General features: G+C 51.3%; 1 protein-coding gene across 1 annotated transcript; it reads left to right on the top strand.

Moving 5' to 3' along the window:
* The first annotated feature begins 55186 nt into the window (after positions 1–55186).
* On the top strand, positions 55187–60395 carry LOC144095624 (uncharacterized). Its single transcript, XM_077629295.1, has 5 exons — positions 55187–55282; positions 56045–56138; positions 56672–56747; positions 58807–58918; positions 60355–60395. The coding sequence occupies exons 1-5, from the start codon at positions 55267–55269 to the stop codon at positions 60393–60395; spliced, it is 339 nt and encodes a 112-aa protein (XP_077485421.1). The 5' UTR covers positions 55187–55266.
* The last annotated feature ends 11537 nt before the right edge of the window (positions 60396–71932 follow it).

Raw genomic sequence — 71932 nt, 5'->3', positions numbered from 1 at the left:
TGCATTTGCCTCGCAGCAAGCATCAGCAGAGATTACTATTACGAGCAGAGAAGCGAGGCAGAAGCATTTCCGTCAAACGGCAGCCAGCCGGCACAGTACGCACGCGCACAAACGTTAATTGGGATAGCCAGCTGGCGTGCTGGGAAATCTCGAAGAAATGAAATGGTGGGCGCGCTCACCGGACGAAAGTTACCGAATTCCCGCAGCAGTCGCCGTCACAACTGCCTGCGTTTGCATGTGCCTCGCAGCAAGCAGCCAGCAGAGACTACTATTACGAGCAGAGAAGCGAGGCAGAAACTTTTTCATCAAACGGCAGCCAGCCGGCACAGCACGCACGCGCACCAACGTTAACTGGGGATAACCAGCCGCCGTGCTGGGAACTCTCGAAAAAAGAAATGGTGATCGCGCTCACCGGACGAAAGTTACCGAATTCCCGCCGCAGTCGCCGTCACAACTGACAGCGTGTGCATGTGCCTCGAAGCAAGGACGAGCAGAGACTACTTTTACGAAGAGAGAGGCGAGGCAGAAACTTTTCCGTCAATCGACAGCCAGCCGGCACAGCACGTACGCGCACCAACGTTAACTGGGATAGCCAGCTGGCGTGCTGGGACTCTCGAAGAAATGAAATGGTGGGCGCGCTCACTGGACGAAAGTTACCGAATTCCCGCAGAAGTCGCCGTCACAACTGACAGCGTGTGCATGTGCCTCTAAGCAAGCACCAGCAGAGACTACTACTACGAGAAGAGAAGCGAGGCAGAAACTTTTTCGTCAAACGGCAGCCAGACAGCACAGCACGCACGCACACCAACGTTTACTGTTGATAGCCAGCCGACCTGCTGGGAACTCTGGAAGAAATGAAAATGGAGGGCGCGCTCACCGGACGAAAGTTACCGAATTCCCGCAGAAGTCGCCGTCACAACTGACAGCGTGTGCATGTGCCTCGCAGCAAGCACAAGCAGAGACTACTATTGCGAGCAGAGAAGCGAGGCAGAAACTTTTTCGTCAAAGGGCAGCCAGCCGGCACAGCACCCACGCGCACCAACGTTAACTGGGGATAGCCAGCCGGCGGGCTGGGAACTCTAGAAGAAATGAAATGAAGGGCGCGCTCACCGGACTAAAGTTACCGAATTTCAGCAGCAGTCACCGTCACAACTGGCAGCGTGTGCATGTACCTCGCAGCAAGCAGCCAGCAGGTTAATATTACGAGCAGAGAAGCGAAGCAGAAACTTTTCCGTCAAACGGCAGCCAGCCAGCACAGCACGCACGCGCACCAACGTTTGGGATAGCCAGCCGGCGTGCTGGGAACTCTCGAAGAAATGAAATGATGGGCGCGCTCACCGGACGAAAGTTACCGAATTCCCGCAGCAATCGCCGTCACAACTGACAGCGTGTGCATGTGCCTCGCAGCAAGCGCCAGCAGAGACTACAACTACGAGCAGAGAAGCGAGGCAAAAACTTTTCCGTCAAACGACAGTCAGCCGGCACTGCACGTACGCGCACCAACTTTAACTGGGGATAGCCAGCCGGCGTAATGGGAACCCTCCAAGAAATGAAATGGAGGGCGCGCTCAGCGGACGAAAGTTACCGAATTCACGCAGCAGTCGTCGTCACAACTGACAGCGTGTGCATTTGCCTCGCAGCAAGCGAAAGCAAAGACTACTATTTCGACCAGAGAAGCGAGGCAGAAACTTTTCCGTCAAACGGCAGCCAGGCGGCACAACACGCACACGCACCAACGTTGACTGCGATAGCCAGCTGGCGTGCTGGGACTCTCGAAGAAATGAAATTGAGGGCGCGCTCACCGGACGAAAGTTACCGAATTCCCGCAGCAGTCGCCGTCACAACTGACAGCGTGTGCATTTGCCTCGCAGCAAGCACCAGCGGAGACTACTATTACGAGCAGTGAAGCGAGGCAGAAACTTTTCCGTCAAACGGCAGCCAGCCGGCACAGCACGCATGCGCACCAACGTTAATTGCGGATAGCCAGCCGGCGTGCTGGGAACTCTCGTAGAAATAAAATGGTGGGCGCGCTCACCGGACGAAAGTTACCGAATTCCCGCAGCAGTCGCCGTCACAACTGACAGCATGTGCATGTGCCTCGCAGCAAGCAGCAGCAGAGACTACAATTGCGAGCAGAGAAGCGAGGCAGAAGCATTTCCGTTAAACGGCAGCCAGCCGGCACAGTACGCACGCGCACAAACGTTAATTGGGATAGCCAGCTGGCGTGCTGGGAAATCTCGAAGAAATGAAATGTTGGGCGCGCTCACCGGACGAAAGTTACCGAATTCCCGCAGCAGTCGCCGTCACAACTGCCTGCGTGTGCATTTGCCTCGCAGCAAGCATCAGCAGAGATTACTATTACGAGCAGAGAAGCGAGGCAGAAACTTTTCCGTCAAATGGCAGCCAGCCGGCACAGCACGCTCACGAACCAACGTTTACTGGGGATAGTCAGCTGTCGGGCTGGGACTCTCGAAGAAATGAAATGGTGGGCGCGCTCGCCGGAAGAAAGTTACCGAATTCCCGCAGCAGTCGCCGTCACAACTGACAGCGTGTGCATTTGCCTCGCAGCAAGCATCAGCAGAGATTACTATTACGAGCAGAGAAGCGAGGCAGAAGCATTTCCGTCAAACGGCAGCCAGCCGGCACAGTACGCACGCGCACAAACGTTGACTGCGATAGCCAGCTGGCGTGCTGGGACTCTCGAAGAAATGAAATTGAGGGCGCGCTCACCGGACGAAAGTTACCGAATTCCCGCAGCAGTCGCCGTCACAACTGACAGCGTGTGCATTTGCCTCGCAGCAAGCACCAGCGGAGACTACTATTACGAGCAGTGAAGCGAGGCAGAAACTTTTCCGTCAAACGGCAGCCAGCCGGCACAGCACGCATGCGCACCAACGTTAATTGCGGATAGCCAGCCGGCGTGCTGGGAACTCTCGTAGAAATAAAATGGTGGGCGCGCTCACCGGACGAAAGTTACCGAATTCCCGCAGCAGTCGCCGTCACAACTGACAGCATGTGCATGTGCCTCGCAGCAAGCAGCAGCAGAGACTACAATTGCGAGCAGAGAAGCGAGGCAGAAGCATTTCCGTTAAACGGCAGCCAGCCGGCACAGTACGCACGCGCACAAACGTTAATTGGGATAGCCAGCTGGCGTGCTGGGAAATCTCGAAGAAATGAAATGTTGGGCGCGCTCACCGGACGAAAGTTACCGAATTCCCGCAGCAGTCGCCGTCACAACTGCCTGCGTGTGCATTTGCCTCGCAGCAAGCATCAGCAGAGATTACTATTACGAGCAGAGAAGCGAGGCAGAAACTTTTCCGTCAAATGGCAGCCAGCCGGCACAGCACGCTCACGAACCAACGTTTACTGGGGATAGTCAGCTGTCGGGCTGGGACTCTCGAAGAAATGAAATGGTGGGCGCGCTCGCCGGAAGAAAGTTACCGAATTCCCGCAGCAGTCGCCGTCACAACTGACAGCGTGTGCATTTGCCTCGCAGCAAGCATCAGCAGAGATTACTATTACGAGCAGAGAAGCGAGGCAGAAGCATTTCCGTCAAACGGCAGCCAGCCGGCACAGTACGCACGCGCACAAACGTTAATTGGGATAGCCAGCTGGCGTGCTGGGAAATCTCGAAGAAATGAAATGGTGGGCGCGCTCACCGGACGAAAGTTACCGAATTCCCGCAGCAGTCGCCGTCACAACTGCCTGCGTTTGCATGTGCCTCGCAGCAAGCAGCCAGCAGAGACTACTATTACGAGCAGAGAAGCGAGGCAGAAACTTTTTCATCAAACGGCAGCCAGCCGGCACAGCACGCACGCGCACCAACGTTAACTGGGGATAACCAGCCGCCGTGCTGGGAACTCTCGAAAAAAGAAATGGTGATCGCGCTCACCGGAGGAAAGTTACCGAATTCCCGCCGCAGTCGCCGTCACAACTGACAGCGTGTGCATGTGCCTCGAAGCAAGGACGAGCAGAGACTACTTTTACGAAGAGAGAGGCGAGACAGAAACTTTTCCGTCAATCGACAGCCAGCCGGCACAGCACGTACGCGCACCAACGTTAACTGGCGTTAGCCAGCCGGCGTAATGGGAACTCTAGAAGAAATGAAATGGAGGGCGCGCTCACCTGACGAAAGTTACCGAATTCCCGCAGCAGTCGCCGTCACAACTGACAGCGTGTGCATGTGCCTCGCAGCAAGCGAAAGCAAAGACTACTATTACGAGCAGAGAAGCGAGGCAGAAACTTTTCCGTCAAACGGCAGCCAGCCGGCACAGCACGCACGCGCACCAACGTTGACTGGGATAGCCAGCTGGCGTGCTGGGACTCTCGAAGAAATGAAATGGTGGGCGCGCTCACTGGACGAAAGTTACCGAATTCCCGCAGAAGTCGCCGTCACAACTGACAGCGTGTGCATGTGCCTCTAAGCAAGCACCAGCAGAGACTACTATTACGAGAAGAGAAGCGAGGCAGAAACTTTTTCGTCAAACGGCAGCCAGACAGCACAGCACGCACGCACACCAACGTTTACTGTTGATAGCCAGCCGACGTGCTGGGAACTCTGGAAGAAATGAAAATGGAGGGCGCGCTCACCGGACGAAAGTTACCGAATTCCCGCAGAAGTCGCCGTCACAACTGACAGCGTGTGCATGTGCCTCGCAGCAAGCACAAGCAGAGACTACTATTGCGAGCAGAGAAGCGAGGCAGAAACTTTTTCGTCAAAGGGCAGCCAGCCGGCACAGCACGCACGCGCACCAACGTTAACTGGGGATAGCCAGCCGGCGGGCTGGGAACTCTAGAAGAAATGAAATGAAGGGCGCGCTCACCGGACTAAAGTTACCGAATTTCAGCAGCAGTCACCGTCACAACTGGCAGCGTGTGCATGTACCTCGCAGCAAGCAGCCAGCAGGTTAATATTACGAGCAGAGAAGCGAAGCAGAAACTTTTCCGTCAAACGGCAGCCAGCCAGCACAGCACGCACGCGCACCAACGTTTGGGATAGCCAGCCGGCGTGCTGGGAACTCTCGAAGAAATGAAATGATGGGCGCGCTCACCGGACGAAAGTTACCGAATTCCCGCAGCAATCGCCGTCACAACTGACAGCGTGTGCATGTGCCTCGCAGCAAGCGCCAGCAGAGACTACAACTACGAGCAGAGAAGCGAGGCAAAAACTTTTCCGTCAAACGACAGTCAGCCGGCACTGCACGTACGCGCACCAACTTTAACTGGGGATAGCCAGCCGGCGTAATGGGAACCCTCCAAGAAATGAAATGGAGGGCGCGCTCAGCGGACGAAAGTTACCGAATTCACGCAGCAGTCGTCGTCACAACTGACAGCGTGTGCATTTGCCTCGCAGCAAGCGAAAGCAAAGACTACTATTTCGACCAGAGAAGCGAGGCAGAAACTTTTCCGTCAAACGGCAGCCAGGCGGCACAACACGCACACGCACCAACGTTGACTGGGATAGCCAGCTGGCGTGCTGGGACTCTCGAAGAAATGAAATTGAGGGCGCGCTCACCGGACGAAAGTTACCGAATTCCCGCAGCAGTCGCCGTCACAACTGACAGCGTGTGCATTTGCCTCGCAGCAAGCACCAGCGGAGACTACTATTACGAGCAGTGAAGCGAGGCAGAAACTTTTCCGTCAAACGGCAGCCAGCCGGCTCAGCATGCATGCGCACCAACGTTAATTGCGGATAGCCAGCCGGCGTGCTGGGAACTCTCGTAGAAATAAAATGGTGGGCGCGCTCACCGGACGAAAGTTACCGAATTCCCGCAGCAGTCGCCGTCACAACTGACAGCATGTGCATGTGCCTCGCAGCAAGCAGCAGCAGAGACTACAATTGCGAGCAGAGAAGCGAGGCAGAAGCATTTCCGTTAAACGGCAGCCAGCCGGCACAGTACGCACGCGCACAAACGTTAATTGGGATAGCCAGCTGGCGTGCTGGGAAATCTCGAAGAAATGAAATCGTGGGCGCGCTCACCGGACGAAAGTTACCGAATTCCCGCAGCAGTCGCCGTCACAACTGCCTGCGTGTGCATTTGCCTCGCAGCAAGCATCAGCAGAGATTACTATTACGAGCAGAGAAGCGAGGCAGAAACTTTTCCGTCAAATGGCAGCCAGCCGGCACAGCACGCTCACGAACCAACGTTTACTGGGGATAGTCAGCTGTCGGGCTGGGACTCTCGAAGAAATGAAATGGTGGGCGCGCTCGCCGGAAGAAAGTTACCGAATTCCCGCAGCAGTCGCCGTCACAACTGACAGCGTGTGCATTTGCCTCGCAGCAAGCATCAGCAGAGATTACTATTACGAGCAGAGAAGCGAGGCAGAAGCATTTCCGTCAAACGGCAGCCAGCCGGCACAGTACGCACGCGCACAAACGTTAATTGGGATAGCCAGCTGGCGTGCTGGGAAATCTCGAAGAAATGAAATGGTGGGCGCGCTCACCGGACGAAAGTTACCGAATTCCCGCAGCAGTCGCCGTCACAACTGCCTGCGTTTGCATGTGCCTCGCAGCAAGCAGCCAGCAGAGACTACTATTACGAGCAGAGAAGCGAGGCAGAAACTTTTTCATCAAACGGCAGCCAGCCGGCACAGCACGCACGCGCACCAACGTTAACTGGGGATAACCAGCCGCCGTGCTGGGAACTCTCGAAAAAAGAAATGGTGATCGCGCTCACCGGACGAAAGTTACCGAATTCCCGCCGCATCCGCCGTCACAACTGACAGCGTGTGCATGTGCCTCGAAGCAAGGACGAGCAGAGACTACTTTTACGAAGAGAGAGGCGAGACAGAAACTTTTCCGTCAATCGACAGCCAGCCGGCACAGCACGTACGCGCACCAACGTTAACTGGGGTTAGCCAGCCGGCGTAATGGGAACTCTAGAAGAAATGAAATGGAGGGCGCGCTCACCTGACGAAAGTTACCGAATTCCCGCAGCAGTCGCCGTCACAACTGACAGCGTGTGCATGTGCCTCGCAGCAAGCGAAAGCAAAGACTACTATTACGAGCAGAGAAGCGAGGCAGAAACTTTTCCGTCAAACGGCAGCCAGCCGGCACAGCACGCACGCGCACCAACGTTAACTGAGGATAGCCAGCCGGCGTGCTGGGAACTCTCGAAGAAATGAAATGGTGGGCGCGCTCACCTGACGAAAGTTACCGAATTCCCGCAGCAGTCGCCGTCACAAGTGACAGCGTGTGCAAGTGCCTAGCATCAAGTACCAGCAGAGACTATTATTTCGACCAGAGAAGCGAGGCAGAAACTTTTCCGTCAAACGGCAGCCAGGCGGCACAACACGCACACGCACCAACGTTGACTGGGATAGCCAGCTGGCGTGCTGGGACTCTCGAAGAAATGAAATGGTGGGCGCGCTCACTGGACGAAAGTTACCGAATTCCCGCAGAAGTCGCCGTCACAACCGACAGCGTGTGCATGTGCCTCTAAGCAAGCACCAGCAGAGACTACTATTACGAGAAGAGAAGCGAGGCAGAAACTTTTTCGTCAAACGGCAGCCAGACAGCACAGCACGCACGCACACCAACGTTTACTGTTGATAGCCAGCCGACGTGCTGGGAACTCTGGAAGAAATGAAAATGGAGGGCGCGCTCACAGGACGAAAGTTACCGAATTCCCGCAGCAGTCGCCGTCACAACTGACAGCGTGTGCATGTGCCTCGCAGCAAGCACAAGCAGAGACTACTATTGCGAGCAGAGAAGCGAGGCAGAAACTTTTTCGTCAAAGGGCAGCCAGCCGGCACAGCACGCACGCGCACCAACGTTAACTGGGGATAGCCAGCCGGCGGGCTGGGAACTCTAGAAGAAATGAAATGAAGGGCGCGCTCACCGGACTAAAGTTACCGAATTTCAGCAGCAGTAACCGTCACAACTGGCAGCGTGTGCATGTACCTCGCAGCAAGCAGCCAGCAGGTTAATATTACGAGCAGAGAAGCGAAGCAGAAACTTTTCCGTCAAACGGCAGCCAGCCAGCACAGCACGCACGCGCACCAACGTTTGGGATAGCCAGCCGGCGTGCTGGGAACTCTCGAAGAAATGAAATGATGGGCGCGCTCACCGGACGAATGTTACCGAATTCCCGCAGCAATCGCCGTCACAACTGACAGCGTGTGCATGTGCCTCGCAGCAAGCGCCAGCAGAGACTACAACTACGAGCAGAGAAGCGAGGCAAAAACTTTTCCGTCAAACGACAGTCAGCCGGCACTGCACGTACGCGCACCAACTTTAACTGGGGATAGCCAGCCGGCGTAATGGGAACCCTCCAAGAAATGAAATGGCGGGCGCGCTCAGCGGACGAAAGTTACCGAATTCACGCAGCAGTCGTCGTCACAACTGACAGCGTGTGCATTTGCCTCGCAGCAAGCGAAAGCAAAGACTACTATTACGAGCAGAGAAGAGAGGCAGAAACTTTTCCGTCAAACGGCAGCCAGCCGGCACAGCACGCACGCGCACAAACGTTAACTGAGGATAGCCAGCTGGCGTGCTGGGAAATCTCGAAGAAATGAAATGGTGGGCGCGCTCACCGGACGAAAGTTACCGAATTCCCGCAGCAGTCGCCGTCACAACTGCCTGCGTTTGCATGTGCCTCGCAGCAAGCAGCCAGCAGAGACTACTATTACGAGCAGAGAAGCGAGGCAGAAACTTTTCCGTCAAATGGCAGGCAGCCGGCACAGCACGCTCACGCACCAACGTTAACTGGGGATAGTTAGCTGTCGGGCTGGGACTCTCGAAGAAATGAAATGGTGGGCGCGCTCACCGGACGAAAGTTACCGAATTCCCGCAGCAGTCGCCGTCACAACTGACAGCGTGTGCATTTGCCTCGCAGCAAGCATCAGCAGAGACTACCATTACGAGCAAAGAAGCGAGGCAGAAACATTTCTGTCAAACGGAAGCCAGCCGGCACAGCACGCACGCGCACAAACGTTAACTGGGATAGCCAGCCGGCGTGCTGGGAACTCTCGAAGAAATGAAATGGTGGGCGCGCTCACCGGACGAAATTTACCGAATTCCCGCAGCAGTCGCCGTCACAACTGACAGCGTGTGCATGTGCCTCGCAGCAAGCACAAGCAGAGACTACTATTGCGAGCAGAGAAGCGAGGCAGAAACTTTTTCGTCAAAGGGCAGCCAGCCGGCACAGCACGCACGGGCACCAACGTTAACTGGGGATAGCCAGCCGGCGGGCTGGGAACTCTAGAAGAAATGAAATGAAGGGTGCGATCACCGGACGAAAGTTACCGAATTTCAGCAGCAGTCACCGTCACAACTGGCAGCGTGTGCATGTGCCTCGCAGCAAGCAGCCGGCAGGTTAATATTACGAGCAGAGAAGCGAGGCAGAAACTTTTCCGTCAAACGGCAGCCAGCCAGCACAGCACGCACGCGCACCAACGTTTGGGATAGCCAGCCGGCGTGCTGGGAACTCTCGAAGAAATGAAATGATGGGCGCGCTCACCGGACGAAAGTTACCGAATTCCCGCAGCAATCGCCGTCACAACTGACAGCGTGTGCATGTGCCTCGCAGCAAGCGCCAGCAGAGACTACAACTACGAGCAGAGAAGCGAGGCAAAAACTTTTCCGTCAAACGACAGCCAGCCGGCACTGCACGTACGCGCACCAACTTTAACTGGGGATAGCCAGCCGGCGTAATGGGAACCCCCGAAGAAATAAAATGGAGGGCGCGCTCAACGGACGAAAGTTACCGAATTCACGCAGCAGTCGTCGTCACAACTGACAGCGTGTGCATTTGCCTCGCAGCAAGCGAAAGCAAAGACTACTATTACGAGCAGAGAAGCGAGGCAGAAACTTTTCCGTCAAACGGCAGCCAGCCGGCACAGCACGCACGCGCACCAATGTTAACTGAGGATAGCCAGCCGGCGTGCTGGGAACTCTCGAAGAAATGAAATGGTGGGCGCGCTCACCGGACGAAAGTTACCGAATTCCCGCAGCAGTCGCCGTCACAACTGCCTGCGTGTGCATTTGCCTCGCAGCAAGCATCAGCAGAGATTACTATTACGAGCAGAGAAGCGAGGCAGAAACTTTTCCGTCAAATGGCAGCCAGCCGGCACAGTACGCTCACGAAACAACGTTTACTGGGGATAGTCAGCTGTCGGGCTGGGACTCTCGAAGAAATGAAATGGTGGGCGCGCTCGCCGGAAGAAAGTTACCGAATTCCCGCAGCAGTCGCCGTCACAACTGACAGCGTGTAAATTTGCCTCGCAGCAAGCATCAGCAGAGATTACTATTACGAGCAGAGAAGCGAGGCAGAAGCATTTCCGTCAAACGTCAGCCAGCCGGCACAGTACGCACGCACACAAACGGTAATTGGGAGAGCCAGCTGGCGTGCTGGGAAATCTCGAAGAAATGAAATGGTGGGCGCGCTCACCGGACGAAAGTTACCGAATTCCCGCAGCAGTCGCCGTCACAACTGCCTGCGTTTGCATGTGCCTCGCAGCAAGCAGCCAGCAGGGACTACTATTACGAGCAGAGAAGCGAGGCAGAAACTTTTCCGTCAAATGGCAGGCAGCCGGCACAGCACGCTCACGCACCAACGTTAACTGGGGATAGTTAGCTGTCGGGCTGGGACTCTCGAAGAAATGAAATGGTTGGCGCGCTCACCGGACGAAAGTTACCGAATTCCCGCAGCAGTCGCCGTCACAACTGACAGCGTGTGCATTTGCCTCGCAGCAAGCATCAGCAGAGACTACTATTACGAGCAAAGAAGCGAGGCAGAAACATTTCTGTCAAACGGAAGCCAGCCGGCACAGCACGCACGCGCACAAACGTTAACTGGGATAGCCAGCCGGCGTGCTGGGAACTCTCGAAGAAATGAAATGGTGGGCGCGCTCAGCGGACGAAAGGTACCGAATTCCCGCAGCAGTCGCCGTCACAACTACCTGCGTGTGCATGTGCCTGGTAGCAAGCAGCCAGCAGAGACTACTATTACGAGCAGAGAACCGAGGCAGAAACTTTTTCGCCAAACGGCAGCCAGCCAGCACAGCACGGACGCGCACCAACGTTTACTGGGGATAGCCAGCCGACGTGCTGGGAACTCTGGAAGAAATGAAATGGAGGGCACGCTCACCGGACGAAAGTTACCGAATTCCCTCAGCAGTCGCCGTCACAACTGACAGCGTGTGCATGTGCCTCGAAGCAAGGACCAGCAGAGACTACTATTACGAGCAGAGAAGCGAGGCAGAAACCTTTCCGTCAAACGGCAGCCAGCCGGCAAAGCACGCATGCGCACCAACTTTAACTGGGGATAGCCAGCTGGCGTGCTGGGAACTCTCTAAGAAATGAAAGGGTGGGCGCGGTCACCGGACGAAAGTTACCGTATTTTGGCAGCGGTCGCCGACACAACTGACAGCGTGTGCATGTGCCTCTAAGCAAGCGCCAGCCGAGACAACTATTACGAGCAGAGTAGCGAGGCAGAAACTTTTTGGTCAAACGGCAGCCAGCCGGCACAGCACGCACGCGCACCAACGTTAACTGGGGATAACCAGCCGCCATGCTGGGAACTCTCGAAGAAAATAAATGGTGAGCGCGCTCACCGGACGAAAGTTACCGAATTCCCGCCGCAGTCGCCGTCACAACTGACAGCGTGTGCATGTGCCTCGAAGCAAGGACCTGCAGAGACTACTTTTACGAGGAGAGAGGCGAGGCAGAAACTTTTCCGTCAATCGACAGCCAGCCGGCACAGCACGTACGCGCACCAACGTTAACTGGGGTTAGCCAGCCGGCGTAATGGCAACTCTCGAAGAAATGAAATGGAGGGCGCGCTCACCTGACGAAAGTTACCGAATTTTTATTATCAATACCTCAAATACCCCAGGAATGGGGTATTACATGAGGGATGGGCTGAGTGAGTCACTAATGGGAGATTGGATGGCAGCCTTGAAGTGCAGTGGATCGGAGTGGTGCACGGAGTCGAATGGCAGGCCGTTCCTGTCTCGAGCAGTTTGCGCGAAGAATGAGCGAAGATGAGCTGTAGTCTGTGCTGGGGGAGGGTAGACTGTTTTGGGATGGTTGGTGCGGCTTGATAAGCGATGAGCTGGCAGGATAGCTGAAACATCAAGTTGGCTGTGATAAAATTTATGAAAGAGGCAGAACCGAAAGATGCAACGTCTGGACTCGAGATTAGTAAGATTAGCCTCAGATTTAAGTGCAGTGACGCTGGTGTGATACGAGTAGTCCGAAAAAATAAATCTAGCTGCGCGATTCTGAACGGATTCGAGGGTGTTTGAAAGGTTAGATTGATGAGGGTCCCAGACTGAGCATGCGTACTCCAACTTCGTCCGGACAAATGTGAGGTATGTTAACGTTTTAATAGAAGCAGAAGCGAGTCGCAAGTTCCTACGGAGGAAGCCAAGAGTGCGATTGGCTTCGTTTGTTATGTTTGTTATGTGCGCTGACCAATTAAGTGTGTTAGAAAATGTGATGCCGAGATATTTATACGATTGAACAGATGCTATTTCAGATGCACTAATTTCGTACTTGAAGGGTTGATAGTTTTGACGCCGATGGAAAGAAAGCAATGACGTTTTGTTAGTGTTTAAGGACATTAACCAAGTGTTGCACTAGGCTTCAACACGTTTAAGGTCGTTTTGTAGTAAGCGAGAGTCCGAGGTGTTATGGATGGGGCGGTAGATTACACAGTCGTCTGCAAATAGGCGGATATGAGAAGTGATATTATTAGGCAGGTCGTTAATATAGATTAGAAAAAGCAAAGGCCCAAGCACAGTGCCTTGGGGGACACCGGAAAGGACCGGGGAGCAAGATGACGAAAGTTTATCAGCATACACAAATTGTTTCCGGTTAGTGAGAAAATTGCGTATCCAATCTAATACAAGGGGGTTAATGTGTAAGCTTGAAAGTTGAAGTAGAAGTCTTTGATGGGGAACCTTGTCGAATGCCTTTTCAAAAACCAAAAAGAGAGCGTCCACCGGAATGTTTAAATCGAGATTAGAGCTTATGTCGTTAATGAATAAAGCGAGTTGAGTATCACATGATAGCCCTTTGCGAAACCCATGCTGATTAGGATGAAAAAAAGTGACAGATATCAGGAATTTTACTATGTGAGAGTAAAGCACATGCTCCATTAGTTTTGAACAAACGCTAGTTAGTGAAATGGGACGATAACTAGAACATAAAAATGGAGGACCTTTTTTCGGGACTGGAACAACCTTGCCTACTCTCCAATCTTCCGGCACCACTCCTGATGACAATGATTGCTGGAAAATATGGCATAAAATCACACTGACAGTGTTTTTCGTATGTTTTAGTACCTTGGTGTTAATGCCATCGACATCTGCAGAAGATGAAAGCCTTAATGAGTCAATGATTTTCACAATACCGGGAGGATTAAAAGTGATCTCAGGCATAACAGTGTGATCGTAATGGGGAAAATCTGGTAAATTGTTAGCAGGTTCTTGAATGAAAACAGAAGTGAATGCACGGTTTAGTTCTTCGGCTGTTTGACTTGCAGGAATCGGCCGATTGCAGTGATCGTGTAATTGTAATGGTTGCGAGCGTTTAGGGTTTATAGTGCTCCAAAATTTTTAGGGTCATTTTTTAACATGGTTGGCAAAACTGATGAATAGAAAATACGCTTTGTTTTGTTAGCAAGTGACTCAAACTCTTTTTCCGCAGTGTAATACTTTTTCCATGAGCATTCGTTGTTAATTCGTTTAGCAGTGCGAAAGAGTCTTTTATTTATGTTGTTGAGACGTTTCAGCGTGCGGTTGAACCATGGCGATGATTGTTTATCGGTTACAGTGATAGTGGGTATGTACGTCTCTATCAGCTCATGCATTTTATCCTTGAAAAGTAACCAGTTAGTCTCAGCGGAACGTTTAGAAAGGTCCTCAAGAAGCCAGACGGAAAATTCCTCAAGTGCAGTATTGATTGCGGAATAGTTTCCTTTGTCATATAATGTTATTGTTTTCATTATTGTTGTTGTACCCGGTAGATGGCAATGAAACGAACCATGCATGATGGAATGGTCACTAAGACCTGGTAAAGATGTGAGCGAAGAGAGCTTATCGGAGTCAGAGGTAAGGATCAGATCGAGTGTATTTGACGAATTGCTGCTATGACGTGTTGGTTGGGCGACTACTTGCGTTAGTCCAAAGGTTAGACACGTGTTTACGAAGTCACTTTCAATGTTATTCTTTGATAGTGTTTTGGAGAGATTAGACCAGGTAATAGCAGGAAAGTTAAAGTCTCCGAACAGCAGAATAGGTGACTGACGGTGCGTTGCAGTTACGCATTGAAGAACTGCGTGGAATTCGGCGATAAAAGAAGCGTTGGCGTCGGGGGGGCGATAACAGGCGCCGATTATTATAGGCGGGTAAGAGGCATTGGAAATAACAAATATAATTTCTAGGGGCGATGATATTTTTAATTCGATGCATTGGAGATTTCGGTGGGCTGCTATCAGTACGCCACCCCCACGCTCGTCGGTTCGATCCCGCCGGAAAATATTTAAGTCGGAAGAAAGCGAGAGAATTTCAGAGTCGGTGATTGATGATGTGAGCCACGTCTCGGTAAGAACAACAAGGTTAGACTCTGTTGTGTGAATTATATTGCTGAGATGATCAAGTTTAGGCAAAAGGCTTCTGATATTAGTATATATAAAGGATAAGTAAGAACGGCTAGGTTTCAGACAAGTGTTTCCTACGTGCGTAAAGGGTGGGGGACAACCATCTGATTACTCCGGTCGAAAGTGTAAGTTTTCTTTCCGATGGTTAGTTTGTCATGTCTGAGTTTGAATTTAGTTTCTTCCTGTGCCTTCGCGAATTCCACAAGGCGCTTTCTAGCGGCAAGAGTACTTGGGCAGTAGTCCTCAGAAATACTGTAACTTGTGCCTTTCAGTTTTTTGGCACATGAAAGAACCTTTTCTTTAACCTTAAAATGCGCAAATTTAACAATTATTGGTCGGTTTCGGTCCGCCCCAAACATTCCGAGCCTGTGAGCTCTCTCGATATCTAGGGGAGCAAGAGTGGTGTCTAACTGCTCGCTGCAGTGTTGGATAATAAGGGCCTCTGACTGCGCCCACGTTTCCCGTTCGTCATCTTTATGGCCAAAAAAAAACCAGGTTTGATCTGTGCGACCTGTCGTCCGAATCATCAAGTCTGCTTTTAATAGCAGCAACCTGCTCAGAGTTCTGTTCGGAGAGCGCCTGTACATCGTTCACTTGTTTTTTTACAGCTGTTATCGATGAACAGTCGGCTTCAATTTTTGCCAGTCGGTTTTTAATTTCTTCAAATGCTTTGTCACTTTGGGAAAGCCTGACGCGGATAGCCTTCATTTCTGCGAGAAGTGAGGCTTGGCCGGCTCGGATTTCGTCCAGTGCTTCGAAAAGGCCATTTTCACCGGAACGAAGGTAGGGAGGACCGGGGTTTAGCTCAATATCGCCAGATAAGATTAGTAACTGCTTTATGACATGGTAACAATCAGAGGCAATATGAATGCAACACATTGGGCTTGGCAGCACCAGTAAACCAGCATACCGCGTGCGTCGCGCAAATAAGCAGTATTGAGAATTAAAATGCAGCAAGAACAAGCGTCGAAGGTGAGAAGCGGTCGCCATGGATGGGGTGCTGCCCAGCCCATAGAGCGCGGCGGTGGCTAGTGTCGCGTTTATACATCGGTCAGGTGGGGAGGAGGTTGATCGCTGGCGAATCATCGTCGGAAGTAGCGGTGATAGACAGGGGGCGTTTCCATCCGGTGGTGGTGCCGGGCACTGGCGCAATGCTGTCGCTGACGTGGGGGTGGCCGGCGTGATGCAGTGCTGCCGCACATGTTGGGCACCGCGCCGTTCCGGCGTCCAGGCCGGCATCCATGAGGGCCTTCCGGCATCCTTCCAGTCGTCGAAGTGGGCGTCGCACCGTAAAAGGCAGATGGACACCTGCAGCAAGAACAAGCGTCGAAGGTTAGAAGCGGTCGTCATGGTTGGGTGTGCAGCCAAGCCCATAGAGCGCGGCGGTGGCTAGTGTCGCGATTATACATCGGTCAGGTGGGGAGGAGGTTGATCGCTGGCGAATCATCATCGGAAGTAGAGGTGATAGACAGGGGGCGTTTCCATCCGGTGGTGGTGCCGGGCACTGGCGCAACGCTGTCGCTGACGTGGGGGTGGCGGGCGTGATGCAGTGCTGCCGCACATGGGCACCGCGCCGTTCCGGCGTCCAGGCCAGCATCCATGAGGGCCTTCCGGCATCCTTCCAGTCGTCGCAGTGGGCGTCGCACCGTAAAAGGCAGATGGACACCTGCAGCAAGAACAAGCGTCGAAGGTGAGAAGCGGTCGCCATGGATGGGGTGCTGCCCAGCCCATAGAGCGCGGCGGTGGCTAGTGTCGCGTTTATACATCGGTCAGGTGGGGAGCAGGTTGATCGCTGGCGAATCATCATCGGAAGTAGCGGTGATAGACAGGGGGCGTTTCCATCCGGTGGTGGTGCCGGGCACTGGCGCAACGCTGTCGCTGACGTGGGGGTGGCGGGCGTGATGCAGTGCTGCCGCACATGTTGGGCACCGCGCCGTTCCGGCGTCCAGGCCGGCATCCATGAGGGCCTTCCGGCATCCTTCCAGTCGTCGCAGTGGGCGTCGCACCGTAAAAGGCAGCTGGACACCTGCAGCAAGAACAAGCGTCGAAGGTGAGAAGCGGTCGTCATGGTTGGGGTGCTGCCAAGCCCATCCCGCAGCAGTCGCCGTCACAACTGACAGCGTGTGCATGTGCCTCTAAGCAAGCACCAGCAGAGACTACTATTACGAGCAGAGAAGCGAGGCAGAAACTTTTTCGTAAAACGGCAGCCAGCCAGCACAGCACGCACGCACACCAACGTTTACTGGGGATAGCCAGCCGACGTGCTGGGAACTCTGGAAGAAATGAAAATGGAGAGCGCGCTCACCGGACGAAAGTTTCCGAATTCCCGCAGCAGTCGCCGTCACAACTGACAGCGTGTGCATGTGCCTCGAAGCAAGGACCAGCAGAGACTACTATTACGAGCAGAGAAGCGAGGCAGAAACCTTTCCGTCAAACGGCAGCCAGCCGGCAAAGCAGGCATGCGCACCAACTTTAACTGGGGATAGCCAGCCGGCGTGCTGGGAACTCTCTAAGAAATGAAAGGGTGGGCGCGGTCACCGGACGAAAGTTACCGTATTTCGGCAGCGGTCGCCGACACAACTGACAGCGTGTGCATGTGCCTCTAAGCAAGCGCCAGCAGAGACTACTATTACGAGCAGAGAAGCGAGGCAGAAACTTTTTCGTCAAACGGCAGCCAGCCGGCACAGCACGCACGCGCACCAACGTTAACTGGGGATAACCAGCCGCCATGCTGGGAACTCTCGAAGAAAATAAATGGTGAGCGCGCTCACCGGACGAAAGTTACCGAATTCCCGCCGCAGTCGCCGTCACAACTGACAGCGTGTGCATGTGCCTCGAAGGAAGGACCTGCAGAGACTACTTTTACGAGGAGAGAGGCGAGGCAGAAACTTTTCCGTCAAACGGCAGCCAGCCGGCACAGCACGCACGCGCGCCAACGTTAACTGGGGATAGACAGCCGGCGTGCTGGGAACTCTCAAAGAAATGAAATGGTGGGCGCGCTCACCGGACGAAATTTACCGAATTCCCGCAGCAGTCGCCATCACAACAGCCTGCGTGTGCATGTGCCTCGCAGCAAGCAGCCAGCAGAGACTATTATTACGCGCAGAGAAGCGAGGCAGAAACTTTTCCGTCAAATGGCAGCCAGCCGGCACAGCACGCACACGCACCAACGTTGACTGGGAATAGTCAGCTGTCGTGCTGGGACTCTCGATGAAATGAAATGGAGGGCGCGCTCACCGGACAAAAGTTACCAAATTCCCGCAGCAGTCGCCGTCACAACTGACAGCGTGTGCATTTGCCTCAGCAAGCATCAGCAGAGACGACTATTACGAGCAGAGAAGCGAGGCAGAAACATTTCCGTCAAACGGCAGCCAGCCGGCACAGCACGCACGCGCACAAACGTTAACTGGGGATAGCCAGCCGGCGTGTTGGGAACTCTCGTAGAAATTAAATGGTGGTCACGAACACCGCGCGAATATTACCGAATTCCCGCAGCAGTCGCCGTCACAACTGACAGCGTGTGCATGTGCCTCGCAGCAAGCACCAGCAGAGACTTCTAATACGTGCAGAGAAGCGAGGCAGAAACATTTCCGTCAAACGGCAGCCAGCCGGCACAGCACGCACGCGCACCAACGTTAACTGGGGATAACCAGCCGCCATGCTGGGAACTCTCGAAGAAAATAAATGGTGAGCGCGCTCACCGGACGAAAGTTACCGAATTCCCGCCGCAGTCGCCGTCACAACTGACAGCGTGTGCATGTGCCTCGAAGCAAGGACCTGCAGAGACTACTTTTACGAGGAGAGAGGCGAGGCAGAAACTTTTCCGTCAATCGACAGCCAGCCGGCACAGCACGTACGCGCACCAACGTTAACTGGGGTTAGCCAGCCGGCGTAATGGCAACTCTCGAAGAAATGAAATGGAGGGCGCGCTCACCTGACGAAAGTTACCGAATTTTTATTATCAATACCTCAAATACCCCAGGAATGGGGTATTACATGAGGGATGGGCTGAGTGAGTCACTAATGGGAGATTGGATGGCAGCCTTGAAGTGCAGTGGATCGGAGTGGTGCACGGAGTCGAATGGCAGGCCGTTCCTGTCTCGAGCAGTTTGCGCGAAGAATGAGCGAAGATGAGCTGTAGTCTGTGCTGGGGGAGGGTAGACTGTTTTGGGATGGTTGGTGCGGCTTGATAAGCGATGAGCTGGCAGGATAGCTGAAACATCAAGTTGGCTGTGATAAAATTTATGAAAGAGGCAGAACCGAAAGATGCAACGTCTGGACTCGAGATTAGTAAGATTAGCCTCAGATTTAAGTGCAGTGACGCTGGTGTGATACGAGTAGTCCGAAAAATAAATCTAGCTGCGCGATTCTGAACGGATTCGAGGGTGTTTGAAAGGTTAGATTGATGAGGGTCCCAGACTGAGCATGCGTACTCCAACTTCGTCCGGACAAATGTGAGGTATGTTAACGTTTTAATAGAAGCAGAAGCGAGTCGCAAGTTCCTACGGAGGAAGCCAAGAGTGCGATTGGCTTCGTTTGTTATGTTTGTTATGTGCGCTGACCAATTAAGTGTGTTAGAAAATGTGATGCCGAGATATTTATACGATTGAACAGATGCTATTTGAGATGCACTAATTTCGTACTTGAAGGGTTGATAGTTTTGACGCCGATGGAAAGAAAGCAATGACGTTTTGTTAGTGTTTAAGGACATTAACCAAGTGTTGCACTAGGCTTCAACACGTTTAAGGTCGTTTTGTAGTAAGCGAGAGTCCGAGGTGTTATGGATGGGGCGGTAGATTACACAGTCGTCTGCAAATAGGCGGATATGAGAAGTGATATTATTAGGCAGGTCGTTAATATAGATTAGAAAAAGCAAAGGCCCAAGCACAGTGCCTTGGGGGACACCGGAAAGGACCGGGGAGCAAGATGACGAAAGTTTATCAGCATACACAAATTGTTTCCGGTTAGTGAGAAAATTGCGTATCCAATCTAATACAAGGGGGTTAATGTGTAAGCTTGAAAGTTGAAGTAGAAGTCTTTGATGGGGAACCTTGTCGAATGCCTTTTCAAAAACCAAAAAGAGAGCGTCCACCGGAATGTTTAAATCGAGATTAGAGCTTATGTCGTTAATGAATAAAGCGAGTTGAGTATCACATGATAGCCCTTTGCGAAACCCATGCTGATTAGGATGAAAAAAAGTGACAGATATCAGGAATTTTACTATGTGAGAGTAAAGCACATGCTCCATTAGTTTTGAACAAACGCTAGTTAGTGAAATGGGACGATAACTAGAACATAAAAATGGAGGACCTTTTTTCGGGACTGGAACAACCTTGCCTACTCTCCAATCTTCCGGCACCACTCCTGATGACAATGATTGCTGGAAAATATGGCATAAAATCACACTGACAGTGTTTTTCGTATGTTTTAGTACCTTGGTGTTAATGCCATCGACATCTGCAGAAGATGAAAGCCTTAATGAGTCAATGATTTTCACAATACCGGGAGGATTAAAAGTGATCTCAGGCATAACAGTGTGATCGTAATGGGGAAAATCTGGTAAATTGTTAGCAGGTTCTTGAATGAAAACAGAAGTGAATGCACGGTTTAGTTCTTCGGCTGTTTGACTTGCAGGAATCGGCCGATTGCAGTGATCGTGTAATTGTAATGGTTGCGAGCGTTTAGGGTTTATAGTGCTCCAAAATTTTTAGGGTCATTTTTTAACATGGTTGGCAAAACTGATGAATAGAAAATACGCTTTGTTTTGTTAGCAAGTGACTCAAACTCTTTTTCCGCAGTGTAATACTTTTTCCATGAGCATTCGTTGTTAATTCGTTTAGCAGTGCGAAAGAGTCTTTTATTTATGTTGTTGAGACGTTTCAGCGTGCGGTTGAACCATGGCGATGATTGTTTATCGGTTACAGTGATAGTGGGTATGTACGTCTCTATCAGCTCATGCATTTTATCCTTGAAAAGTAACCAGTTAGTCTCAGCGGAACGTTTAGAAAGGTCCTCAAGAAGCCAGACGGAAAATTCCTCAAGTGCAGTATTGATTGCGGAATAGTTTCCTTTGTCATATAATGGTATTGTTTTCATTATTGTTGTTGTACCCGGTAGATGGCAATGAAACGAACCATGCATGATGGAATGGTCACTAAGACCTGGTAAAGATGTGAGCGAAGAGAGCTTATCGGAGTCAGAGGTAAGGATCAGATCGAGTGTATTAGACGAATTGCTGCTATGACGTGTTGGTTGGGCGACTACTTGCGTTAGTCCAAAGGTTAGACACGTGTTTACGAAGTCACTTTCAATGTTATTCTTTGATAGTGTTTTGGAGAGATTAGACCAGGTAATAGCAGGAAAGTTAAAGTCTCCGAACAGCAGAATAGGTGACTGACGGTGCGTTGCAGTTACGCATTGAAGAACTGCGTGGAATTCGGCGATAAAAGAAGCGTTGGCGTCGGGGGGGCGATAACAGGCGCCGATTATTATAGGCGGGTAAGAGGCATTGGAAATAACAAATATAATTTCTAGGGGCGATGATATTTTTAATTCGATGCATTGGAGATTTCGGTGGGCTGCTATCAGTACGCCACCCCCACGCTTGTCGGTTCGATCCCGCCGGAAAATATTTAAGTCGGAAGAAAGCGAGAGAATTTCAGAGTCGGTGATTGATGATGTGAGCCACGTCTCGGTAAGAACAACAAGGTTAGACTCTGTTGTGTGAATTATATTGCTGAGATGATCAAGTTTAGGCAAAAGGCTTCTGATATTAGTATATATAAAGGATAAGTAAGAACGGCTAGGTTTCAGACAAGTGTTTCCTACGTGCGTAAAGGGTGGGGGACAACCATCTGATTACTCCGGTCGAAAGTGTAAGTTTTCTTTCCGATGGTTAGTTTGTCATGTCTGAGTTTGAATTTAGTTTCTTCCTGTGCCTTCGCGAATTCCACAAGGCGCTTTCTAGCGGCAAGAGTACTTGGGCAGTAGTCCTCAGAAATACTGTAACTTGTGCCTTTCAGTTTTTTGGCACATGAAAGAACCTTTTCTTTAACCTTAAAATGCGCAAATTTAACAATTATTGGTCGGTTTCGGTCCGCCCCAAACATTCCGAGCCTGTGAGCTCTCTCGATATCTAGGGGAGCAAGAGTGGTGTCTAACTGCTCGCTGCAGTGTTGGATAATAAGGGCCTCTGACTGCGCCCACGTTTCCCGTTCGTCATCTTTATGGCCAAAAAAAAACCAGGTTTGATCTGTGCGACCTGTCGTCCGAATCATCAAGTCTGCTTTTAATAGCAGCAACCTGCTCAGAGTTCTGTTCGGAGAGCGCCTGTACATCGTTCACTTGTTTTTTTACAGCTGTTATCGATGAACAGTCGGCTTCAATTTTTGCCAGTCGGTTTTTAATTTCTTCAAATGCTTTGTCACTTTGGGAAAGCCTGACGCGGATAGCCTTCATTTCTGCGAGAAGTGAGGCTTGGCCGGCTCGGATTTCGTCCAGTGCTTCGAAAAGGCCATTTTCACCGGAACGAAGGTAGGGAGGACCGGGGTTTAGCTCAATATCGCCAGATAAGATTAGTAACTGCTTTATGACATGGTAACAATCAGAGGCAATATGAATGCAACACATTGGGCTTGGCAGCACCAGTAAACCAGCATACCGCGTGCGTCGCGCAAATAAGCAGTATTGAGAATTAAAATGCAGCAAGAACAAGCGTCGAAGGTGAGAAGCGGTCGCCATGGATGGGGTGCTGCCCAGCCCATAGAGCGCGGCGGTGGCTAGTGTCGCGTTTATACATCGGTCAGGTGGGGAGGAGGTTGATCGCTGGCGAATCATCGTCGGAAGTAGCGGTGATAGACAGGGGGCGTTTCCATCCGGTGGTGGTGCCGGGCACTGGCGCAATGCTGTCGCTGACGTGGGGGTGGCCGGCGTGATGCAGTGCTGCCGCACATGTTGGGCACCGCGCCGTTCCGGCGTCCAGGCCGGCATCCATGAGGGCCTTCCGGCATCCTTCCAGTCGTCGAAGTGGGCGTCGCACCGTAAAAGGCAGATGGACACCTGCAGCAAGAACAAGCGTCGAAGGTTAGAAGCGGTCGTCATGGTTGGGTGTGCAGCCAAGCCCATAGAGCGCGGCGGTGGCTAGTGTCGCGATTATACATCGGTCAGGTGGGGAGGAGGTTGATCGCTGGCGAATCATCATCGGAAGTAGAGGTGATAGACAGGGGGCGTTTCCATCCGGTGGTGGTGCCGGGCACTGGCGCAACGCTGTCGCTGACGTGGGGGTGGCGGGCGTGATGCAGTGCTGCCGCACATGGGCACCGCGCCGTTCCGGCGTCCAGGCCAGCATCCATGAGGGCCTTCCGGCATCCTTCCAGTCGTCGCAGTGGGCGTCGCACCGTAAAAGGCAGATGGACACCTGCAGCAAGAACAAGCGTCGAAGGTGAGAAGCGGTCGCCATGGATGGGGTGCTGCCCAGCCCATAGAGCGCGGCGGTGGCTAGTGTCGCGTTTATACATCGGTCAGGTGGGGAGCAGGTTGATCGCTGGCGAATCATCATCGGAAGTAGCGGTGATAGACAGGGGGCGTTTCCATCCGGTGGTGGTGCCGGGCACTGGCGCAACGCTGTCGCTGACGTGGGGGTGGCGGGCGTGATGCAGTGCTGCCGCACATGTTGGGCACCGCGCCGTTCCGGCGTCCAGGCCGGCATCCATGAGGGCCTTCCGGCATCCTTCCAGTCGTCGCAGTGGGCGTCGCACCGTAAAAGGCAGCTGGACACCTGCAGCAAGAACAAGCGTCGAAGGTGAGAAGCGGTCGTCATGGTTGGGGTGCTGCCAAGCCCATCCCGCAGCAGTCGCCGTCACAACTGACAGCGTGTGCATGTGCCTCTAAGCAAGCACCAGCAGAGACTACTATTACGAGCAGAGAAGCGAGGCAGAAACTTTTTCGTAAAACGGCAGCCAGCCAGCACAGCACGCACGCACACCAACGTTTACTGGGGATAGCCAGCCGACGTGCTGGGAACTCTGGAAGAAATGAAAATGGAGAGCGCGCTCACCGGACGAAAGTTTCCGAATTCCCGCAGCAGTCGCCGTCACAACTGACAGCGTGTGCATGTGCCTCGAAGCAAGGACCAGCAGAGACTACTATTACGAGCAGAGAAGCGAGGCAGAAACCTTTCCGTCAAACGGCAGCCAGCCGGCAAAGCAGGCATGCGCACCAACTTTAACTGGGGATAGCCAGCCGGCGTGCTGGGAACTCTCTAAGAAATGAAAGGGTGGGCGCGGTCACCGGACGAAAGTTACCGTATTTCGGCAGCGGTCGCCGACACAACTGACAGCGTGTGCATGTGCCTCTAAGCAAGCGCCAGCAGAGACTACTATTACGAGCAGAGAAGCGAGGCAGAAACTTTTTCGTCAAACGGCAGCCAGCCGGCACAGCACGCACGCGCACCAACGTTAACTGGGGATAACCAGCCGCCATGCTGGGAACTCTCGAAGAAAATAAATGGTGAGCGCGCTCACCGGACGAAAGTTACCGAATTCCCGCCGCAGTCGCCGTCACAACTGACAGCGTGTGCATGTGCCTCGAAGGAAGGACCTGCAGAGACTACTTTTACGAGGAGAGAGGCGAGGCAGAAACTTTTCCGTCAAACGGCAGCCAGCCGGCACAGCACGCACGCGCGCCAACGTTAACTGGGGATAGACAGCCGGCGTGCTGGGAACTCTCAAAGAAATGAAATGGTGGGCGCGCTCACCGGACGAAATTTACCGAATTCCCGCAGCAGTCGCCATCACAACAGCCTGCGTGTGCATGTGCCTCGCAGCAAGCAGCCAGCAGAGACTATTATTACGCGCAGAGAAGCGAGGCAGAAACTTTTCCGTCAAATGGCAGCCAGCCGGCACAGCACGCTAACGCGCCAACGTTAACTGGGGATAGTCAGCTGTCGGGCTGGGACTCACGAAGAAATGAAATGGTGGGCGCGCTCACCGGACGAAAGTTACCGAATTCCCGCAGCGGCCGCCGTCACAACTGACAGCGTGTGCATGTGATTCTAAGCAAGCTACAGCAGAGGCTACTATTACGAGCAGAGAAACGAGGCAGAAACTTTTTCGTTAAACGGCAGCCAGCCGGCACAGCATGCACGCGCACCAACGTTTACTGGGGATAGTCAGCCGACGTGCTGGGAACTCTGGAAGAAATGAAATGGAGGGCGCGCTTACCGGACGAAAGTTACCAAATTCCCGCAGCATTCGCCGTCACAACTGACAGCGTGTGCATGTGCCTCGAAGCAAGGACCAGCAGAGACTACTATTACGAGCAGAGAAGCGAGGCAGAAACTTTTTCGCCAAACGGCAGCCAGCCAGCACAGCACCGACGCGCACCAACTTTTACTGGGGATAGCCAGCCGACGTGCTGGGAACTCTGGAAGAAATGAAATGGAGGGCACGCTCACCGGATGAAAGCTACTGAATTCCTGCAGCAGTCGCCGTCACAACTGACAGCGTGTGCATGTGCCTCGAAGCAAGGACCAGCAGAGATTACTTTTACGAGCAGACAAGCGAGGCAGAAACCTTTCCGTCAAACAGCAGCCAGCCGGCAAAACACGCACGCGCACCAACTTTAACTGGGGATAGCCAGCCGGCGTGCTGGGAACTCTCTAAGAAATGAAATGGTGAGCGCGCTCACCGGACGAAAGTTACCGAATTCCCGCCGCAGTCGCCGTCACAACTGACAGCGTGTGAATGTGCCTCGAAGCAAGGACCAGCAGAGACTACTTTTACGAGGAGAGAGGCGAGGCAGAAACTTTTCCGCCAATCGACAGCCAGCCGGCACAGCACGTACGCGCACCAACGTTAACTGGGGTTAGCCAGCCGGCGTAATGGGAACTCTCGAAGAAATGAAATGGAGGGCGCGCTCACCTGACGAAAGTTACCGAATTCCTGCAGCAGTCGCCGTCACAACTAAAAGCGTGTGCATGTGCCTAGCATCAAGTACCAGCAGGGATTATTATTTCGTGCAGAGAAGCAAGGCAGGAACTTTTCCGTCAAACGGCAGCCAGGCGGCACAGCACGCACACGCACCAACGTTGACTGGGATAGCCAGCTGGCGTGCTGGGACTCTCGAAGAAATGAAATGGTGGGCGCGCTCACCGGACGAAAGTTACCGAATTCCCGCAGAAGTCGCCGTCACAACTGACAGCGTCTGCATGTGCCTCTAAGCAAGCACCAGCAGAGACTACTATTACGAGCAGAGAACCGAGGCAGAAACTTTTTCGTCAAACGGCAGCCAGCCAGCACAGCACGCACGCGCACCAACGTTTACTGGGGATAGCCAGCTGACGTGCTGCGAACTCTGGAAGAAATGAAAATGGAGGGCGCGCTCACCGGAAGAAAGTTATCGAATTCCCGCAGCAGTCGCCGTCACAACTGACAGCGTGTGCATGTGCCTCGCGGCAAGCGCCAGCAGAGACTACTATTACGAGCAGAGAAGCGAGGCAGAAACTTTTCCGTCAAATGGCAGCCAGCCGGCACAGCACGCACGCGCACCAACGTTAACTGAGGATAGCCAGCTGGCGTGCTGGGAACTCTCGAAGAAATGAAATGGTGGGCGCGCTCACCGGACGAAAGTTACCGAATTCCCACAGCAGTCGCCGTCACATTTGCCTGCGTGTGCATTTGCCTCGCAGCAAGCATCAGCAGAGATTACTATTACGAGCAGAGAAGCGAGGCAGAAACTTTTCCGTCAAATGGCAGCCAGCCGGCACACCACGCTCACGCGCCAACGTTAACTGGGGATAGTCAGCTGTCGGGCTGGGACTCTCGAAGAAATGAAATGGTGGGCGCACTCACCGGACGAAAGTTACCGAATTCCCGCAGCAGTCGCCATCACAACTGACAGCGTGTGCATTTGCCTCGCAGCAAGCATCAGCAGAGACTACTATTACGAGTAGAGAAGCGAGGCAGAAACATTTCCGTCAAACGGCAGCCAGCCGGCACAGCACGCACGCGCACCAACGTTAACTGGGGATAGCCAGCCGCCGTAATTGGAACTCTCGAAGAAATGAAATTGAGGGCGCGCTCACCGGACGAAAGTTACCGAATTCCCGCAGCAGTCGCCGTCACAACTGACAGCGTGTGCATTTGCCTCGCAGCAAGCACCAGCGGAGACTACTATTACGAGCAGTGAAGCGAGGCAGAAACTTTTCCGTCAAACGGCAGCCAGCCGGCACAGCACGCATGCGCACCAACGTTAACTGGGGATAGCCAGCCGGCGTGCTGGGAACTCTCGTAGAAATAAAATGGTGGGCGCGCTCACCGGACGAAAGTTACCGAATTCCCGCAGCAGTCGCCGTCACAACTGACAGCATGTGCATGTGCCTCGCAGCAAGCAGCAGCAGAGACTACAATTGCGAGTAGAGAAGCGAGGCAGAAACTTTTCCGACAAACGGCAGTCAGCCGGCACAGCACGCACGTGCACCAACGTTAACTTGGGATAGCCAGCCGGCGTGCTAGGAACTCTCGAAGAAATGAAATGAATGGCGCGCTCACCAGACGAAAGTTACCGAATTCCCGCAGCAGTCGCCGTCACAACTGACAGCGTGTGCATGTGCCTCGCAGCAAGCGCCAGCAGAGACTACTATTACGAGCAGAGAAGCGAGGCAAAAACTTTTCCGTCAAACGACGGCCAGCCGGCACTGCACGTACGCGCACCAACTTTAACTTGGGATAGCCAGCCGGCGTAATGGGAACCCTCGAAGAAATGAAATGGAGGGCGCGCTCAGCGGACCAAAGTTACCGATTTCACGCAGCAGTCGCCGTCACAACTGGCAGCGTGTGCATTTGCCTCGCAGCAAGCGAAAGCAGAGACTACTATTACGAGCAGAGAAGCGAGGCAGAAACTTTTCCGTCAAATGGCAGCCAGCCGGCACAGCACGCTCACGCACCAACGTTAACTGGGGATAGTTAGCTGTGGGGCTGGGACTCTCGAAGAAATGAAATGGTGGGCGCGCTCACCGGACGAAAGTTACCGAATTCCCGCAGCAGTCGCCGTCACAACTGACAGCGTGTGCATTTGCCTCGCAGCAAGCATCAGCAGAGACTACTATTACGAGCAGAGAAGCGAGGCAGAAACATTTCCGTCAAACGGAAGCCAGCCGGCACAGCACGCTCACGCGCCAACGTTAACTGTTGATAGTCAGCTGTCGGGCTGGGACTCTCGATGAAATGAAATGGTGGGCGCGCTCACCGGACGAAAGTTACCGAATTTCGGCAGCGGTCGCCGACACAACTGACAGCGTGTGCATGTGCCTCGAAGGAAGGACCAGCAGAGACTACTTTTACGAGGAGAGAGGCGAGGCAGAAACTTTTCCGCCAATCGACAGCCAGCCAGCACAGCACGTACGCGCACCAACGTTAACTGGGGTTAGCCAGCCGGCGTAATGGTAACTCTCGAAGAAATGAAATGAAGGGCGCGCTCACCTGACGAAAGTTACCGAATTCCCGCAGCAGTCGCCATCACAACTGACAGCGTGTTCATGTGCCTAGCATCAAGTACCAGCAGAGACTATTATTTCGAGCAGAGAAGCGAGGCAGAAACTTTTCTGTCAAACGGCAGCCAGGCGGCACAGCACGCACACGCACCAACGTTGACTTGGATAGCCAGCTGGCGTGCTGGGACTCTCGAAGAAATGAAATGGTGGGCGCGCTCACCGGACCAAAGTTACCGAATTCCCGCAGAAGTCGCCGTCACAACTGACAGCGTCTGCATGTGCCTCTAAGCAAGCACCAGCAGAGACTACTATTACGAGCAGTGAAGCGAGGCAGAAACTTTTTCGTGAAACGGCAGCCAGCCAGCACAGCACGCACGCGCACCAACGTTTACTGGGAATAGCCAGCCGACGTGCTGCGAACTCTGGAAGAAATGAAAATGGAGGGCGCGCTCACTGGACGAAAGTTACCGAATTCCCGCAGCAGTCGCCGTCACAACTGACAGGGTGTGCATGTGCCTCGCAGCAAGCACAAGCAGAGACTACTACTACGAGCAGAGAAGCGAGGCAGAAACTTTTTCGTCAGAGGGCAGCCAGCCAGCACAGCATGCACGCGCTCCAACGTTAACTGGGGATAGCCAGCAGGCGGGCTGGGAACTCTAGAAGAAATGAAATGGAGGGCGCGCTCACCTGACGAAAGTTACCGAATTCCCGCAGCAGTCGCCGTCACAACTGACAGCGTGTGCATGTGCCTCGCAGCAAGCGCCAGCAGAGACTTCTATTACGAGCAGAGAAGCGAGGCAAAAACTTTTCCGTCAAACGACAGCCAGCCGGCACTGCACGTACGCGCACCAACTTTAACTTGGGATAGCCAGCCGGCGTAATGGAAACCCTCGAAGAAATGAAATGGAGGGCGCGCTCAGCGGACGAAAGTTACCGAATTCACGCAGCAGTCGCCGTCACAACTGACAGCGTGTGCATTTGCCTCGCAGCAAGCGAAAGCAGAGACTACTATTACGAGCAGAGAAGCGAGGCAGAAACTTTTCCGTCAAATGGCAGCCAGCCGGCACAGCACGCTCACGCACGAACGTTAACTGGGGATAGTTAGCTGTGGGGCTGGGACTCTCGAAGAAATGAAATGGTGGGCGCGCTCACCGGACGAAAGTTACCGAATTCCCGCAGCAGTCGCCGTCACAACTGACAGCGTGTGCATTTGCCTCGCAGCAAGCATCAGCAGAGACTACTATTACGAGCAGAGAAGCGAGGCAGAAACATTTCCGTCAAACGGAAGCCAGCCGGCACAGCACGCACGCGCACACCCGTTAACTGGGATAGCCGGCCGGCGTACTGGGAACTCTCGAACAAATGAAATGGTGGGCGCGCTCACCGGACGAAAGTTACCGAATTCCCGCAGCAGTAGCCGTCACAACTGCCTGCGTGTGCATGTGCCTCGCAGCATGCAGACAGCATAGACTACTATTACGAGCAGAGAAGCAAGGCAGAAACTTTTCCGTCAAATGGCAGCCAGCCGGCACAGCACGCTCACGCGCCAACGTTAACTTGGGATAGTCAGCTGTCGGGCTGGGAACTCTCGAAGAAATGAAATGATGGGCGCGCTCACCGGACGAAAGTTACCGAATTCCCGCAGCAGTCGCCGTCACAACTGACAGCGTCTGCATGTGCCTCGCAGCAAGCGCCAGCAGAGACTACTATCACGAGCAGAGAGGCGAGGCAAAAATTTTCCGTCAAACGAAAGCCAGCCGGCACTGCACGTACGTGCACCAAATTTAACTGGGGATAGCCAGCCGGCGTAATGGGAGCCCTCGAAGAAATGAAATGGAGGGCGCGCTCAGCGGACGAAAGTTACCGAATTCACGCAGCAGTCGCCGTAACAACTGACAGCGTGTGCATTTGCCTCGCAGCAAGCGAAAGCAGAGACTACTATTACGAGCAGAGAAGCGAGGCAGAAACTTTTCCGTCAAACGGCAGCCAGCCGGCACAGCACGCACGCGCACCAACGTTAACTGGGGATAGCCAGCCGGCGTGCTGGGAAATCTCGAAGAAATGAAATGGTGGGCGCGCTCACCGGACGAAAGTTACCGAATTGCCGCAGCAGTCGCCGTCACAACTGCCTGCGTGTGCATGTGCCTCGCAGCAAGCAGCCAGCAGAGACTACTATTACGAGCAGAGAAGCGAGGCAGAAACTTTTCCGTCAAATGGCAGCCAGCCGGCACAGCACGCTCACGCGCCAACGTTAACTGGGGATAGTCAGCTGTCGGGCTGGGACTCTCGAAGAAATGAAATGGTGGGCGCGCTCACCGGACGAAAGTTACCGAATTCCCGCAGCAGTCGCCGTCACAACTGACAGCGTGTGCATTTGCCTCGCAGCGAGCATCAGCAGAGGCTACTATTACGAGCAGAGAAGCGAGGCAGAAACATTTCCGTCAAACGGCAGCCAGCCGGCACAGCACGTACGCGCACAAACGTTAACTGGGATAGCCAGCCGGCGTGTTGGGAACTCTCGTAGAAATTAAATGGTGGGCGTGCACACCACACGAAAGTTACCGAATTCCCACAGCAGTCGCCGTCACAACTGACAGCGTGTGCATGTGCCTCGCAGCAAACACCAGCAGAGACTACTATTACGAGCAGAGAAGCGAGGCAGAAACTTTTCCGTCAAACGGCAGCGAGCCGGAACAGCACGCACGCGCACCAACGTTAACTGGGGATAGCCAGCCGGCGTGCTGGGAACTCTCGTAGAAATGAAATGGTGGGCGCGCTCACCGGACGAAATTTACCGAATTCCCGCAGCAGTCGCCGTCACAACTGCCTGCGTGTGCATGTGCCTCGCAGCAAGCATCAGCAGAGACTACTATTACGAGCAGAGAAGCGAGGCAGAAACTATTCCGTCAAACGGCAGCCATCCGGCACAGCACGCACGCGCACAAACGTTAACTGGGGATAGCCAGCCGGCGTAATGGGAACTCTCGAAGAAATGAAATTGAGGGCACGCTCACCGGACGAAAGTTACCGAATTCCCGCAGCAGTCGCCGTCACAACCCGATTAAAACGCACGACACAATTTTGTGTCGCAAGACAAGCTGTCTTGTCGTGCCTTATGTCGTGCGACAAGCTTCGTGTCGTGGGTTCTTTCGCGCGACAAAGTTGTTTGTAGTAGGTTCTGCCGCACGACAGACATCTTTCCTGCATTTTTTCGTGCGAAGAAGGCCCCTGTCGCAGCATTTGTCGCGCGACAGGTTTCTGTCGCAGGTACTGTCGCGCGACAGTGGGAGTCGTGCCGCGCGACAGAGATTGCGTGTCTCAGAAAAGTTGCCTGTCGTGGGTTCAGTCGCGCGACAGACTTCGAGCGCGCCTCTTTTCACGCGACAAAAGTACCTGTAGTGCGCCCTGTCGCGCGACACAACAGCTTGTCGTGGGATATGCCGCACGACATGTGCCTGTCGCGGGATGAGTCACGCGACATTGTTGGCGGAGAATTTTTTTAGCGGCAGTGACGTGGTGCTTATCATAAAATAGCAAAAAAAATACTTTACGATGTCGTTCATTGCCTTCACTGAAAATTTCATGACGGTGACACGAAAATGTCGCTAAATATAGACAGCAGCTTATGCAGCCGAAGGTGAAATGCGGCGGCCGGCGAGTTTGAACCGATTTGATTCTCGGTCGAAATGAGAATAAAGTCTTGGGACTGACGTCAACCGCGTACTTTAAAGAGTTTCGCCTGGTTTGACACAGTCTAGCTCCTGTGCACCCGCGCTCGGTCCTCTAAACTACTCTGGTCCCAGTGTGACTGTGTGCTATGGCAATTTGAGCGAAAAGGAGGATGTCTGAGGGTTTTGATGTGCACCACGGCCATACAGTTTAGCGACATGATAACGTACGGGCGCGGCATGCCAGCCTGAATACCGGCCGCCAGCGTCAGAAAAATGCGACAGTAATGTTTGTTCAAGTCCATACTAAGCCGTCGGATGGAGTATCGTTGGCCAATATCTAGTCGTTGGTAGAAGCGATAACAGGAATACAAACAAATGTCTCCCCACGGCGCCTTTAATTGCTGCTGCTCAATCGCGGCTCCCCTGGCCTCAGCTGGCTCCGCTCCTGAAGGTGTCGCGGAAACCGAGCATATCTTTGTTTTACTATGAGACGAGGTTCACAGTAAAACGATGACGAGAGCAGCACCTCAGCGCTAGCCAGTTTCGAAGTGCACTCAGCTGCTGCATCGATGCGAAACCGGCTAGGCTTAGCGACGAGTAGGGCAGCCAGGGGGTAGCGCGTAGTTCATTGCCCGGCGCGCCCGCGGGCGGCGTCGTTCCCGAAAGCTCGCCTCGCTCACTCCCGCTGGCTCACTGATTGGCTCAACAGCTTGCGACCTTCACTCGGAAGGCTGGAAAATCGAGAAGCGAGCGACTGGCGCTGCGACTGAGCGATACTTTATGCCCACGCTTGCACTACTGGTGAACAACCTTTAACGCACATATGCTTGGGTTATGGGCTGCATTGCAGCGAGTCTTAGTTAAGATCGTCCGCGTCGCCATCGTCACCGTCCGTGACGCACAGGCTGAGAACTTCAATTCCTGCACGTGCCGAAACAACTAGTATTTTTCGTAACGATACGAGCTCGAAAACACGCCTGCTTCGATGCGCTAGTGGGCTCTTGCTTGTTAAACTACACGCGATCAGGATGCGGCGAGTGCTAGCCACTGTTGCATATTAGCTAAAGTGAGACGCAAGTATCGACGTAGTTTCGTAACGCTGTTGATATCAAAGCACTTCGCTTGTACTGGTCACCGATTAAGCTGTTAAGTTTCATGATCTCCGGTGAGCGTGCCGGTGTCGCGCAAATTAATGCATCGCAGCTACTCTCCATCGAGCCAATTGCGTTCAACTTATCCATGATAATCGCCAGCTTGAGATACGGCGCTTTTCTTCGCTGTTTCTGTCGCAACTTAGTGATTTTATCTGGCATCAAACGAAATTGCATTCGGTCAACACCGTCGTCTGCTAGGGCATCCAGGTCACTTCAGGGGATCACAGGATCGCAGCTTCTACAAACGATATCCAAAAAGAGTAACTGAAAGCGCTTTAGTATTCTTAAATAATCTAAAAATAATTTAAAATAAATGCAGTGTCTTTGTCGTGAAGATAATATAAGTATTCATGGTTTAAAAAACAAATTTTTTTGTCGGTTGTAATTTTTCACCGAAACGAAAGCGCAGCCGTCGCCGCCATTGCAGCGCAACCGGCAGGTCGTGTTTTGTATTATTTGCCTCTTTGAGGCATTGCTTGAGTACTTGTACGGCGGACACGTGTGAAGAACTCATTCAATAGCAAGGTGAGCAGCAGTGTGTTTTGGAAGCCAACGACCAAGATTTCGGCCTGTCAACATTGGGGAGTTTCAACGGGTAAGCCATGAAGAGTGCTGCGACGTCTTTTCATCTGTTAGGGGAACGAAGACTCCTGAGCCGCATTACTAAGCCTGGATGAATCGCATGGCCGGTGAGTCCCGCTCTGCGTTTCTTTGCTAATGATCTGTATTCACACGCGCTATTTGTATGCGGCTATATAGGCATGTGAGTGGAGGCAGTCCGCTTGCGGTTGCCGCAGCTCTAATGCGGCGCCAAAAAAGCAGGGCCTATATCCACCATGACAAGTGTTGTTCTCATTGTCTTTATGTGCATTTATAACTCGCGTGCCGTGGTAAATAAAAATGGCACCAGATATCACAACAGAGTTACGCTTTCGCTTGCTAGCGCTTCGACACTTGGTGCAAAAGCATGGATTTGCACTGCGTAGAAGACGATGAGCGAGAAGTGCCGCGCGGCGGAGCACTCGCGCTAGGCCAGCTGCGATCAGACACCGCACTATTTTGCTCAGGGTTAGTACTCATCGGATTAGTGATTGTGCCTTAATATGCGTCATACTAAATTTTGAGACAGTGATCGCATGCGAAAGGCTAGTTCATATTCATCGCCTTCTCATTTGTAAACTTGTCTGTGCTTCCCCAGTGGAACAGGATTTGAGGCAGTGGTATGTCAAAGTTAGATCAATCTTGCGTCTCCCGAGCTGTAAACGTTGATGCTTCTTCTCCTTCAGAGAAGTGCGAGCTGTCGGATATGCAACTTAAAATTATTTAGGATTTCTACCTTTTTGCTATATCCCTCGCTTTCGTGGCCCGCATTCAAGTCGTTCGCCATTGTCGATGGTTTTTTTTTGTTACTTATTTTCGCTTTGTTATTTATTCTTTGTTGCGTGCCATCAGCTGTGGTGCCGGCGATTCTCCGAGCTCGGAACTCTTCTCAGGCACGGGACCCTACCCACAGACCTCCCTTCGCGGCACTCACGAGTGTTCTTTGGTATTTTTTTGTTTCTCTTGCCTTTACTTGCATTGCCAGTCGACAAATTTGTGCAGCTTTTATTTGTATGCAGATTTGTTAAATGCGCTAGCAATTTTTCTATGATGCCAAGCTGTGCTGTGAGATATCAAGCTTCTTGCTAGTGAAGGCATGCTTTTTTCCATTCTCTCTTCTCATTTAACCAAGGCAGACTGGTTGCAACTTTCAATTTAATACCTCGACATTGGTGCAAGGCACCATGATAGGAAAAAATGAAAACCTGCACATCCTATATTCAAATTGGTGTGCGGTATTTCAGCCAGCTCATCTTTCAGTGTGGTTATAACAGTCATTGTGACTCTTCTCAAAGAATGTACAGGGGTGCATTACATAAAATCTGTTCATTTGTTTTGTCATGGGCTAGCTCATTGTTCTTTATTTATTATATTACGTCTAAGTTTAGTTTTTAAAGCAGTAGACGATTCCCTCTCTTGTCATTCATGACATGGCTACAGCCACTGACAGCTGTTGCTCTGGATGAATTTATTTGCAGTTGCCAGCGGCCAGCATCTATTGGGCCATGCGTGCTTCCTGCCTTCGGCTGTGTCATCCCTTCTGATCCGTTCATGGTAGTTATTCTTTTTCAGTGATGCATATCTTAGCTGCCTATTTAGAAAAATATTTTCAATATAGGCTTGCAGCTAGATTTAGAAATGAATGAAACTCTACATGCACTTCACAGCATTACCTCAGCTTATAATTACCGGAACTGTAGACTTGTACAAAATATAGTCGCTGATGTAGCTCTTGACGCAGCTGCTGTTAACATAAACGTGCTTTGACATTGCACACCTGTTGCCTGGTATGCATATGTGTCCTCGAAAAGGACGTATATGTTCATTTATCCCTTTAAAAACATTGTGCTCTACAATGATGGTTTACCAGTATTTCTGACACAGAGACCAAATTGTCAGTCAGTAATGTACCATTGCACGATGACACCAATCCTTGTATGGTATAGCATCCTTGCAATGCACTGGGCAAGCTGCTGTCAGCACAGGTTTATTGCTGGTTTATTGCCATAGCATATGGTTATACTGCACAGTTTGTACCTCTACCTTCTTAAAGCTGTATAATTGAAAAATTTAAAATTAGTTGAAGGAAAATTCAAGGAAATGTAACAGTAACTGTCTCACATTTTGGTGGACACTTGAACCGTGATATAAGGGAGGGATATATAAGGGAAGTAATGAAGAGCTGATGCCCATGATAGATGCCCCTCTTTAGTTAAACATTCCTCGCAATTAACACGTTTGGTGCAAAACAAACATGGGACTTGCATGCTCACAAGCACCCTCATGTCAGGAAAACAAAGTGCCAATGTTGCCCTACTTTAGAGCTTTGCTCCTAAAAGCGCAGCTGACTGCTGCTCAAAGTTGAAAGCAAAAAGATGTCTAATTTTCCTCATGTGCAGTCTGCGGTGCTGGTGCCATTTGCAATGGTGATTGACATTGAGTTGCATGATGCTCAGTCTGTTCCTGGAGTTAGTGATTTTGTCTGTCGTGTGAATGTGCTGTTAAAATTAGTGCAGAACAATGGTTCTCTAGTTCATTTTAGGTAACTGTCTCCTGTGCCACATGCTACCATCCTTTTTCCTCAAATTTCCTAATCTCATTTAGCCACCTGATTGCCACCCATTCATGCATTCACCTACTCTTGGAATCCTCCCAGTGTTTTAGTGTGGTATTGCTTATATCTTCTCTGCATTACACATGCACTGCACTTCCTCTTTTTTTGATTTAGTCAAGATATCTCCGTTCCTGTTTCTTGCATAAGCATAAGAGGCGACTCAAGTGCACCATCTGGGCTTGTGATGCAATGTGTAGGGTGCTTCGTTTTTGGGTAAAACCTGGTTTCTTCCTACTGTTGCACCAAAAAAGATTCTTAAAGATCAGGTTCAACCCAATCTCTGTGCAAATCTGCCTGTAAGAAAGTGTGGTTTGAAGGTGCACGAAGGCAAAGAACTGCTGGAGTGTAGTGGATGTCACATAATTCTTCTGACAGATTTTTTAAACAATTCTGGTTATTTTATTTCTCTTTTAATGTTTATTGTTTGTCGGTTGCTTATAATTTTTGGATAAACTGAAAACTACATGTACTGACTGGTATTTCATTCCAATAATTAAACCCATTATTATGAAGCTGCGTTGGAAGGTAGGTGTGCATTTAGAATGCGTGCTTTGAATTTCAGTGATTGTTTCTGCAATGCAAAATGGAGGACAGATCTCTGCTGTGCGAGTTTTTTGCAATAGAGAGAAAGTAGCTGGAGAAGCATTTGCTACTGTGTCACCCAGCCAAAAGTTCTCCCACAGACCACTGAGCTTCCGAATACCTATGGCTTAAAGCTCGAAGCTCTGGTTGCCCTTTCCGAGGTTTTCTGCATTAACGAGTGCAAGCCCAAGGGCTCAGAGCTGACAAGCATTTGAAACCCTAGAGCTATACACAGTAGTGCTGGGGCCGTGCAGCAAGTCAGTGTAAATTAGGCCGCGATAAACATGCTTTACTGTAGAAAGCTGGTGTGAAAAAATTGTTGCGCTCACAGAAACCGCTGTTTCTTAGTCTGTTAATGAAACAAAGCAATGCATGTAAAATTTTATATCTCACTGATCCCTCAATTTTTTTCCAGCTAAAGACCAAGAGTTGCATGGCAGTTGTGCAAGCCACCAAGTTGCGTGTGATTTTTGCCAGGGACCTGGAGCAGGCTGGGAAATTAGTGGATGGCCAGTGGTATTCACTCAGTAAGGCAAACTTTTTCTGTAAGTACAGTTTTTGGCATGGCATTGCTTAGGAACGCATGCACTAATCTGACTACTCTATGTCAGCCCATCCTTCAAGAATAATGAAGTACATGAAAAAAATTGATTGCCGAAAAAAAATTGCCGCTTCTGTTATGTTTTTCAGGAAAGTATTTGCCATTTAAAGGGCTGTGAAAACCTTAAAAATTATTATGTGCTTGTTGTGGCTTTTTTTTTTAAATCTTTTCCACGTCTATGTTGGCCTGACCTTGTAGCTTGTCTGCATGAGATTAGCTGCTACCTACAGTTTGTTTTTTGTTGCTCCTTTATTGCCTGTCACAATCTTTACTTTGCGTGGCAGTGTCATGCAGTTTGGGAAGTAATCTGATCTTATTTCTGCATTGACCTGTAGTGCAAGCTTTTGCATGTGGGGCAGGTTTATGGTGTCCTTTTGTTTGCTGTAACTGCAGTTTGGCCATGAGGGTTAGAGGCTTAGTCCTTTTTTTATTTTGATGCAGTGTCATATACTTTATGCATAAATTAATGAAGTAAGCACTATTTTTTGTAATAAATGAACATTCATTATAGCTGTGGCCATTATAAGTGCACTTGACTCTAAAATGGCTTTCTTTCGGCATTCAGTATTACATCTTAAAACCAGCCGGAAGACACAAAGCAGGAGAAGAGATGAGCACAAGATGAGGCTGGTCTAACAACTGAAATTTTATTAAAGGAAAGTGGCAAAAGAACACCTGCAAAGAGATTCAAGCACGCAAGACCCCAAAGCAGTGAGAGGGCAAAAAATAACCGAAAGGCACTGACGTACTAGTAAACCATCTAAAAAACTAATTCCTTACAGTGAAGGTTCACCGACGGTTTAGCCAGGCACTTGTTTTTAGCCTTACAGATGTAGTAAGCCTGAACTATATCAGGACAGATTTATCACTTCCCTAAACCACTGATGTGCAGCAGAAATCAGGCGTGCAAAGAGGAAGGTCGTCCTCCGATTGCATTCACGAGATTGAACGTGCAGTGTCAGGTGAAAATTCGCCTTCCCCTCTATACAGTGAAAGTGCTCTCAGCCAGGCGCACATTCAGATATCTGCTTGTCTGCCCATAGTAGTTTCAGCTACGAGGCAGTGGAATGCAAAAAACCGGTTTACTTTTGCAAGTGGTGATTATTTTTTATCTAGTTGTATCAAGCCTAGTTTGAACGAAGAAGCAAAGGGCTCCTACCTTACTTTTAGCGGTCAAGACAACAGCAACATCATACTTTGGTGCAACTTTCTTGGGATGGTGCGAAATGGCGTGGAGGTAAGGTATAGAGCCCGTCTTTTTGTGCTGCTCAACTATGTCAGCATCATGTGAACGGTGTTCCGTTCCCTCGAGAGAGTAAAAACACACTCTGACAGGTGCGCAAGATGGGCAAGTGGGAACCCAGGTGCCATTGGCTTAGAAACCTGCTTCGAGAATGCATTCTAAACACTGTGATGGCATGACTTCCATAAAGCAGTCGTGATGCAGGTGATTGCCAACCTGTCCTTCACCAGCCTCGAGTGGTTCAACTCGTAGCTAAGAGGCTTCCTGATCTTGAGCTTTGGCGCCAACATATGTGGTCGTCCGCAAAGCGCAGGTCTAAGTAAAGAAGCTACAAACGGTTATGCTTAGTGAAATTCAGACCTAAAAGATAGGCTTTGACCACATGCCTAAAGATTTCTAAAACGTCTTGTGCCAACTTATCTGAGCCCTCCTTGTGCAAAAAAATTAGGTAGCTATCAACATAACGAAATGCTACTATGCCGAGGCCTTCCAAACAGGGCTTTGATGCGGAATCGACTCTGGACAGAAGAATGTCGCGGAGGAACAGTGCTACCTGGGACCCTCTGCATATGCCTGATTTCTGATGTAAATACCGCCTTGCCAACTCACAAAAGTGGAGTTCTGTGGAGTTCTAGTTTCTTGTGGATAGCAACCTGGGCAGGTGCTCTGCAGTGAGCATCAACATGGAGTGCCTGCACTATTTATTGTCACATGATAGACATCTGAAGTATGTGCAAACTGCATCAGGGTGAACAATGAACATGCTTTTACAGATGATTGCGTGATTTCGGTTGCTGGCTTCTTGGGGCTGTTGTCCTTTTACTGCAAATCCGCATTTGTGAGTTGGCAGGGTGGTATTTACGCGCAGGTCGTACCTTTGCTCCGCAACATTTTTTTTTGTCTAAAGTCAATAAGGCATTAGAGCCCTGTTTGGAAGACCTTGGCATAGTAGCATTTCATTATGTTCATGACTGTAATTTTTCTGGACATAGAAGGCTCAGATAAGTTGGCACAAGATGTTTTAGGAGTCTTTAAGGCATGCGGTCAAGGCCTGTCTTTTACATCAGAATTGACTAAGCAGAACCGTTAGCAGTTTCTTGATGCAGACTTGCGCTTTGTGGACGAATATGTTTGTCGGGGCTACAGATAAAGATTAGGAAGGCTCTTTTTAGCTACGAGTCGGACCACGCGTTGTTGGGGAAGGATGGTGAAGAGGTGCATTTGTCGCTGGTTAAGGTCAGAAAAGATGGAAACATTTGATGGGTGTGCAATCGTGTGCATGACATCAGCTTTAGATAAGTCATGCCATCACTGCTGAGGACGCATTCTTGTAGCAGGTTTCCAAGCTGCTGGGTTCCCACTTGCCCATCTCAACAACCTGTCATAATATGTTTTCACTCGCTCGAGGGTAAGGAGCACATTCCCCGATGATGCTGATACACCTTACCTCCACAGTATTTCACAGTCTCAAGAAAATCGCGGGAAAGCGTAATGCTGCTGTTGTCTTAACAGCGAAGTGCAAGACAGGAGGCCTTTGCGCCGCCATTAAAAAGGCTTGATAAAACTGGGTACTTGTCCACAATGGACAGTGTCACAAAAAAGGTTCACCACTTGCAAAAGTAATGGAGTTTATTGCGTTCCACTGCCTTATGGCTGCAACTAATATGGGCAGACAGGCAGATATTTGAATTTGCACTTGACTGAGCACTTTCACTCTATAGGGGGAAGGCAAATTCTAATCTGGCACTGTATGCTCAATCTTGTGAATGCAAATCTGAGGATGACAGGTCTCTTTGCACGCCTAATTTCAACGACACATCAGTGGTTTTTGGAAGGGATAAATCTGTCGGTAGATAGTTGAGGCTTACTACATCGGTAAGGCTAAGGACACGTGTGGCTAAGCCATCGGAAAACCTTCACCGTAAGGAATTTGCTTTTTTAGATGATTCATTATTATGCCAGTGACCTTTGATTGCACTTCGCCCTTTCACTGCTTTGGGTTATTGTGCGCTTGTATCTATTCGCGGGTCTCCTTTTGCGGATTTCCTTCAATGAAGCCGAAGCAGTGGCTCAGTGGTTATGGCGCTCGGCTGCTGTCCCAAAAGGCGCAGGTTCGATCCTGGGCGCACCAGCCAAATTTAAATGGAGGCGAAATTTTAGAGACCCGTGTACTGTGCATTGTCAGTGCACGCTAATGAACCCCAGGTGGTCGAAATTTCTGGAGCCCTCCACTACGGCGTCCCTCATAGCCCGAGTCGCTTTGGGACGTTAAACCCTCACAAATCAAATAATCAAAATCTTCAATTAAATTTTTGTTAGTCCCGCCTCTTGAGCTCATGTCCCGCCTCTTGAGCTCATGTCTTCTTGTGTGTTCTGGCTGGTTTTAAGGTGAGTCAGTACCAACTCGGCCAGTCATAAGCCTTGTCCCGCCTCTTGAGCTCATGTCTTCTTGTGTGTTCTGGCTGGTTTTAAGGTGAGTCAGTACCAACTCGGCCAGTCATAAGCCTTGTTCAGTATTACAACATTTTAAATAGAGTGAGAAGTTTGCTAGGCTATGTTGCCGGGGATCGTGTCCGCAGCAGTTGTGGGCAACTCAGAAGAGATAGCGTCATACGATTGGTTGTGTCATTGGCAGAGGATGATGTGAGGATGCTGCTCGAAAAGAAAATTTCATTATCGGATAATTATCTACAGCCAAAAATGTCCAAAAAGTGGCTGAGCCAGAGAAAAAGTGCCGCGAAATTTGAAAAAATTTGAAAGTAGGTGGAGCTACAGCGTAGTGCCAAGTTTGAAAAACTGGAAGTATGGACAAAGCCAAAGCTTGGCGCCAAGTTTGAAAACTCGAAATGAGCAATCACGTGACCATTGATAAGTGTCCTATACTTAACCAGGAGATAGGAAAAAGAATGATAAATTAGAGGCAATTAGATAATTATTGAGAAGTGAAAGGCAATGAACGCGTGATTAGACTGGGTGGGTATTCAGTGAGTGGGCAGGAACGATCCGTGCAGAGAAATTTGAAAACTCGAAATCGTTGCTGGGATGAAATGAGGGTAAAATAAGAGTTAATTAGTAACCAATCAAGTCAACGAGAAAACAACCATGGCGCCAAATTTGAAAGGTGACCTGTGTCGAGGAAGCATCAACGCTTTCACATTTTTTTTGCGCAGGTAGCAGCGGTGATCTCTATTTTTTGTTTTTTTCAACCAAGACAAAAACCATTTTTCTTGGCTCATGGGCGATGTATCTAGGAATCTGCGGCCAGGACAACGCTGGACAGCATGCATCAGCAAGCTCGAAAAAAAAGCACGAAACTGTAAATAAATATTGACCATTTTCATTTCAATTCTAGTGGTTTTGTGCACGAATTACTCTGGAATGCACAAAGCTTGTGTTAATTGACAGGTGACCATTAACAAGCTGTGCATTTTTGTGCATTGCCTACTCCAGAACACAAATCTTGTGTTAATTGACAGGTGACACAGTAATGACTGTTACACAGTGTACGAGCACTACATAAGACACACTGCAGAAGACAAGGCAAACTAAAGAAGACAAGACCGACTACTGAAGTCAAGACAGATTACAAAAGAGAGGACAAACTACAGAAGACAGACTATAAAAGACAAGACAGACTACAGAAGACAGACTATAAAAGACAAGACAGACTATAGAAGACAGGACTACAAAAGACAAGAGAGACTACAGAAGACAAGACAGACTACACAAGACATGCCCAAAATACGACAAGACTACAGACTACAGAAATTTTCTGTCTTAGAATCCTGTAGTGCGTTTTGACTGGGAACTGACGGCGTGTGCATTTGCCTCGCAGAAAGCACCAGCGGAGACTACTATTACGAGCAGAGAAGCCAGGCAGAAACTTTTCCGTCAAACGGCAGTCAGCCGGCACAGCACGTACGCGCACCAACTTTAACTGGGGATAGCCAGCCGGCGCGCTGGGAACTCTCTAAGAAATGAAATGGTGGGCGCGCTTACCGGACGAAAGTTACCGAATTCCCGCAGCAGTCGCCGTCACAACTGACAGCGTGTGCATCTGCTTCACAGCAAGCACCAGCAGATACTACTATTGCGAGCAGAGAAGCGAGGCAGAAACCTTTCTGTCAAACGGCAGCCAGCCGGCACAGCACGCACGCGCACCAACGTTAACTGGGGATAGTGAGCTGGCGTGCTGGGACTCTAGCAGAAATGAATTGGTGGGCGTGCTCACCGGACGGAAGTTACCGAATTCCCGCAGCAGTCGCCGTCACAACTGACAGCGTGTACATGTGCCTCGAAGCAAACACCAGCAGAGACTACTATTGCGAGCAGAGAAGCGAGGCAGAAACTTTTCCGTCAAACGGCAGCCAGCCGGCACAGCACGCACGCGCACCAACTTTAACTGGGGATAGCCAGCCGGCGTGCTGGGAACTCCCGAAGAAATGAAATGGTGGGCGCGCTCACCGGACGAAAGTTACCGCATTCCCGCAGCAGTCGCCGTCACAACTGAGAGCGTGTGCACGTGCCTCGCAACAAGCACCAGCAGAGACTACTATTGCGAGCAGAGAAGCGAGGCAGAAACTTTTCCGTCGAACAGCAGCCAGCCGGCACAGCACGCACGCACACCAACGTTAACTGGGAATAACCAGCCGGCGTGCTGGGAACTCTCCAATAAAAGAAATAGTGGGCGTGCTCACCGGAGGAAAGTTACAGAATTTCCGCAGCAGTCGCCGTCACAATTGACAGCGTGTGCATGTGCTTCTAAGCAAGGACCAGCACAGACTACTTATACGAGCAGAGAACCGAGGCAGAAAACTTTCCCTCAAACGGCAGCCAGCCGGCACAGCACACACGCGCACAAACGTTGACTGGGATAGCCAGCTGGCGTGCTGGGACATTCGAAGAAATGAAATGGTGGGCGCGCTCACGGGACGAAAGATACCGAATTACCGCAGTTGTCGCCGTCACAACTGACAGCGTGTGCATGTGCCTCTAAGCAAGCACCAGCAGAGACTACTATTACGAGCAGAGAAGCGAGGCAGAAACTTTTTCGTAAAATGGCAGCCAGCCAGCACAGCACGCACGCGCACCAACGTTAACTGAGAATAGCCAGCCGGCGTGCTGGGAACTCTCTAATAAATTAAATGGTGGGCGCGCTCACCGGACGAAAGTTACCGAATTCCCGCAGCAGTCGCCGCCACAACTGACAACGTGTGCATGAGCCTCGAAGCAAGGACCAGCAGAGACTACTATTACGAGCAGAGAATCGAGGCAGAAGCATTTCCCTCAAACGGAAGCCAGCCGGCACAGCACGCACGCGCACCAATGTTAGCTGGGGAGAGCAAGCCGGCGTGCTGGGAACTCTCGAATAAAAGAAATGGTGGGCGCGCTCACCGGACGAAAGAGACAGAATTCCCGCAGCAGTCGCCGTCACAACTAACAGCGTGTGCATGTGCATCTAAGAAAGCACCAGCAGAGACTACTATTACGAGAAGAGAAGCGAGGCAGAAACGTTTCCGTCAAACGGCAGCCAGCCGGCACAGCACGCACGCGAACCAACGTTAACTGGGGATAACCAGCCGGCGTGCTGTGAACTCTCGAATAAAAGAAATGGTGGGCGCGCTCACCGGACGAAAGTTACAGAATTCCCGCAGCAGTCGCCGTCACAACTGACAGCGTGTGCATGTGCCTCGCATCAAGCACCAGCAGAGACTATTATTACGTGCAGAGAAAGAGGCAGAAACTTTTCCATCAAACGGCAGCCAGCCGGCACAGCACGCACGCGCACCAAAGTTAACTGGGGATAGCCAGCCGGCGTGCTGGGAACTCTCGAAGTAAGAAATGGTGAGCGCGCTCACCGGACGAAAGTTACCGAAATCCCGCCGCAGTCGCCGTCACAACTGACTGCGTGTGCCTCGCATCAAGCACCAGCAGAGACTACTATTACGAGCAGAGAAGCGAGGCAGAAACTTTTCCGTCAGACGGCAGCCAGCCGGCACAGCACGCACACACACCAACGTTGACTGGGGATAGCCAGCTGGCGTGCTGGGACTCTCGAAGAAATGAAATGGTGGGCGCGCTCATCGGTCGAAAGTTATCGAATTCCCGAAGAAGTCGCCGTCACAACTGACACCGTGTGCATGTGCCTCTAATCAAGCACCAGCAGAAACTACTATTACGAGCAGAGAAGCGAGGCATAAACTTTTTCGTCAAACGGGAGCCAGCCGGCACAACACGCACGCGCAACAACGTTAACTGAGGATAGCCACCCGGCGGGCTGGGAACTATGGAATCAATGAAATGGAGGGCGCGCTCACCTGACAAAAGTTACCGAATTCCCGCAGCAGTCGCCGTCACAACTGACAGCGTGTGCATGTGCCTCGAAGCAAGGACCAGCAGAGACTACTATTACGAGCAGAGAAGCGAGGCAGAAACCTTTCCGTCAAACGGCAGCCAGCCGGCACAGAACGCACGCGAACCAACGTTATCTGGGGATAGCCAGCCGGCGTGGTGGGAACTCCCGAAGAAATGAAATGGTGGGCGGGCTCACCGGACGAAAGTTACCGCATTCCCGCAGCAGTCGCCGTCACAACTGAGAGCGTGTGCACGTGCCTCGCAGCAAGCACCAGCAGAGACTACTATTGCGAGCAGAGAAGCGAGGCAGAAACTTTTCCGTCAAACAGCAGCCAGCCGGCACAGAACGCACGCGAACCAACGTTAACTGGGGATAGCCAGCCGGCGTGCTGGGAACTCCCGAAGAAATGAAATGGTGGGTGCGCTCACGGGACGAATGATACCGAATTCCCGCAGTTGTCGCCGTCACAACTGACAGCGTGTGCATGTGCCTCTAAGCAAGCACCAGCAGAAACTAATATTACGAGCAGAGAAGCGAGGCATAAACTTTTTCGTCAAACGGCAGCCAGCCGGCACAACATGCACGCGCAACAACGTTAACTGAGGATAGCCAGCCGGCGAGCTGGGAACTATGGAATAAATGAAATGGAGGGCGCGCTCACCTGACAAAAGTTACCGAATTCCCGCACCAGTCGCCGTCACAACTGACAGCGTGTGCATGTGCCTCGCAGCAAGGACCAGCACAGACTAGTATTACGAGCAGAGAAGCGAGGCAGAAACCTTTCCGTCAAACGGCAGCAAGCCGGCACAGCACGCACACACACCAACGTTGACTGGGGATAGCCAGCTGGCGCGCTGGGACTCTCGAAGAAATGAAATGGTGGGCGCGCTCATCGGACGAAAGTTATCGAATTCCCGCAGAAGTCGCCGTCACAACTGACAGCGTGTGCATGTGCCTCTAATCAAGCACCAGCAGAAACTACTATTACGAGCAGAGAAGCGAGGCAGAAACTTTTTCGTCAAACGGCAGCCAGCCAGCACTGCACGAACGCGCACCAACGTTTACTGGGGATAGCCAGCCGACGTGCTTGGAACTATGGAATAAATGAAATGGAGGGTTCGCTCACCTGACAAAAGTTACCGAATTCCCGCAGCAGTCGCCGTCACAACTGACAGCGTGTGCATGTGCATCTAAGCAAGCACCAGCAGAGACTACTATTACGAGAAGAGAAGCGAGGGAGAAACTTTTCCGTCAAACGGCAGCCAGCCGGCACAGCACGCACACGAACCAACGTTAACTGGGGATAGCCAGCCGGTTGGCTGGGAATTCTAGAAGAAATGAAATGTAGGGCGCGCTCACCGGACGAAAGTTACCGAATTCCCACAGCGGTCGCCGTCACAACTGACAGCGAGTGCATGTGCCTCTAAGCAAGCATCAGCAGAGACTACCATTGCGAGCAGAGAAGCGGGGCAGAAACTTTTTCGTCAAACGGCAGCCAGCCGGCACAGCACGCCCGCGCACAAACGTTTACTGGGGATAGCCAGGCCGGCGTGCTGAGAACTCTCTAAGAAATGAAATGGTGGGCGCGCTCTTTGGACGAAAGTTAGCGAATTCCCGCAGCAGTCGCCGTCACAACTGACAGCATGTGCATGTGCCTCGAAGCAAACGCAAGCAGAGACTACTATTACGAGAAGAGAAGCGAGGCAGAAACTTTTCCGTCAAACGGCAGCCAGCCGGCACAGCACGCACACGAACCAACGTTAACTGGGGATAGCCAGCCGGCGTGCTGGGAACTCTCGAAGAAATGAAATGGTGGGCGCGCTCACCGGACGAAAGTTACCGAATTCTCGCAGCAGTCGCTGTCACAACTGACAGCGTGTGCATGTGCATCTAAGCCAGCACCAGCAGAGACTACTATTGCGAGCAGAGAAGCGAGGCAGAAACTTTTCCGTCAAACAGCAGCCAGCCGGCACAGAACGCACGCGAACCAACGTTAACTGGGTATAGCCAGCCGGCGTGCTGGGAACTCCCGAAGAAATGAAATGGTGGGCGCGCTCACGGGACGAAAGGTACCGAATTCCCGCAGTTGTCGCCGTCACAACTGACAGCGTGTGCATGTGCCTCTAAGCAAGCACCAGCAGAAACTAATATTACGAGCAGAGAAGCGAGGCATAAACGTTTTCGTCAAACGGCAGCCAGCCGGCACAACATGCACGCGCAACAACGTTAACTGAGGATAGCCAGCCGGCGAGCTGGGAACTATGGAATAAATGAAATGGAGGGCGCGCTCACCTGACAAAAGTTACCGAATTCCCGCAGCAGTCGCCGTCACAACTGACAGCGTGTGCATGGGCCTCGCAGCAAGCACCAGGAGAGACTACAATTGCGAGCAGAGAAGCGAGGCAGAAACTTTTCCGTCAGACGGCAGCCAGCCGGCACAGCACGCACACACACCAACGTTGACTGGGGATAGCCAGCTGGCGTGCTGGGACTCTCGAAGTAATGAAATGGTGGGCGCGCTCATCGGTCGAAAGTTATCGAATTCCCGCAGAAGTCGCCGTCACAACTGACAGCGTGTGCATGTGCCTCTAATCAAGCACCAGCAGAAACTACTATTACGAGCAGAGAAGCGAGGCATAAACTTTTTCGTCAAACGGGAGCCAGCCGGCACAACACGCACGCGCAACAACGTTAACTGAGGATAGCCACCCGGCGGGCTGGGAACTATGGAATAAATGAAATGGAGGGCGCGCTCACCTGACAAAAGTTACCGAATTCCCGCAGCAGTCGCCGTCACAACTGACAGCGTGTGCATGTGCCTCGAAGCAAGGACCAGCAGAGACTACTATTACGAGCAGAGAAGCGAGGCAGAAACCTTTCCGTCAAACGGCAGCCAGCCGGCACAGAACGCACGCGAACCAACGTTATCTGGGGATAGCCAGCCGGCGTGGTGGGAACTCCCGAAGAAATGAAATGGTGGGCGCGCTCATCGGACGAAAGTTACCGCATTCCCGCAGCAGTCGCCGTCACAACTGAGAGCGTGTGCACGTGCCTCGCAGCAAGCACCAGCAGAGACTACTATTGCGATCAGAGAAGCGAGGCAGAAACTTTTCCGTCAAACAGCAGCCAGCCGGCACAGAACGCACGCGAACCAACGTTAACTGGGGATAGCCAGCCGGCGTGCTGGGAACTCCCGAAGAAATGAAATGGTGGGCGCGCTCACGGGACGAAAGATACCGAATTCCCGCAGTTGTCGCCGTCACAACTGACAGCGTGTGCACGTGCCTCTAAGCAAGCACCAGCAGAAACTAATATTACGAGCAGAGAAGCGAGGCATAAACTTTTTCGTCAAACGGCAGCCAGCCGGCACAATATGCACGCGCAACAACGTTAACTGAGGATAGCCAGCCGGCGAGCTGGGAACTATGGAATAAATGAAATGGAGGGCACGCTCACCTGACAAAAGTTACCGAATTCCCGCACCAGTCGCCGTCACAACTGACAGCGTGTGCATGTGCCTCGCAGCAACGACCAGCACAGACTAGTATTACGAGCAGAGAAGCGAGGCAGAAACCTTTCCGTCAAACGGCAGCCAGCCGGCACAGCACGCACGCGCACCAACGTTAACTGGGAATAGCCAGCCGGCGTGCTGGGAACTCTCTAATAAATTATTAAATGGTGGGCGCGCTCACCGGACGAAAGTTACCGAATTCCCGCAGCAGTCGCCGTCACCACTGAAAGCATGTGCATGAGCCTCGAAGCAAGCACAAGTAGAGACTACTATTACGAGAAGAGAAGCGAGGCAGAAACTTTTCCATCAAACGGCAGCCAGCCGGCACAGCACGCACACGCACCAACGTTAACTGGGGATAACCAGCCGCCGTACTGGGAACTCTCGAAGTAAGAAATGGTGAGCGCGCTCACCGGACGAAAGTTACCGAAATCCCGCCGCAGTCGCCGTCACAACTGACTGCGTGTGCCTCGCATCTAGCACCAGCAGAGACTACTATTACGAGCAGAGAAGCGAGGCAGAAACTTTTCCGTCAGACGGCAGCCAGCCGGCACAGCACGCACACACACCAACGTTGACTGGGGATAGCCAGCTGGCGTGCTGGGACTCTCGAAGAAATGAAATGGTGGGCGCGCTCATCGGTCGAAAGTTATCGAATTCCCGCAGAAGTCGCCGTCACAACTGACAGCGTGTGCATGTGCCTCTAATCAAGCACCAGCAGAAACTATTATTACGAGCAGAGAAGCGAGGCATAAACTTTTTCGTCAAACGGGAGCCAGCCGGCACAACACGCACGCGCAACAACGTTAACTGAGGATAGCCACCCGGCGGGCTGGGAACTATGGAATAAATGAAATGGAGGGCGCGCTCACCTGACAAAAGTTACCGAATTCCCGCAGCAGTCGCCATCACAACTGACAGCGTGTGCATTTGCCTCGCAGCAAGCATCAGCAGAGACTACTATTACGAGTAGAGAAGCGAGGCAGAAACATTTCCGTCAAACGGCAGCCAGCCGGCACAGCACGCACGCGCACCAACGTTAACTGGGGATAGCCAGCCGCCGTAATGGGAACTCTCGAAGAAATGAAATTGAGGGCGCGCTCACCGGACGAAAGTTACCGAATTCCCGCAGCAGTCGCCGTCACAACTGACAGCGTGTACATTTGCCTCGCAGCAAGCACCAGCGGAGACTACTATTACGAGCAGTGAAGCGAGGCAGAAACTTTTCCGTCAAACGGCAGCCAGCCGGCACAGCACGCATGCGCACCAACGTTAACTGGGGATAGCCAGCCGGCGTGCTGGGAACTCTCGTAGAAATAAAATGGTGGGCGCGCTCACCGGACGAAAGTTACCGAATTCCGGCAGCAGTCGCCGTCACAACTGACAGCATGTGCATGTGCCTCGCAGCAAGCAGCAGCAGAGACTACAATTGCGAGTAGAGAAGCGAGGCAGAAACTTTTCCGTCAAACGGCAGTCAGCCGGCACAGCACGCACGCGCACCAACGTTAACTGGGGATAGTCCGCTGGCTTTCTGGGACTCTCGAAGAAATGAAATGGTGGGCGCGCTCACCTGACGAAAGTTACCGAATTTCCGCAGCAGTCGCCGTCACAACTGACAGCGTGTGCATGTGCCTCGCAGCAAGCAGCCAGCAGACTAATCTTACGAGCAGAGAAGCGAGGCAGAAAGTTTTCTGTCAAGCGGCAGCCAGCCAGCACAGCACGCACGTGCACCAACGTTAACTTGGGATAGCCAGCCGGCGTGCTGGGAACTCTCGAAGAAATGAAATGATGGGCGCGCTCACCGGACGAAAGTTACCGAATTCCCGCAGCAGTCGCCGTCACAACTGACAGCGTGTGCATGTGCCTCGCAGCAAGCGCCAGCAGAGACTACTATTACGAGCAGAGAAGCGAGGCAAAAACTTTTCCGTCAAACGACGGCCAGCCGGCACTGCACGTACGCGCACCAACTTTAACTTGGGATAGCCAGCCGGCGTAATGGGAACCCTCGAATAAATGAAATGGAGGGCGCGCTCAGCGGACGAAAGTTACCGATTTCACGCAGCAGTCGCCGTCACAACTGACAGCGTGTGCATTTGCCTCGCAGCAAGCGAAAGCAGAGACTACTATTACGAGCAGAGAAGCGAGGCAGAAACTTTTCCGTCAAATGGCAGCCAGCCGGCACAGCACGCTCACGCACCAACGTTAACTGGGGATAGTTAGCTGTGGGGCTGGGACTCTCGAAGAAATGAAATGGTGGGCGCGCTCACCGGACGAAAGTTACCGAATTCCCGCAGCAGTCGCCGTCACAACTGACAGCGTGTGCATTTGCCTCGCAGCAAGCATCAGCAGAGACTACTATTACGAGCAGAGAAGCGAGGCAGAAACATTTCCGTCAAACGGAAGCCAGCCGGCACAGCACGCACGCGAACATCCGTTAAATGGGGTAGCCAGCCGGCGTGCTGGGAACTCTCGAACAAATGAAATGGTGGGCGCGCTCACCGGACGAAAGTAACGGAATCCCGCTGCAGTAGCCGTCACAACTGCCTGCGTGTGCATGTGCCTCGCAGCAAGCAGACAGCAGAGACTACTATTACGAGCAGAGAAGCAAGGCAGAAACTTTTCCGTCAAATGGCAGCCAGCCGGCACAGCACGCTCACGCGCCAACGTTAACTGTTGATAGTCAGCTGTCGGGCTGGGACTCTCGATGAAATGAAATGGTGGGCGCGCTCACCGGACGAAAGTTACCGAATTCCCGCAGCAATCGCCGTCACAACTGACAGCGTGTGCATGTGCCTCGAAGGAAGGACCAGCAGAGACTACTTTTACGAGGAGAGAGGCGAGGCAGAAACTTTTCCGCCAATCGACAGCCAGCCAGCACAGCACGTACGCGCACCAACGTTAACTGGGGTTAGCCAGCCGGCGTAATGGTAACTCTCGAAGAAATGAAATGAAGGGCGCGCTCACCTGACGAAAGTTACCGAATTCCCGCAGCAGTCGCCATCACAACTGACAGCGTGTGCATGTGCCTAGCATCAAGTACCAGCAGAGACTATTATTTCGAGCAGAGAAGCGAGGCAGAAACTTTTCTGTCAAACGGCAGCCAGGTGGCACAGCACGCACACGCACCAACGTTGACTTGGATAGCCAGCTGGCGTGCTGGGACTCTCGAAGAAATGAAATGGTGGGCGCGCTCACCGGACGAAAGTTACCGAATTCCCGCAGAAGTCGCCGTCACAACTGACAGCGTCTGCATGTGCCTCTAAGCAAGCAGCAGCAGAGACTACTATTACGAGCAGTGAAGCGAGGCAGAAACTTTTTCGTGAAACGGCAGCCAGCCAGCACAGCACGCACGCGCACCAACGTTTACTGGGAATAGCCAGTCGACGTGCTGCGAACTCTGGAAGAAATGAAAATGGAGGGCGCGCTCACTGGACGAAAGTTACCGAATTTCCGCAGCAGTCCCCGTCACAACTGGCAGCGTGTGCATGTGCCTCGCAGCAAGCAGCCAGCAGAGACTACTATTACGAGCAGAGAAGCGAGGCAGAAACTTTTCCGTCAAATGGCAGCCAGCCGGCACAGCACGCTCACGCGCCAACGTTAACTGGGGATAGTCAGCTGTCGGGCTGGGACTCTCGAAGAAATGAAATGGTGGGCGCGCTCACCGGACGAAAGTTACCGAATTCCCGCAGCAGTCGCCGTCACAACTGACAGCGTGTGCATTTGCCTCGCAGCGAGCATCAGCAGAGGCTACTATTACGAGCAGAGAAGCGAGGCAGAAACATTTCCGTCAAACGGCAGCCAGCCGGCACAGCACGTACGCGCACAAACGTTAACTGGGATAGCCAGCCGGCGTGTTGGGAACTCTCGTAGAAATTAAATGGTGGGCGTGCACACCACACGAAAGTTACCGAATTCCCACAGCAGTCGCCGTCACAACTGACAGCGTGTGCATGTGCCTCGCAGCAAGCACTAGCGGAGACTACTATTACGAGCAGAGAAGCGAGGCAGAAACTTTTCCGTCAAACGGCAGCGAGCCGGAACAGCACGCACGCGCACCAACGTTAACTGGGGATAGCGAGCTGGCGTGCTGGGACTCTAGCAGAAAAGAAATGGTGGGCGTGCTCACCGGACGGAAGTTACCGAATTCCCGCAGCAGTCGCCGTCACAACTGACAGCGTGTGCATGTGCCTCGCAGCAAGCACCAGCAGAGATTACTACTACGAGCAGAGAAGCGAGGCAGGAACTTTTCCGTCAAACGATAGCCAGCCGGCACAGCACGTACGCGCACAAACGTTAACTGGGGATAGCCAGCCGGCGTAATGGGAACTCTCGAAGAAATGAAATTGAGGGCACGCTCACCGGACGAAAGTTACCGAATTCCCGCAGCAGTCGCCGTCACAACCCGATTAAAACGCACGACACAATTTTGTGTCGCAAGACAAGCTGTCTTGTCGTGCCTTGTGTCGTGCGACAAGCTTCGTGTCGTGGGTTCTTTCGCGCGACAAAGTTGTTTGTAGTAGGTTCTGCCGCACGACAGGCATCTTTCCTGCATTTTTTCGTGCGAAGAAGGCCCCTGTCGCAGCATTTGTCGCGCGACAGGTTTCTGTCGCAGGTACTGTCGCGCGACAGTGGGAGTCGTGCCGCGCGACAGAGATTGCGTGTCTCAGAAAAGTTGCCTGTCGTGGGTTCAGTCGCGCGACAGACTTCTAGCGCCTCTTTTCACGCGACAAAAGTACCTGTAGTGCGCCCTGTCGCGCGACACAACAGCTTGTCGTGGGATATGCCGCACGACATGTGCCTGTCGCGGGATGAGTCACGCGACATTGTTGGCGGAGAATTTTTTTAGCGGCAGTGACGTGGTGCTTATCATAAAATAGCAAAAAAAATACTTTACGATGTCGTTCATTGCCTTCACTGAAAATTTCATGACGGTGACACGAAAATGTCGCTAAATATAGACAGCAGCTTATGCAGCCGAAGGTGAAATGCGGCGGCCGGCGAGTTTGAACCGATTTGATTCTCGGTCGAAATGAGAATAAAGTCTTGGGACTGACGTCAACCGCGTACTTTAAAGAGTTTCGCCTGGTTTGACACAGTCTAGCTCCTGTGCACCCGCGCTCGGTCCTCTAAACTACTCTGGTCCCAGTGTGACTGTGTGCTATGGCAATTTGAGCGAAAAGGAGGATGTCTGGGGGTTTTGATGTGCACCACGGCCATACAGTTTAGCGACATGATAACGTACGGGCGCGGCATGCCAGCCTGAATACCGGCCGCCAGCGTCAGAAAAATGCGACAGTAATGTTTGTTCAAGTCCATACTAAGCCGTCGGATGGAGTATCGTTGGCCAATATCTAGTCGTTGGTAGAAGCGATAACAGGAATACAAACAAATGTCTCCCCACGGCGCCTTTAATTGCTGCTGCTCAATCGCGGCTCCCCTGGCCTCAGCTGGCTCCGCTCCTGAAGGTGTCGCGGAAACCGAGCATATCTTTGTTTTACTATGAGACGAGGTTCACAGTAAAACGATGACGAGAGCAGCACCTCAGCGCTAGCCAGTTTCGAAGTGCTTCAGCTGCTGCATCGATGCGAAACCGGCTAGGCTTAGCGACGAGTAGGGCAGCCAGGGGGTAGCGCGTAGTTCATTGCCCGGCGCGCCCGCGGGCGGCGTCGTTCCCGAAAGCTCGCCTCGCTCACTCCCGCTGGCTCACTGATTGGCTCAACAGCTTGCGACCTTCACTCGGAAGGCTGGAAAATCGAGAAGCGAGCGACTGGCGCTGCGACTGAGCGATACTTTATGCCCACGCTTGCACTACTGGTGAACAACCTTTAACGCACATATGCTTGGGTTATCGGCTGCATTGCAGCGAGTCTTAGTTAAGATCGTCCGCGTCGCCATCGTCACCGTCCGTGACGCACAGGCTGAGAACTTCAATTCCTGCACGTGCCGAAACAACTAGTATTTTTCGTAACGATACGAGCTCGAAAACACGCCTGCTTCGATGCGCTAGTGGGCTCTTGCTTGTTAAACTACACGCGATCAGGATGCGGCGAGTGCTAGCCACTGTTGCATATTAGCTAAAGTGAGACGCAAGTATCGACGTAGTTTCGTAACGCTGTTGATATCAAAGCACTTCGCTTGTGCTGGTCACCGATTAAGCTGTTAAGTTTCATGATCTCCGGTGAGCGTGCCGGTGTCGCGCAAATTAATGCATCGCAGCTACTCTCCATCGAGCCAATTGCGTTCAACTTATCCATGATAATCGCCAGCTTGAGATACGGCGCTTTTCATCGCTGTTTCTGTCGCAACTTAGTGATTTTATCTGGCATCAAACGAAATTGCATTCTGTCAACACCGTCGTCTGCTAGGGCATCCAGGTCACTTCAGGGGATCACAGGATCGCAGCTTCTACAAACGATATCCAAAAAGAGTAACTGAAAGCGCTTTAGTATTCTTAAATAATCTAAAAATAATTTAAAATAAATGCAGTGTCTTTGTCGTGAAGATAATATAAGTATTCATGGTTTAAAAAACAAATTTTTTTGTCGGTTGTAATTATTCACCGAAACGAAAGCGCAGCCGTCGCCGCCATTGCAGCGCAACCGGCAGGTCGTGTTTTGTATTATTTGCCTCTTTGAGGCATTGCTTGAGTACTTGTACGGCGGACACGTGTGAAGAACTCATTCAATAGCAAGGTGAGCAGCAGTGTGTTTTGGAAGCCAACGACCAAGATTTCGGCCTGTCAACATTGGGGAGTTTCAACGGGTAAGCCATGAAGAGTGCTGCGACGTCTTTTCATCTGTTAGGGGAACGAAGACTCCTGAGCCGTTTTACTAAGCCTGGATGAATCGCATGGCCGGTGAGTCCCGCTCTGCGTTTCTTTGCTAATGATCTGTATTCACACGCGCTATTTGTATGCGGCTATATAGGGATGTGAGTGGAGGCAGTCCGCTTGCGGTTGCCGCAGCTCTAATGCGGCGCCAAAAAAGCAGGGCCTATATCCACCATGACAAGTGTTGTTCTCATTGTCTTTATGTGCATTTATAACTCGCGTGCCGTGGTAAATAAAAATGGCACCAGATATCACAACAGAGTTACGCTTTCGCTAGCTAGCGCTTCGACACTTGGTGCAAAAGCATGGATTTGCACTGCGTAGAAGACGATGAGCGAGAAGTGCCGCGCGGCGGAGCACTCGCGCTAGGCCAGCTGCGATCAGACACCGCACTATTTTGCTCAGGGTTAGTACTCATCGGATTAGTGATTGTGCCTTAATATGCGTCATACTAAATTTTGAGACAGTGATCGCATGCGAAAGGCTAGTTCATATTCATCGCCTTCTCATTTGTAAACTTGTCTGTGCTTCCCCAGTGGAACAGGATTTGAGGCAGTGTTATGTCAAAGCTAGATCAATCTTGCGTCTCCCGAGCTGTAAACGTTGATGCTTCTTCTCCTTCAGAGAAGTGCGAGCTGTCGGATATGCAACTTAAAATTATTTAGGATTTCTACCTTTTTGCTATATCCCTCGCTTTCGTGGCCCGCATTCAAGTCGTTCGCCATTGTCGATGGTTTTTTTTGTTACTTATTTTCGCTTTGTTATTTATTCTTTGTTGCGTGCCATCAGCTGTGGTGCCGGCGATTCTCCGAGCTCGGAACTCTTCCCAGGCACGGGATCCTACCCACAGACCTCCCTTCGCCGCACTCACGAGTGTTCTTTGGTATTTTTTTTGTTTCTCTTGCCTTTACTTGCATTGCCAGTCGACAAATTTGTGCAGCTTTTAATTGTATGCAGATTTGTTAAATGCGCTAGCAATTTTTCTATGATGCCAAGCTGTGCTGTGAGATATCAAGCTTCTTGCTAGTGAAGGCATGCTTTTTTCCATTCTCTCTTCTCATTTAACCAAGGCAGACTGGTTGCAACTTTCAATTTAATACCTCGACATTGGTGCAAGGCACCATGATAGGAAAAAATGAAAACCTGCACATCCTATATTCAAATTGGTGTGCGGTATTTCAGCCAGCTCATCTTTCAGTGTGGTTATAACAGTCATTGTGACTCTTCTCAAAGAATGTACAGGGGTGCATTACATAAAATCTGTTCATTTGTTTTGTCATGGGCTAGCTCATTGTTCGTTATTTATTATATTACGTCTAAGTTTAGTTTTTAAAGCAGTAGACGATTCCCTCTCTTGTCATTCATGACATGGCTACAGCCACTGACAGCTGTTGCTCTGGATGAATTTATTTGCAGTTGCCAGCGGCCAGCATCTATTGGGCCATGCGTGCTTCCTGCCTTCGGCTGTGTCATCCCTCCTGATCCGTTCATGGTAGTTATTCTTTTTCAGTGATGCATATCTTAGCTGCCTATTTAGAAAAATATTTTCAATATAGGCTTGCAGCTAGATTTAGAAATGAATGAAACTCTACATGCACTTCACAGCATTACCTCAGCTTATAATTACCGGAACTGTAGACTTGTACAAAATATAGTCGCTGATGTAGCTCTTGACGCAGCTGCTGTTAACATAAACGTGTTTTGACATTGCACACCTGTTGCCTGGTATGCATATGTGTCCTCGAAAAGGACGTATATGTTCATTTATCCCTTTAAAAACATTGTGCTCTACAATGATGGTTTACCAGTATTTCTGACACAGAGACCAAATTGTCAGTCAGTAATGTAACATTGCACGATGACACCAATCCTTGTATGGTATAGCATCCTTGCAATGCACTGGGCAAGCTGCTGTCAGCACAGGTTTATTGCTGGTTTATTGCCATAGCATATGGTTATACTGCACAGTTTGTACCTCTACCTTCTTAAAGCTGTATAATTGAAAAATTTAAAATTAGTTGAAGGAAAATTCAAGGAAATGTAACAGTAACTGTCTCACATTTTGGTGGACACTTGAACCGTGATATAAGGGAGGGATATATAAGGGAAGTAATGAAGAGCTGATGCCCATGATAGGTGCCCCTCTTTAGTTAAACATTCCTCGCAATTAACACGTTTGGTGCAAAACAAACATGGGACTTGCATGCTCACAAGCACCCTCATGTCAGGAAAACAAAGTGCCAATGTTGCCCTACTTTAGAGCTTTGCTCCTAAAAGCGCAGCTGACTGCTGCTCAAAGTTGAAAGCAAAAAGATGTCTACTTTTCCTCATGTGCAGTCTGCGGTGCTGGTGCCATTTGCAATGGTGATTGACATTGAGTTGCATGATGCTCAGTCTGTTCCTGGAGTTAGTGATTTTGTCTGTCGTGTGAATGTGCTGTTCAAAATTAGTGCAGAACAATGGTTCTCTAGTTCATTTTAGGTAACTGTCTCCTGTGCCACATGCTACCATCCTTTTTCCTCAAATTTCCTAATCTCATTTAGCCACCTGATTGCCACCCATTCATGCATTCACCTACTCTTGGAATCCTCCCAGTGTTTTAGTGTGGTATTGCTTATATCTTCTCTGCATTACACATGCACTGCACTTCCTCTTTTTTTGATTTAGTCAAGATATCTCCGTTCCTGTTTCTTGCATAAGCATAAGAGGCGACTCAAGTGCACCATCTGGGCTTGTGATGCAATGTGTAGGGTGCTTCGTTTTTGGGTAAAACCTGGTTTCTTCCTACTGTTGCACCAAAAAAGATTCTTAAAGATCAGGTTCAACCCAATCTCTGTGCAAATCTGCCTGTAAGAAAGTGTGGTTTGAAGGTGCACGAAGGCAAAGAACTGCTGGAGTGTAGTGGATGTCACATAATTCTTCTGACAGATTTTTTAAACAATTCTGGTTATTTTATTTCTCTTTTAATGTTTATTGTTTGTCGGTTGCTTATAATTTTTGGATAAACTGAAAACTACATGTACTGACTGGTATTTCATTCCAATAATTAAACCCATTATTATGAAGCTGCGTTGGAAGGTAGGTGTGCATTTAGAATGCGTGCTTTGAATTTCAGTGATTGTTTCTGCAATGCAAAATGGAGGACAGATCTCTGCTGTGCGAGTTTTTTTGCAATGGAGTGAAAGTAGCTGGAGAAGCATTTGCTACTGTGTCACCCAGCCAAAAGTTCTCCCACAGACCACAGAGCTTCCGAATACCTATGGCTTAAAGCTCGAAGCTCTGGTTGCCCTTTCCGAGGTTTTCTGCATTAACGAGTGCAAGCCCAAGGGCTCAGAGCTGACAAGCATTTGAAACCCTAAAGCTATACACTGTAGTGCTGGGGCCGTGCAGCAAGTCAGTGTAAATTAGGTCGCGATAAACATGGTTTACTGTAGAAAGCTGGTGTGAAAAAATAGTTGCGCTCACAGAAACCGCTGTTTCTTAGTCTGTTATTGAAACAAAGCAATGCATGTAAAATTTTATATCTCACTGATCCCTCAATTTTTTTCCAGCTAAAGACCAAGAGTTGCATGGCAGTTGTGCAAGCCACCAAGTTGCGTGTGATTTTTGCCAGGGACCTGGAGCAGGCTGGGAAATTAGTGGATGGCCAGTGGTATTCACTCAGTAAGGCAAACTTTTTCTGTATGTACAGTTTTTGGCATGGCATTGCTTAGGAACGCATGCACTAATCTGACTACTCTATGTCAGCCCATGCTTCAAGAATAATGAAGTACATGAAAAAAATTGATTGCCGAAAAAAAATTGCCGCTTCAGGTATGTTTTTCAGGAAAGTATTTGCCATTTAAAGGGCTGTGAAAACCTTAAAAATTATTATGTGCTTGTTGTGGCTTTTTTTTCAAATCTTTTCCACGTCTATGTTGGCCTGACCTTGTAGCTTGTCTGCATGAGATTAGCTGCTACCTACAGTTTGTTTTTTGTTGCTCCTTTATTGCCTGTCACAATCTTTACTTTGCGTGGCAGTGTCATGCAGTTTGGGAAGTAATCTGATCTTATTTCTGCATTGACCTGTAGTGCAAGCTTTTGCATGTGGGGCAGGTTTATGGTGTCCTTTTGTTTGCTGTAACTGCAGTTTGGCCATGAGGGTTAGAGGCTTAGTCCTTTTTTATTTTGATGCAGTGTCATATACTTTATGCATAAATTAATGAAGTAAGCACTATTTTTTGTAATAAATGAACATTCATTATAGCTGTGGCCATTATAAGTGCACTTGACTCTAAAATGGCTTTCTTTCGGCATTCAGTATTACATCTTAAAACCAGCCGGAAGACACAAAGCAGGAGAAGAGATGAGCACAAGATGAGGCTGGTCTAACAACTGAAATTTTATTAAAGGAAAGTGGCAAAAGAACACCTGCAAAGAGATTCAAGCACGCAAGACCCCAAAGCAGTGAGAGGGCAAAAAATAACCGAAAGGCACTGACGTACTAGTAAACCATCTAAAAAACTAATTCCTTACAGTGAAGGTTCACCGACGGTTTAGCCAGGCACTTGTTTTTAGCCTTACAGATGTAGTAAGCCTGAACTATATCAGGACAGATTTATCACTGCCCTAAACCACTGATGTGCAGCAGAAATCAGGCGTGCAAAGAGGAAGGTCGTCCTCCGATTGCATTCACGAGATTGAACGTGCAGTGTCTGGTGAAAATTCGCCTTCCCCTCTATACAGTGAAAGGGCTCTCAGCCAGGCGCACATTCAGATATCTGCTTGTCTGCCCATAGTAGTTTCAGCTACGAGGCAGTGGAATGCAAAAAACCGGTTTACTTTTGCAAGTGGTGATTATTTTTTATCTAGTTGTATCAAGCCTAGTTTGAACGAAGAAGCAAAGGGCTCCTACCTTACTTTTAGCGGTCAAGACAACAGCAACATCATACTTTGGTGCAACTTTCTTGGGATGGTGCGAAATTGCGTGGAGGTAAGGTATAGAGCCCGTCTTTTTGTGCTGCTCAACTATGTCAGCATCATGTGAACGGTGTTCCGTTCCCTCGAGAGAGTAAAAACACACTCTGACAGGTGCGCAAGATGGGCAAGTGGGAACCCAGGTGCCATTGGCTTAGAAACCTGCTTCGAGAATGCATTCTAAACACTGTGATGGCATGACTTCCATAAAGCAGTCGTGATGCAGGTGATTGCCAACCTGTCCTTCACCAGCCTCGAGTGGTTCAACTCGTAGCTAAGAGGCTTCCTGATCTTGAGCTTTGGCGCCAACATATGTGGTCGTCCGCAAAGCGCAGGTCTAAGTAAAGAAGCTACAAACGGTTATGCTTAGTGAAATTCAGACCTAAAAGATAGGCTTTGACCACATGCCTAAAGATTTCTAAAACGTCTTGTGCCAACTTATCTGAGCCCTCCTTGTGCAAAAAAATAGGTAGCTATCAACATAACGAAATGCTACTATGCCGAGGCCTTCCAAACAGGGCTTTGATGCGGAATCGACTCTGGACAGAAGAATGTCGCGGAGGAACAGTGCAACCTGGGACCCTCTGCATATGCCTGATTTCTGATGTAAATACCGCCTTGCCAACTCACAAAAGTGGAGTTCTGTGGAGTTCTAGTTTCTTGTGGATAGCAACCTGGGCAGGTGCTCTGCAGTGAGCATTAACATGGAGTGCCTGCACTATTTATTGTCACATGATAGACATCTGAAGTATGTGCAAACTGCATCAGGGTGAACAATGAACATGCTTTTACAGATGATTGCGTGATTTCGGTTGCTGGCTTCTTGGGGCTGTTGTCCTTTTACTGCAAATCCGCATTTGTGAGTTGGCAGGGTGGTATTTACGCGCAGGTCGTACCTTTGCTCCGCAACATTTTTTTTTGTCTAAAGTCAATAAGGCATTAGAGCCCTGTTTGGAAGACCTTGGCATAGTAGCATTTCATTATGTTCATGACTGTAATTTTTCTGGACATAGAAGGCTCAGATAAGTTGGCACAAGATGTTTTAGGAGTCTTTAAGGCATGCGGTCAAGGCCTGTCTTTTACATCAGAATTGACTAAGCAGAACCGTTAGCAGTTTCTTGATGCAGACTTGCGCTTTGTGGACGAATATGTTTGTCGGGGCTACAGCTAAAGATTAGGAAGGCTCTTTTTAGCTACGAGTCGGACCACGCGTTGTTGGGGAAGGATGGTGAAGAGGTGCATTTGTCGCTGGTTAAGGTCAGAAAAGATGGAAACATTTGATGGGTGTGCAATCGTGTGCATGACATCAGCTTTAGATAAGTCATGCCATCACTGCTGAGGACGCATTCTTGTAGCAGGTTTCCAAGCTGCTGGGTTCCCACTTGCCCATCTCAACAACCTGTCATAATATGTTTTCACTCGCTCGAGGGTAAGGAGCACATTCCCCGATGATGCTGATACACCTTACCTCCACAGTATTTCACAGTCTCAAGAAAGTCGCGGGAAAGCGTAATGCTGCTGTTGTCTTAACAGCGAAGTGCAAGACAGGAGGCCTTTGCGCCGCCATTAAAAAGGCTTGATAAAACTGGGTACTTGTCCACAATGGACAGTGTCACAAAAAAGGTTCACCACTTGCAAAAGTAATGGAGTTTATTGCGTTCCACTGCCTAATGGCTGCAACTAATATGGGCAGACAGGCATATATTTGAATTTGCACTTGACTGAGCACTTTCACTCTATAGGGGGAAGGCAAATTCTAATCTGGCACTGTATGCTCAATCTTGTGAATGCAAATCTGAGGATGACAGGTCTCTTTGCACGCCTAATTTCAACGACACATCAGTGGTTTTTGGAAGGGATAAATCTGTCGGTAGATAGTTGAGGCTTACTACATCGGTAAGGCTAAGGACACGTGTGGCTAAGCCATCGGAAAACCTTCACCGTAAGGAATTTGCTTTTTTAGATGATTCATTATTATGCCAGTGACCTTTGATTGCACTTCGCCCTTTCACTGCTTTGGGTTATTGTGCGCTTGTATCTCTTCGCGGGTCTCCTTTTGCGGCTTTCCTTCAATGATGCCGCAGCAGTGGCTCAGTGGTTATGGCGCTCGGCTGCTGTCCCAAAAGGCGCAGGTTCGATCCTGGCCGCACCAGTCAAATTTAAATGGAGGCGAAATTTTAGAGACCCGTGTACTGTGCATTGTCAGTGCACGCTAATGAACCCCAGGTGGTCGAAATTTCTGGAGCCCTCCACTACGGCGTCCCTCATAGCCCGAGTCGCTTTGGGACGTTAAACCCTCACAAATCAAATAATCAAAATCTTCAATTAAATTTTTGTTAGTCCCGCCTCTTGAGCTCATGTCTTCTTGTGTGTTCTGGCTGGTTTTAAGGTGAGTCAGTACCAACTCGGCCAGTCATAAGCCTTGTCCCGCCTCTTGAGCTCATGTCTTCTTGTGTGTTCTGGCTGGTTTTAAGGTGAGTCAGTACCAACTCGGCCAGTCATAAGCCTTGTTCAGTATTACAACATTTTAAATAGAGTGAGAAGTTTGCTAGGCTATGTTGCCGGGGATCGTGTCCGCAGCAGTTGTGGGCAACTCAGAAGAGATAGCGTCATACGATCGGTTGTGTCATTGGCAGAGGATGATGTGAGGATGCTGCTCGAAAAGAAAATTTCATTATCGGATAATTATCTACAGCCAAAAATGTCCAAAAAGTGGCTGAGCCAGAGAAAAAGTGCCGCGAAATTTGAAAAAATTTGAAAGTAGGTGGAGCTACAGCGTAGTGCCAAGTTTGAAAAACTGGAAGTATGGACAAAGCCAAAGCTTGGCGCCAAGTTTGAAAACACGAAATGAGCAATCACGTGACCATTGATAAGTGTCCTATACTTAACCAGGAGATAGGAAAAAGAATGATAAATTAGAGGCAATTAGATAATTATTGAGAAGCGAAAGGCAATGAACGCGTGATTAGACTGGGTGGGTATTCAGTGAGTGGGCAGGAACGATCCGTGCAGAGAAATCTGAAAACTCGAAATCGTTGCTGGGATGAAATGAGGGTAAAATAAGAGTTAATTAGTAACCAATCAAGTCAACGAGAAAACAACCATGGCGCCAAATTTGAAAGGTGACCTGTGTCGAGGAAGCATCAACGCTTTCACATTTTTTTTGCGCAGGTAGCAGCGGTGATCTCTATTTTTTGTTTTTTTCAACCAAGACAAAAACCATTTTTCTTGGCTCATGGGCGATGTATCTAGGAATCTGCGGCCAGGACAACGCTGGACAGCATGCATCAGCAAGCTCGAAAAAAAAGCACGAAACTGTAAATAAATATTGATCATTTTCATTTCAATTCTAGTGGTTTTGTGCACGAATTACTCTGGAATGCACAAAGCTTGTGTTAATTGACAGGTGACCATTAACAAGCTGTGCATTTTTGTGCATTGCCTACTCCAGAACACAAATCTTGTGTTAATTGACAGGTGACACAGTAATGACTGTTACACAGTGTACGAGCACTACATAAGACACACTGCAGAAGACAAGGCAAACTACAGAAGACAAGACAGACTACAGAAGTCAAGACAGATTACAAAAGAGAGGACAAACTACAGAAGACAGACTATAAAAGACAAGACAGACTACAGAAGACAGACTATAAAAGACAAGACAGACTATAGAAGACAGGACTACAAAAGACAAGAGAGACTACAGAAGACAAGACAGACTACACAAGACATGCCCAAAATACGACAAGACTACAGACTACAGAAATTTTCTGTCTTAGAATCCTGTAGTGCGTTTTGACTGGGAACTGACGGCGTGTGCATTTGCCTCGCAGAAAGCACCAGCGGAGACTACTATTACGAGCAGAGAAGCCAAGCAGAAACTTTTCCGTCAAACGGCAGCCAGCCGGCACAGCATGCACGCGCACCAACGTTAACTGGGGATAGCCAGCCGGCGTGCTGGGAGCTCTCGTAGAAATGAAATTGTGGGCGCGCTCACCGGACGAAAGTTACCGAATTCCCGCAGCAGTCGCTGTCACAACTGACAGCGTCTGCATGTGCCTCACAGCAAGCACAAGCAGAGACTACTATTACGAGCAGAGAAGCGAGGCAGAAACCTTTCTGTCAAACGGCAGCCAGCCGGCACAGCACGCACGCGCACCAACGTTAACTGGGGATAGTGAGCTGGCGTGCTGGGACTCTAGCAGAAATGAATTGGTGGGCGTGCTCACCGGAAGGAAGTTACCGAATTCCCGCAGCAGTCGCCGTCACAACTGACAGCGTGTGCATGTGCCTCGAAGCAAACACCAGCAGAGACTACTATTGCGAGCAGAGAAGCGAGGCAGAAACTTTTCCGTCAAACGGCAGTCAGCCGGCACAGCACGTACGCGCACCAACTTTAACTGGGGATAGCCAGCCGGCGCGCTGGGAACTCTCTAAGAAATGAAATGGTGGGCGCGCTTACCGGACGAAAGTTACCGAATTCCCGCAGCAGTCGCCGTCACAACTGACAGCGTGTGCATCTGCTTCACAGCAAGCACCAGCAGATACTACTATTGCGAGCAGAGAAGCGAGGCAGAAACCTTTCTGTCAAACGGCAGCCAGCCGGCACAGCACGCACGCGCACCAACGTTAACTGGGGATAGTGAGCTGGCGTGCTGGGACTCTAGCAGAAATGAATTGGTGGGCGTGCTCACCGGACGGAAGTTACCGAATTCCCGCAGCAGTCGCCGTCACAACTGACAGCGTGTGCATGTGCCTCGAAGCAAACACCAGCAGAGACTACTATTGCGAGCAGAGAAGCGAGGCAGAAACTTTTCCGTCAAACGGCAGTCAGCCGGCACAGCACGTACGCGCACCAACTTTAACTGGGGATAGCCAGCCGGCGCGCTGGGAACTCTCTAAGAAATGAAATGGTGGGCGCGCTTACCGGACGAAAGTTACCGAATTCCCGCAGCAGTCGCCGTCACAACTGACAGCGTGTGCATCTGCTTCACAGCAAGCACCAGCAGATACTACTATTGCGAGCAGAGAAGCGAGGCAGAAACCTTTCTGTCAAACGGCAGCCAGCCGGCACAGCACGCACGCGCACCAACGTTAACTGGGGATAGTGAGCTGGCGTGCTGGGACTCTAGCAGAAATGAATTGGTGGGCGTGCTCACCGGACGGAAGTTACCGAATTCCCGCAGCAGTCGCCGTCACAACTGACAGCGTGTACATGTGCCTCGAAGCAAACACCAGCAGAGACTACTATTGCGAGCAGAGAAGCGAGGCAGAAACTTTTCCGTCAAACGGCAGCCAGCCGGCACAGCATGCACGCGCACCAACGTTAACTGGGGATAGCCAGCCGGCGTGCTGGGAGCTCTCGTAGAAATGAAATTGTGGGCGCGCTCACCGGACGAAAGTTACCGAATTCCCGCAGCAGTCGCTGTCACAACTGACAGCGTCTGCATGTGCCTCACAGCAAGCACAAGCAGAGACTACTATTACGAGCAGAGAAGCGAGGCAGAAACCTTTCTGTCAAACGGCAGCCAGCCGGCACAGCACGCACGCGCACCAACGTTAACTGGGGATAGTGAGCTGGCGTGCTGGGACTCTAGCAGAAATGAATTGGTGGGCGTGCTCACCGGAAGGAAGTTACCGAATTCCCGCAGCAGTCGCCGTCACAACTGACAGCGTGTGCATGTGCCTCGAAGCAAACACCAGCAGAGACTACTATTGCGAGCAGAGAAGCGAGGCAGAAACTTTTCCGTCAAACGGCAGTCAGCCGGCACAGCACGTACGCGCACCAACTTTAACTGGGGATAGCCAGCCGGCGCGCTGGGAACTCTCTAAGAAATGAAATGGTGGGCGCGCTTACCGGACGAAAGTTACCGAATTCCCGCAGCAGTCGCCGTCACAACTGACAGCGTGTGCATCTGCTTCACAGCAAAGCACCAGCAGATACTACTATTGCGAGCAGAGAAGCGAGGCAGAAACCTTTCTGTCAAACGGCAGCCAGCCGGCACAGCACGCACGCGCACCAACGTTAACTGGGGATAGTGAGCTGGCGTGCTGGGACTCTAGCAGAAATGAATTGGTGGGCGTGCTCACCGGACGGAAGTTACCGAATTCCCGCAGCAGTCGCCGTCACAACTGACAGCGTGTGCATGTGCCTCGAAGCAAACACCAGCAGAGACTACTATTGCGAGCAGAGAAGCGAGGCAGAAACTTTTCCGTCAAACGGCAGTCAGCCGGCACAGCACGTACGCGCACCAACTTTAACTGGGGATAGCCAGCCGGCGCGCTGGGAACTCTCTAAGAAATGAAATGGTGGGCGCGCTTACCGGACGAAAGTTACCGAATTCCCGCAGCAGTCGCCGTCACAACTGACAGCGTGTGCATCTGCTTCACAGCAAGCACCAGCAGATACTACTATTGCGAGCAGAGAAGCGAGGCAGAAACCTTTCTGTCAAACGGCAGCCAGCCGGCACAGCACGCACGCGCACCAACGTTAACTGGGGATAGTGAGCTGGCGTGCTGGGACTCTAGCAGAAATGAATTGGTGGGCGTGCTCACCGGACGGAAGTTACCGAATTCCCGCAGCAGTCGCCGTCACAACTGACAGCGTGTACATGTGCCTCGAAGCAAACACCAGCAGAGACTACTATTGCGAGCAGAGAAGCGAGGCAGAAACCTTTCCGTCAAACGGCAGCCAGCCTGCACAGCACGCACGCGCACCAACTTTAACTGGGGATAGCCAGCCGGCGTGCTGGGAACTCCCGAAGAAATGAAATGGTGGGCGCGCTCACCGGACGAAAGTTACCGCATTCCCGCAGCAGTCGCCGTCACAACTGAGAGCGTGTGCACGTGCCTCGCAACAAGCACCAGCAGAGACTACTATTGCGAGCAGAGAAGCGAGGCAGAAACTTTTCCGTCGAACAGCAGCCCAGCCGGCACAGCACGCACGCACACCAACGTTAACTGGGAATAACCAGCCGGCGTGCTGGGAACTCTCCAATAAAAGAAATAGTGGGCGTGCTCACCGGAGGAAAGTTACAGAATTTCCGCAGCAGTCGCCGTCACAATTGACAGCGTGTGCATGTGCTTCGAAGCAAGGACCAGCACAGAATACTTATACGAGCAGAGAACCGAGGCAGAAAACTTTCCCTCAAACGGCAGCCAGCCGGCACAGCACACACGCGCACAAACGTTGACTGGGATAGCCAGCTGGCGTGCTGGGACATTCGAAGAAATGAAATGGTGGGCGCGCTCACGGGACGAAAGATACCTAATTACCGCAGTTGTCGCCGTCACAACTGACAGCGTGTGCATGTGCCTCTAAGCAAGCACCAGCAGAGACTACTATTACGAGCAGAGAAGCGAGGCAGAAACTTTTTCGTAAAATGGCAGCCAGCCAGCACAGCACGCACGCGCACCAACGTTAACTGAGAATAGCCAGCCGGCGTGCTGGGAACTCTCTAATAAATTAAATGGTGGGCGCGCTCACCGGACGAAAGTTACCGAATTCCCGCAGCAGTCGCCGCCACAACTGACAACGTGTGCATGATCCTCGAAGCAAGGACCAGCAGAGACTACTATTACGAGCAGAGAAGCGAGGCAGAAGCCTTTCCCTCAAACGGAAGCCAGCCGGCACAGCACGCACGCGCACCAATGTTAGCTGGGGAGAGCAAGCCGGCGTGCTGGGAACTCTCTAAGAAAACAAATGATGGGCGCGCTCACCGGACGAAAGTTACGGAATTCCCGCAGCGGTCGCCGACACAACTGACAGCGTGTGCATGTGCCTCAAGCAAGCACCAGCAGAGACTACTATTACGAGCAGCGAAGGGAGGCAGAAACTTTTTCGCCAAACGGCAGCCAGCCAGCACAGCACGCACACGCACCAACGTTTACTGGGGATAGCCAGCCGACGTGCTGGGAACTCTGGAAGAAATGAAATGGAGGGCGCGCTCACCGGACGAAAGTTACCAAATTCCCGCAGCAGTCGCCGTCACAACTGAGAGCGTGTGCATGTGCCTCGCAGCAAGCACCAGCAGAGACTACTATTGCTTGCAGTGAAGCGAGGCAGGAAACTATTCCGTCAAACAGCAGCCAGCCGGCACAGCACGCACGCGCACCAACGTTAACTGGGGATAACCAGCCGGCGTGCTGGGAACTCTCGAATAAAAGAAATGGTGGGCGCGATCACCGGACGAAAGAGACAGAATTCCCGCAGCAGTCGCCGTCACAACTAACAGCGTGTGCATGTGCATCTAAGAAAGCACCAGCAGAGACTACTATTACGAGAAGAGAAGCGAGGCAGAAACGTTTCCGTCAAACGGCAGCCAGCCGGCACAGCACGCACACGAACCAACGTTATTTGGGGATAGCCAGCCGGTGGGCTGGGAACTCGAGAAGAAATGAAATGTAGGGCGCGCTCACCGGACGAAAGTTAGCGAATTCCCGCAGCAGTCGCCGTCACAACTGAGAGCGTGTGCATGTGCCTCGCAGCAAGCACCAGCAGAGACTACTATTGCTTGCAGAGAAGCGAGGCAGAAACTATTCCGCCAAACAGCAACCAGCCGGCACAGCACGCACGCGCACCAACGTTAACTGGGGATAACCAGCCGGCGTGCTGGGAACTCTCGAATAAAAGAAATGGTGGGCGCGCTCACCGGACGAAAGTTACAGAATTCCCGCAGCAGTCGCCGTCACAACTGACAGCGTGTGCATGTGCCTCGCATCAAGCACCAGCAGAGACTATTATTACGTGCAGAGAAAGAGGCAGAAACTTTTCCATCAAACGGCAGCCAGCCGGCACAGCACGCACGCGCACCAAAGTTAACTGGGGATAGCCAGCCGGCGTGCTGGGAACTCTCGAAGTAAGAAATGGTGAGCGCGCTCACTGGACGAAAGTTACCGAAATCCCGCCGCAGTCGCCGTCACAACTGACTGCGTGTGCCTCGCATCAAGCACCAGCAGAGACTACTATTACGAGCAGAGAAGCGAGGCGGAAACTTTTCCGTCAGACGGCAGCCAGCCGGCACAGCACGCACACACACCAACGTTGACTGGGGATAGCCAGCTGGCGTGCTGGGACTCTCGAAGAAATGAAATGGTGGGCGCGCTCATCGGTCGAAAGTTATCGAATTCCCGCAGAAGTCGCCGTCACAACTGACAGCGTGTGCATGTGCCTCTAATCAAGCACCAGCAGAAACTACTATTACGAGCAGAGAAGCGAGGCATAAACTTTTTCGTCAAACGGGAGCCAGCCGGCACAACACGCACGCGCAACAACGTTAACTGAGGATAGCCACCCGGCGGGCTGGGAACTATGGAATAAATGAAATGGAGGGCGCGCTCACCTGACAAAAGTTACCGAATTCCCGCAGCAGTCGCCGTCACAACTGACAGCGTGTGCATGTGCCTCGAAGCAAGGACCAGCAGAGACTACTATTACGAGCAGAGAAGCGAGGCAGAAACCTTTCCGTCAAACGGCAGCCAGCCGGCACAGAACGCACGCGAACCAACGTTATCTGGGGATAGCCAGCCGGCGTGGTGGGAACTCCCGAAGAAATGAAATGGTGGGCGGGCTCACCGGACGAAAGCTACCGCATTCCCGCAGCAGTCGCCGTCACAACTGAGAGCGTGTGCACGTGCCTCGCAGCAAGCACCAGCAGAGACTACTATTGCGAGCAGAGAAGCGAGGCAGAAACTTTTCCGTCAAACAGCAGCCAGCCGGCACAGAACGCACGCGAACCAACGTTAACTGGGGATAGCCAGCCGGCGTGCTGGGAACTCCCGAAGAAATGAAATGGTGGGCGCGCTCACGGGACGAAAGATACCGAATTCCCGCAGTTGTCGCCGTCACAACTGACAGCGTGTGCATGTGCCTCTAAGCAAGCACCAGCAGAAACTAATATTACGAGCAGAGAAGCGAGACATAAACTTTTTCGTCAAACGGCAGCCAGCCGGCACAACATGCACGCGCAACAACGTTAACTGAGGATAGCCAGCCGGCGAGCTGGGAACTATGGAATAAATGAAATGGAGGGCGCGCTCACCTGACAAAAGTTACCGAATTCCCGCACCAGTCGCCGTCACAACTGACAGCGTGTGCATGTGCCTCGCAGCAAGGACCAGCACAGACTAGTATTACGAGCAGAGAAGAGAGGCAGAAACCTTTCCGTCAAACGGCAGCAAGCCGGCACAGCACGCACACACACCAACGTTGACTGGGGATAGCCAGCTGGCGTGCTGGGACTCTCGAAGAAATGAAATGGTGGGCGCGCTCATCGGACGAAAGTTATCGAATTCCCGCAGAAGTCGCCGTCACAACTGACAGCGTGTGCATGTGCCTCTAATCAAGCACCAGCAGAAACTACTATTACGAGCAGAGAAGCGAGGCAGAAACTTTTTCGTCAAACGGCAGCCAGCCAGCACAGCACGAACGCGCACCAACGTTTACTGGGGATAGCCAGCCGACGTGCTTGGAACTATGGAATAAATGAAATGGAGGGTTCGCTCACCTGACAAAAGTTACCGAATTCCCGCAGCAGTCGCCGTCACAACTGACAGCGTGTGCATGTGCATCTAAGCAAGCACCAGCAGAGACTACTATTACGAGAAGAGAAGCGAGGGAGAAACTTTTCCGTCAAACGGCAGCCAGCCGGCACAGCACGCACACGAACCAACGTTAACTGGGGATAGCCAGCCGGTTGGCTGGGAATTCTAGAAGAAATGAAATGTAGGGCGCGCTCACCGGACGAAAGTTACCGAATTCCCACAGCGGTCGCCGTCACAACTGACAGCGAGTGCATGTGCCTCTAAGCAAGCATAAGCAGAGACTACCATTGCGAGCAGAGAAGCGGGGCAGAAACTTTTTCGTCAAACGGCAGCCAGCCGGCACAGCACGCCCGCGCACAAACGTTTACTGGGGATAGCCAGGCCGGCGTGCTGAGAACTCTCTAAGAAATGAAATGGTGGGCGCGCTCTTTGGACGAAAGTTAGCGAATTCCCGCAGCAGTCGCCGTCACAACTGACAGCATGTGCATGTGCCTCGAAGCAAACGCAAGCAGAGACTAGTATTACGAGAAGAGAAGCGAGGCAGAAACTTTTCCGTCAAACGGCAGCCAGCCGGCACAGCACGCACACGAACCAACGTTAACTGGGGATAGCCAGCCGGCGTGCTGGGAACTCTCGAAGAAATGAAATGGTGGGCGCGCTCACCGGACGAAAGTTACCGAATTCTCGCAGCAGTCGCTGTCACAACTGACAGCGTGTGCATGTGCATCTAAGCCAGCACCAGCAGAGACTACTATTGCGAGCAGAGAAGCGAGGCAGAAACTTTTCCGTCAAACAGCAGCCAGCCGGCACAGAACGCACGCGAACCAACGTTAACTGGGTATAGCCAGCCGGCGTGCTGGGAACTCCCGAAGAAATGAAATGGTGGGCGCGCTCACGGGACGAAAGGTACCGAATTCCCGCAGTTGTCGCCGTCACAACTGACAGCGTGTGCATGTGCCTCTAAGCAAGCACCAGCAGAAACTAATATTACGAGCAGAGAAGCGAGGCAGAAACCTTTCTGTCAAACGGCAGCCAGCCGGCACAGCACGCACGCGCACCAACGTTAACTGGGGATAGTGAGCTGGCGAGCTGGGAACTATGGAATAAATGAAATGGAGGGCGCGCTCACCTGACAAAAGTTACCGAATTCCCGCAGCAGTCGCCGTCACAACTGAC

This window comes from Amblyomma americanum, chromosome 6 (genome assembly GCF_052857255.1).
Source record: "Amblyomma americanum isolate KBUSLIRL-KWMA chromosome 6, ASM5285725v1, whole genome shotgun sequence".
Taxonomy (NCBI): domain Eukaryota; kingdom Metazoa; phylum Arthropoda; class Arachnida; order Ixodida; family Ixodidae; genus Amblyomma; species Amblyomma americanum.
Note: the sequence above shows the minus strand (reverse complement) of the source record. Positions and strands in the feature narration are given on the sequence as shown.

Excerpts from the sequence above, each read along its gene's own strand:
- LOC144095624 (XM_077629295.1), top strand. Across the intron at positions 56,748-58,806 it reads TCCCTCCTGATCCGTTCATG|CTAAAGACCAAGAGTTGCAT; the intron begins GTAGTTATTCTT and ends ATTTTTTTCCAG. Across the intron at positions 58,919-60,354 it reads TGGCCAGTGGTATTCACTCA|GTGCCATTGGCTTAGAAACC; the intron begins GTAAGGCAAACT and ends GTGGGAACCCAG.